Source organism: Akebia trifoliata, chromosome 4, assembly GCF_017979445.1.
Source record: "Akebia trifoliata isolate Shusen 1 chromosome 4, ASM1797944v1, whole genome shotgun sequence".
In the NCBI taxonomy this organism is placed as follows: Eukaryota; Viridiplantae; Streptophyta; class Magnoliopsida; order Ranunculales; family Lardizabalaceae; genus Akebia; species Akebia trifoliata.
Window position 1 is genome coordinate 18,518,857 of NC_141378.1, and position 61,356 is coordinate 18,580,212.

The 61,356-nt window shown below is 36.1% G+C and overlaps 1 protein-coding gene and 1 pseudogene across 1 annotated transcript; both read right to left on the reverse strand.

Annotated features, from left to right (window-relative positions):
* Nucleotides 1-7,813: 7,813 nt before the first annotated feature.
* Nucleotides 7,814-9,230, reverse strand: LOC147404299 (zinc-finger homeodomain protein 2 pseudogene; annotated as a pseudogene).
* A 16,865-nt stretch (nucleotides 9,231-26,095) lies between these two features.
* Nucleotides 26,096-54,980, reverse strand: LOC147404300 (uncharacterized protein At4g06598-like). The gene is made up of 5 exons (XM_086440183.1): nucleotides 54,822-54,980; nucleotides 39,112-39,849; nucleotides 27,681-27,760; nucleotides 27,400-27,522; nucleotides 26,096-26,627 (listed from the first exon to the last, which is right to left on the reverse strand). The coding sequence occupies exons 2-5, from the start codon at nucleotides 39,828-39,830 to the stop codon at nucleotides 26,434-26,436; spliced, it is 1,116 nt and encodes a 371-aa protein (XP_086296309.1). The 5' UTR covers nucleotides 39,831-39,849; nucleotides 54,822-54,980; the 3' UTR covers nucleotides 26,096-26,433.
* Nucleotides 54,981-61,356: the final 6,376 nt, after the last annotated feature.

Sequence of the window (61,356 nt, forward strand, 5' to 3'; positions counted from 1 at the left end):
AATATGATTTCGACTCGATCGGGGCCCACAAGCCAATGGTTGGATCATGGGTTATGTTTCTAGAGAGAGAATACAAACAAGGAGAATCTTTAAATTTAGTTAGGTGAAGCACCTAAGCCAGTTACCTCCTCATCATATTCAAAAGCCTTTTATTTTGTGGTCCTCACATGCTATTCTCTCACTCTCTTTAGGCTTTTTCATTGAATTTAAGTCTATTTCTCTATGATTCCTTTGACCCTAATATTAATTTATTATATTGTTCAAAGAAAATATTTATGGTGAGAGGGGGTTCCAAGGCATGTTAGGGTTAGTCCATAAAATAATTATTAAAAAAAAAAAAGCCCATTTAGTGGTTGAAGGTTTACATAACAACCACCTATTATTGTTTCCACATCCCTCATAATTTCTAATTCTAGAACCTTCTAGAAATGTGAAGTCTTCTTTAAATCAGAAGAAGGGTTTGGGGGATTACTACCTTTAATTAGATTTGACAATAAGAAAAGGTTGTTGAGAGGATTTGGTCAAAATCAATTTCTCATTGGCTTGGGTATCATATTATATTAGGTCAAGAATTAGCCCAAGGGTTATGGTTGACTTCAAATATTTTAGTGTTTATAAAACATGGCTGGTCCACTAATTTAAAAAAAATAATCTACCCATTTTGGTAAATAAAAAAAAAAACCCAAATCAAGGTGAATTTGGACTGTAATTCTGATAGATTATTATTTGGATTTGACAATACAAATCCATGTTCATGCCCTACCATGTTATGGCATGTTAGCTTTAATTCTTAAATGGTAAATTTTCTTATGGAGATGGATAAGGTGGTCCAACATGAGGACACCCTTTTGTCCCCACATTTAAAATTTTTTGTCCAAGTTTGATAAGTCCACCCACATCGAGGCCCTATTCTTTAAAATGTAAAGAAATTACTAAAACGGTTGTATAAAATTTTATTTTGTTGTCATTGAAATTATTCAACTAGTCAGATTTTTATATTTACCAAAAAAGCCATATAACCAGTTTTATAATAAATTTATCTTTATGCCCTTGAGTTGAATGTGGGCTTACCTTACGTATCAATCCGGCCCGTAGGTTGATCAATCGGGCCTGATCCTCTAAAAAGTTTAGGGCCTTCATTTAAAGCCCGGAAAGATAGGTCTGGGGTCAAAACAATTCCGCCCATTAATCGAGGCAACCCATAATTTTTTTTGGATAGAAAAAAATATTTTTATCTATTTTAAATATTATTTTTGACTTTTTATTAACTAATGCACTTTTATTCTTCTAGCGAGTTTTCAACTTGACTCGTCTCAGTGGAAAAGTGTAGTCAAGTCAAATGTTTGAGTTTTAAAACTATGGTTTTATTTGTTTCTTGGTAGTTTTATTGACAGTTTCTATAAGAAGCATGGTTTCAAACCTCGTCTGGGATTGAGATGACTCGCCTGAGTCTTATTGGATACTTCACTAACGAGATGGATATAGGCATCAATTTATGAGACAAATGAGATGACTCGGATGAGATTTTGAAAATATCGATGGATCAGAAAAACTTGGCGAATCAACTAGGATTTTGGGTTTTTTATTTATTAAAATAACTATTTGTTTTATGATTTAAATAAAAATGATTTTGTGACTAATGATCTTATAATCTACTTTATTTCATTAAAAAAAGCAGATAATTATTATATGTAAATATATTTTAATGAATAATTGTAAACCGAGTTAAATGGGTTATATTGCTCGAGACGAGATGACTCATCTGAGATAACTTGGTCTCGTCCATGAACGAGACGTCAAACCGAGATTTTGAAATGGCGAATTTTTTTTTGACTTAAGCTTCTTATTCAGTGAAGGATCTTGAGAAGCTAAACAACTCCTAACCAATGTGGGACTAAAATCCCTTAAATACGAAGTCAAGGGAACCGCCAGGAGGTGTTTGCCGATGTCCTTGGAGATCCACTTTGTGCCGACTGTCATTCTGATACCTTTCTGAGGCCCCTCGGCCGGCCTACGACTAATGCCTTAGTGCCACTTTGTAAGAAACCCAACCAATACACCAAAAGCACTTATTAGGTGCTAATGGATTAGATTTGGAAAAAAAAAAATAGAATTTTTTTTTCTTTTTTCTTTTAAAGCATGTTCAGATGAATAGAAAATGAACGATCACTGAACTCTAACATTTCGACGTTAGAGGTTTTGGTTTTATATCACTTAGACGCTCTCTCAACCGTCGAACTGAACTACAAGGAATTACATGAAAGAAAAAAGAAACATTACTGAGGATCCGCTCCTAAATGAACGTATTTTATTATTTCCAATATACGAGCTTCAAGGGAATATGAATCCTTTGGAACATTTTTCATGGAAAAATGAATTCCGAGAGAAAATGATTTCCACCATCTAGTTCCAGGTAGAAAAATATCAAAAGGAGAGTTGATTTTAGTTTTTGGGTGAGATAATTGTGGAAGAAAAACATTACAACGTAGGAAAATCATTTTCTCAGGGTGGTGGGCTCAGAAAATATTCGCACCCAAGGTGGAAAATTTCTTTGGGCTTAGAAATTGAATTCCCGTAATATTGCGTGATAATTGTATCTATTGATCCACATTATAACAAAAAAATTAAAAAAATAAATACATATTTTTAAATATGTAGTCCTCAATTAATTGATGTTGAGGGTTTGGCTCGACCGGGTTAGATCGATGATTAGATTTGGTGGGCACTTATCTGGATCGAAAACCCAATTCTGAAAACCATTCAACTATCACCAATCACGCTAATTTTTGGTATTTCAGTCCACCAAGGAAGTTTTGCCACGTGGCCACTTCAAGTCCACTGATCCATGAATGTTTGGTCCTCTCTTCTATTGGGACTACAATTACAAAAAAATAAATCACCAAATAATTATCACATTTGGGGTGGCGTTAGCAAAAGTTAGTGTAGCAATAGAAGCTCTCTTAATAAATTCTTGGTGTTGGCTTTCAGATTTTCCATCATGGATTGGGTTCACAAACTATCCTCTTCATGAAGCCCATTATAAAAACCTAAGAGACTGCCAATCCAGAAAAATACACTCTATGCACGTAAACAACCCCTATGAGAGGTTTTAAATTTCCTCAGACCAACTTTTTTTTTTTTTTTTTTTCTGGGTGGGATACATTCGACGGCTCTACACCGTCGAATCTGGGGGCATAAAAAATTTCAATGACAATTGATCGTCAAAATTTGATTTTTAAAATTTGAATTTTCCAGTTTTCGTAGTGATAGGTGTTTCCAAGTTTTTCATCACTATCGATTTTTATTTATCATTGGTGAGAATAGAGCGAAGCGATACAAAAAATGGGCATTTGCAAGTACTTCATGGCCATCAATTTGTACTAAGTCCATTGAATCGACTAGCTCACCTCAAAATGAAGGGATCATACACTCGAGACTTTTTTTTTGTTTTAAATATCGTTACTTTACCGCATTGGAAACTATGCTATGGAACTCTCATTCTCTCAATGGATTATTTCAAAGCGAAGATTGAATACTCATGTCTTTCAATTGGTTATAATGGAACAAATTTTGTTTGTTAGAGAAACAAAAAGACGCGGATTGAATATTTATCTCATTCAATTAGTAACAATGGAAGACTTTTGTTTGCATCAAATCTTTTACAGGTACAAGTGAACTAAGTGGACCCATGAACTTGACTAGCTTAGAACGTATAAAGGACAATGTTGTACATCAAATTTGTAGCCAAGACCTCCGATATCTCTTCTGTTGTACTTGTAAGAGTAAGAAAGGGCTTACAATGACAATAGGACCTAAGAATCAGGTAGAGGACCGACTTCATTTAGGCCATCTGGCTTGCAACGTTGAACTCTTCATTTAGCTTTTCTATGTGATTCCAATGCAAATAAGACTAGGTCATTGAGATCTCTTTAGTAGAAACCACATAAGTGATAAAAATTAATTATCCGAGGGTTATGAATCTCGAGGTGTAAGTGAACGAAAATGACCTCCACATTCTATAAGTGTAAACAAGGGGATCCTCATCCAAGCATACACATGTCATCGAGTGAGCGAACCCAATTCAAAACGAAAGCGAGATCCTACCAACTAATAAACAATGAAGGAGATGGAGATGGAGATGAAGACGGTTGTTGGAAAGGTAAGAGCATGAACAGAATTGTTGATAAGGAAGGCAGGCATACACACTGCACAGAATGGCATCTTAACAAATCCCTGGAATCGCGAAAATAATGACAGCCACCAAAACCTAGACACACATCAAGGAAGGCATGGGTCCGAGTGTGGTGGTCTTATTTTACAAAGAATGGGTCCGAATTAAGAGATGAAAGCTTACCTTCCACTCCTAATGAGAAAGAAAGGCAACTGTTTAACAATTTTCTCTATTCTGAATCTATTCTATTTTGAATAGAAACTGAAAGAATCAATCACATCTAACTACAATTAAGTGAAATGGATGAAGGAAGATAACTTAATCTTTCATGTCTCATATCTCGAGGCATAAGGCAAGTCATCAAGCTAAAGTGCACCCTCAAAATATCATTTCTAATGGCCCTCCACATATCTTGTCATGGCCACCTACTTCACTTCGAAGTAGCTATCTAGAATTCTAATTTTGCCTTGATCCCATGAGAAAGACAACAAATAATAAATCCATGTGCCAATGTCTTTACTGATCCATACTTTTAAAACTCGAAATCTACAACCACCATGTAAAATTGAGTTATGTGGATAACACGAGTTGTGACTATTCATCAAATAGAATGTACTAAATTTATGAATATTTTAAAAGTTTTGAATTAACATACATTCGGGGAGGAGAGTTAAAATTAGGGGTGTCACTGTGTCAGTTTGGATTAGTTTCCTAAAGGAATTAGAACCGACAAATTTTATCAATTTAAGTTCCTATTGATCGTCATTCTTAAATTTATGGAACCAGAATCCTCAAAAAAAAAAAAAACATCCAATTCTTGGTTCCCATCAATTCCAATTCTCAACCAGTTTCTCTTAGAAACCCGATTTTAATTGATTCCAATAAAATAGGATCCAAAATCGGGGTTTTCCATGCACACTTATCTATCTTGCCACATAGATGTCAAAGAATTCTTAAATGCACTAGAAAAAAGAAAAAATCTTTGATATTTATGCATAGTCATCAAGTCGGAGTATAGTATGGGTTTAAATCAGTAAGAGAAAACTTCTGAAAAAACAAAACAGAAACAAATATATTTATATATATATATATAGGGTCAGGATCAAGGGACATATGAAACAACATATATAAAAACAATGTAACATTAATAAATTTTCAAAATATAGGCTAGAAGTTTTGGATTGAGCTGATTTTTTATGAGGATTATCTCTATGATGGGAAGATCATCAAAAAAAAAAAAAAAAAATCAGTCCAATCTGAAACTTCTAACCCCATTAAAAGTGATTTAGAATGTGGAGCGTCGATTTTTTGCCAATTTTTTTTAATAATTTGTAAATCACTTTTGATGGATTTAGAAATTTCAGATTGAGCTGATTTTTTGTGAGGATGATCTTCTCATCATAGTGACCATACTCGCAAAAAAAAAATCAGCTCAATCCAAAACCTCTAACCCATATTTTGAAAAACCATTGTTTTTACATATGTCCCTTGAACCTCCCCCATATATCTATATATATATATATATATATATATGGGTCAGGTTCAAGGGCCATATGAGAAAACATATGTAAAAACTTTCGTTTTTAATAAAATTTTAAAATATGGGTTAGAAATTTTGGATTGAGCTGATTTTTTGTGAGGATGATCTATATGATAGGAAGATCATCCAAAAAACAAATCAGCCCAATCTGAAGCTTTTAACCCCATTAAAAGTGATTTAGAATGTGGACCGTCGATTTTTTACCAATTTTTATCACTAATTTGTAAATCACTTTTGATGGATTTAGAAGTTTCTGATTGAGCTGATTTTTTGTGACGATGATCTTTTCATCATAGTGACCATCCTTGCAAAAAATCAGCAATCCAAAACCTCTAACTCTTATTTTGAAAAACGAAAGTTTTTTCATATGTTTTCTCATACGGCCCTTGAACCGCCCCCTATATATATATATATACATAAATTAAAAATTCTGAAAAAATGTATTCATAATCTACTGTGTTATACATTAGACATTTATTTTAAGTTTGCAATATGTTTTTGAGCGAAAAAAATGTTACTGAAAATTTATTTACAACATTTTCCCTATACATAAGTATATATTTTATGATGATAAAAAAACGCCTAACCATCAATGTATCGTTCGGGAAAAATATCACTATTGAAAGAAAAAAAATTAGAACATCAAACATTATCATCAAATCCTACATCAAACAATGAATCCGAGCACTTGCAACTATACCATAGAAATTAACCATAGACCTAGAAAAAAAAGGAAGATTATTTTTATTTTTAATATATATTTTTTAAATTGCGTGTCTGAAAACATAAAAGTCATGTTTAAAACATTAAAAGGTATTTTTTTTATTATTGTTTTAATCACTAGAGAAACAAAATGATTATTTAATGTTGTGGTTAGATACCAAGCTCCACACAAAAATCATTATCGAAATTAATATCTTCTAACAACAAATGAATAAATTCCAATAATCAAACCCCAAGAATATGTTGCAAAGCAAATGCAAGTAACAATAAAGAATATATAGAGAAAAAAAACACAACCATAACAAGATTTTACGCTGTTCACGCACAACGGTGTTACATCCACAGACAAGCCAACAAGTAGAAATGCACAAATCAAGAAGGAAGTTGTAACAACGGAGGTCTATACTTATCTCTCTAATACTCTGGTGAAACCTACCAAATCTCTACATTCAATTCTAATAAGAATTCAATTCTACCAAATCTCTAATCTCGATCCCACTCCCATTGTCACAAACATATAACAATATATGGATCATCCTTAATAAACTCGTGTTTCTAAGTTTTACAAGAGAAAAATAATACACCTAAAGACTCAATGCTTTCTCCCTCTTAACAAAAAAGAAAACCCCTTTTATGAAGAATAACAATCATCTAGGGACCCCTTTTATTTCTCATAAGCCAACGAAAGGACATTATCTAAACTACCTCACATAAGTGAAAAGAGTAGTGATAATCTGACTACCCCACGTGGCATACTCGATCAACTACCTAACGTGACAAGTTCGAAAACCATAGATCTACGCTCCTCGAGAAACACAATTCCCTCAAGATACACTTTTTTATGGGGAATTGCAGCCATGTATCCTGAGGAGCTCATCTACTATTCTTGAACTTGTCACGTTAGGGTAGTTGGTTGAGTTTGCCTCGTGGGGTAGTCAGATTAACACGATTCAAATGAAAACCCCCATCAACCCTTAGAAACAAAAGAATGTGGTGATTTTATATCACCAAACCCTACATTTAAACCGCCCTTCCTACTTGTATAACAACTCACATATAGTCTATCCTGATTTGATGCATTTTTTAGTTGACTCTGATTTTCCGAGTTGGCTCGTGGCTTTAATTCCATCCACATAAGGGTATGAGTCACCTCAAAACCAAAACAAGTCGAACTCGGCTACTTCTGAGCTGACTTGGGATGAGTTTTAAACTATTATGCTTCATTCAACATTATAAACCACAATTAAAACAAGTGCAATTTAGAAATACACCCTTGCAAAATCAATGATATTAGGTTTACCCCAACCAATTGTAGAAATCTCAAATCCCTACGGTCATGTTGATGAAGAGCCTCAATCACTTAAATTACAAAATACAAATTAGAAAAAAAAAAAAATTATATATATATATATAGTTGACTTTTGGTCAAGGGTGTAAACCTAGTCTTTCATTTTGCAGGGTAAGCCTAATATCAGCACTCGAAGTGGAGACTAGAGAGAGAGAGAGACACAGATATTTCTACAATTATGGACTAATTTCTGAGTCAAATCTTTCTAATTTTAAAAGAGAATCCCATTAAATGGGTTTTGACTGTTGACTCACAAAGAAGAAAGAGCCTAATTTAATTTAATTTCTGAACGCTCTTTCTTTCATTTTTATCTGTTAATTTAAATATTTTTCATTTTTCACAGAAACAGCTCCTAATCCTATAAAATTAAAAAGAAATAAAACACAAACACACACACACACAAATCTCACCCCTCAGAGCTCAGACTCCAATGTGTAGAGATGGTACAGCTTCTGCTTCTGATTCTGCAGCTAGTTCAGCTTCTCTTGCTTCTGGTGCAGCTTCTGCTTCGGCTTCTGCTTCGGCTTCTGCTTCAGTTTCTACATTATCTCTCCTTCTCAATGTGTTCTTATTGTTGTGCATCCACACTTTAAGCACGTGACGTTTGACACCAACCTCCAAACAGAACTGACTAAGTGCCACGTCATCATGCCTCTGTATTCTCCACCCAATTCTCTCTGCAAACTCTAACATCTTTTCCTTCTGTTCTTGAGTGAACTTTGTTCTAAATCTCTTACAACTCCTGGACCCACCACCAACCTCTCCTCCTCTCTCTTCTGGCGTTTCTGATCGTCGATCTTCCCTATTCTCATTCTGATTCCTAAGATCAACGGCTCCAAACACTCCTCCACCACTATGACGATAAAGCTGAGCAAACCCACCACCACCAACACCAACACCAACACCACCACTTATCTTCTTGTCCCATCTTTGTGTGGGACCCACAGCGTATTTTAGCACCATACCTGGTGGGTGAAGAAGGTGGTGATCTGAGCACCCCACACCGAGTACCTCCTTCCGATGAAAATTGCGGTGACATCCGCATGCGGCGCACTTTAGCAACTCTCCTTCAGGCATGAATTCTCCACATCCATCGTTCGCGTGACCTCCGATCGAAGCTGCATGGTTTCTCATGCACTCTCTATACCTCACCATCTTCTCACTGTTCTTTCCATTTGTTGATGTTGGTGTTGTTGGAGTTAACGGTTCAACCGCCGGTTCAGCCATGAACCTGCGGTTCTTCTCCATGGGTTTGGTTTCCGTCTCAGTTCCAGTACTTTCACTCTTGTTGTTCACCATTTGTCTACCGTACGGCACCACCTCCATCATCCTACAAAAGAAAGAAAAAGAGAGAGAGAGAGAGAGAGAAATGGGTTAAGGTGGAAAAACTTGAATTAGTTAACGAAGATGACAGTCTACTAACGTACGCCGAGGTTGTAAATGACTTGTAAGTCTAGGCGTGACACGGATTTAAGACGAGCTTGACAACTCTTTACCCCATCACGTGAGACTAACACGTGCGAATCATGATTTTGATATTTGATTGTGATACAGAGATTTAACGTCTATGTTTTTAACAATATTTAAGATACCCCCTATATGTTTCCAAACTGAAGACATGCCCCCTTGAATTTAGTCTTCTATCATAGATAAAGAAAAAATTACCTAGATGCCCTCTTATTCAATCAGTAGAGAAAATCCCCCTTTATTTTTATTTTTTTCCTCAAAATCGATCTTATTCAACCTTAAGATTCTATCTAAATTTACCTTTAAATCTGTAACAAAGAAAGGATTTTTTATTATTATTTCTTAATGAAATAAATGGTAAAATTTTAGGTAGAAAAATATTTTCTAAATAAGATCAAGATAGATTTGAAAATAATAACAATTAAAATATGTTAAAAGAAAAGACTTTTTCTTTAAACCATGATTGAGGCCCATCAAACAATTCCTAGAGATCAATATTCACCTTTAGGAATTTGTACTATTTTTCCTATGGATAAATTTTTCATTAAAATTATGAACATCTCAATTGAGTGTTTGATGGGAATGAGACTAGTATTTTCCAAAATGAAATTTACCAAAGTTTAGAAAAATTGAAAGATAATGGGAGAAAATCATAGGGTTTAATATGAGGGCATTTAGGTCATTTAAAAATAGTCTTCAATAAAAGACCAATGTCTAAAGGGGCATTTCATCATTCTGAAAACATAGCCGTATCTAAGATTTTGCTTGATTATGAATGCCGTCAAATAAAAGCGTAAGATTATTCTAATAATTACTATAAGACGTGGCTACAAATCATTGGTTAAATAATATTTTCACCCACGCTTAAGAGATATATTACCTATTTTAGAATAGTGGGGTCCACCAGATGAAGAAGAAAATCCGACGGCTAGAAATCTGTGTCATAAATGACGTCATCAATGTATGGGCGCCATCTCTCTCCCTCTCTCTGATTGCAGTTTCTCCACACGTCACGCTTTTCCTGCCATACTATGTGGGGCCCACAAGGTCAGCAGCGTGGTTTCCAAGGTAACAGACAACAACACCTCTCCACCGTCCATCACTCTTCAAATTTACTGACATCTGACGTACATAATAATCTCTTTCAGATAAAATCGTTATTTGCATATACAGTGGAGGGAACTACTCTACACAGTCGGAACTTTTCTAGTTCTAGGTTCAATCTAGTGGGCCGGGCTGCCCTCAACCCACCCCCCTCAAACTCTCCAAAATAAAATAAAAATAGGGCACATAAAGGAGAGGGTTGGACTCATAATTTCTCAAGTCTTATTATGATTTTAAAACTCGTTTTACTGGGTATCATCTTGTCTGTGAATGAGAGGATGAGATCGAGTTATTTGATTTATTCGAGTCGTCTCGTTTAACAATGAGACAATGGAGTGACTTTTGAGAATCACATCAGTTTTGAGATGACTTGTCAACTTGTCTTGTTCGACGATACCGAGACAAATCTTTTCAGGTCTCAGACGAGATTTAAAATCATGAGTCGTATGTACATATCTCAATTTGAATTTCATTCCATGCTTTATAACTTTATAATGAATTCAATTCGTAAAAATTGGAAGAGATAATTCGTTTCTCGGATGATTTAATTTTGTTTATTCGATTTGTTATCTAGATAAACAACCTTCGTAAAAATAAAAAGAGATAATGTGTTTATTGATTTTATTCAAGTTTGCATGTTTTACTTGTCAATGTATGTTTGTAATAGTCTAGTGAGAATAGAATTATTGATTTGTTTAAGCTCACTTTTTTTTGTTTTTCATTAGATAAGCAAATTTAGGGTTAAGCATAAAGGTGGATTACTGAAGTTCATAACCCTCCTTCTTCACATACTGAAGTTCATGATATTGAATGCAAGTCTCAAGATTGCATTCATTTTTACCAAAAGATTTCATTCTCTACTCTTATAATAATCCAAATACTAAATTTTAAATATATAAATAATTATTAAGATAATAGAACATAAAGTAATAAAATTAAATTTATACATACAAACATACAAGTATCATTTCTAAAAATCATGGCCTTGACAAGTCATATAATCATTGAATATTCATGTTTGTGAAGATATTTAGGTCAAACATAACTCAATTAAAAACCTTTGATCAACTCTAATTACCTTATTAATTAGTTGCTTCATCAATAGCATGAGCCACCGATGTAACGCTTGTCAAAGAGACTTAGATGATTAAGTTGACAAAGTTGCAAAGAAATGAATGTAGAAGATTTTAGAAAAAGAAAAAAAAAAAAAAAACTATAATTTAGAGAAGGTAATATGAAAGATTCCAAATCCTTTCTTCACTCTTGTAAACATGTATTTATAGTTGTGAAATGATTGGTGTCATACGTTAATAGTAATGCCATGTGATTTTTGTATGAAAACATCCATTGTAAAACTAACCTTGTGTCATAAAAATGTATATATATTTGTTATTTTATTTGGTACGTGTAGGTTTTCCCAAGTTGATTGAATTATAGGATTCTAATTCGTTTTTGTTCAAGTTGTACATTTTAACAAGGTATTTTGTAAGAAAAAAATAATATTATTAATATCAAGTTTGTGGTATTTTCCTAAAAAATCGAACTTAAATGTAAATTCATCGGTGACCTGGCTTAGTGAATGAAGGGATAATTTATTGAGTCAAACCAATTGGGTCCATACAAAATAGACACTTTGACACTCAAGTTAGAGGGTAGTTTTTCCGAAGTGTTGTGGCTAGATCCCAAGCCACACACGAAAAATCGACTATCAAAACCTATCATTTCTAACAACAAATGAATCAATTCCAATAATCAAACCCAATAATGTGTTGCAAAGCAAATGAAAAAACAAAAACAAAAAAGAAAGTAAAAAAATAACACACAATCACAACATAAGATTTATGTGATTATCCACTATAAACATGAGATTTTCGAGTTCGAAGAACTCTACTACTTGGATTTTGAGTCGTCGTCATTCTTTTTTATAAAAGGGTGTGAATGAGTACCTGAAAAATAATTTGGTGAATCACGTACGGATAAGAGTGTTGGTCCACCTAAGATCTAAGTAAGAGGGCCCATGTTATAGGAAAGGGAAGGTATTAGACACCTTATTTCTTTCACCATAAGTGGTATAATCTTTGTTTCGGTTGTTTTTCGAAAAATAAAAATAAAAATAAAAATTGGGAAAAATCATTTTATGCTCTCAAGTGCGAGGGACTTTGATTTTAACTTAAATCAATGATGAATTCTTTATTGAGAATGGGTCCTTCTATGATCCATGTCTTTGGGCACATTTTTAAAAATTATGAACTTATCGGTTAAGGGTTTGTTTTCATAAGAAAATGGCCTAAAGCCTTAGTCTCGAAATATTTTGTGATGGGTACAAGGGTGTAAGGATTTTTTGAAAAGGATTTTCAACTTTTACCCTTTTGACCAAGCTAAAATCCAATCTACTGGGTGTAAGTGAGGGTGTTCACTATATCCTAGGGTTATTTTAAAAATAAAATAAAAGATGAGAGAAGAGATGTAGAAATAGGGAAGATGGAAGGGAGAGAATGGGGATTAACTCAATTTTCTTTTTTGTCTTTACTCTACCTTGTTCTTACTTATTTTTCTTTGTATTTTAGAGTTTTTTTTTCTTTGTCTTGACTTGAGTAGCTTGTAGTGTAAAACTTGAAAATTGATGGACTTTTTGTGTTGAGAGTTGAGTGGGTTAAGGAGTTTTTTTTGTTTTTTAAATTGGGAGAGATGAAAGTTTAAACTTGATAGGAAATTCAAGACTTGGGAGTTTGTGAGAGATGATTTGAGGGAGGGAGTGTTCAAGCATGAGTATTTCAAAGGTGAGAGGGGTTTTATAGGGGTTGAGAGTTACTTTTAGTGGTAGAATATGGTGAGAATATGTAATGGAGGGAAATAACTTGAGACTTGTGGGTGAGGTGTATGAGATTTAAGATTAGCGGGAGGTATATGTGAAAAGTGGTGCAAATGGGTTGAATGTTATGTGGGGTTACGGGGAGTAGGTTTTGATTAGAAGAATGGTTGTGTAAGGGGGTGGTTGTTAATAATTTGGGAGGATGGAAAAAATGATGTCAAGTGTCAAAAAGGTATAGGGGTGTAGTGATGAATTGTGGTGAGGGATTTGGAGAGAATGATGGGGGTGGGTTATGACATGGGTGTGAGTTGGTTTGTTTTTTGAGAATGGTGATGGGTTGGGTAGATGAGTTGAATTGATGACAAGTGTCCTATTTTAATAATCATTAGATTTTTGTGGTGATTGGTGGTGATCATGGGTATGATCTTGGGCTTGAGTAGAGGCTTAGGCTTAGAATTGGGTAATAGTTTAGGTTGGGTTGTCTTGGAATTGGTTTAGGGTTATTAGATTTAGGGGTTGGATTGGATTTGATTTTGTTTTAACATGCATGAGGCTTAGGGTGATTAAGAATTGGTGGGCTCTAGGTAGGCTTAGAAATGAGCTTGAGACTTGATAAACGATTCGGGGTTAGAGAGGTAAGAGTTTGAGAAGATGATGGTAAAGTTTTCACCGTATTGTGAAGAATCTTTTTTTTTTAATCTTCCGTGAAACCACGCATTTAAGAGTTCTAACCCTCTCATAAAAATTAACTCTACTTTGCTCGGTGATTATATAGTCACTTGAATCTAATTCAAAAAGAGAAATCAAACTCTTCTTTAACTTCGGTACATGTTTAACACTTTCAAGTGTTCTAACCATCCCATCAAACATTATTGACTTTACTGTGCTAACTCCAAATATTTTGATAGTTGAGTTATTCTCATCAAAATCGAACCACCTTCACATGGTTTATATGAATTAAACTAAAATCAATGGGGGGCACATTCAATGAGCAACACTACTATAAAAAATTCAATTTTGATACAAAAAAATTGGATTACCTCGAGCCATGGATACTTCATCTTTCACAAACCCAGATGTCGACTTTTCAATTTGATTGATTTCTTTCTTTCTTTCGAAACCTTGTTTCTCGTCACCATTCTCATTATTTAAACTTGAATCTTTTCTTGATCCCTTTGTTTTCAACTATCATTTTTCATATGTCCTATTTTGCCACAATACCAACAACTTTCCTTGTCAAAACGACTTTTAGATTTTGATTGATGCTTAGATTTATTTCTTAGTATGTGAGCCTCCATATCAGGACTCCCGAACTTCTTAAAGATGCCTTCCTTCGAAGCTAATCAACAAACAATACATTACACACTACATCCAAGTTAAGAGCAACTTCTTTGGTGCAGTAACTCAAAGTAGTAACCAAATTGTCATAAGACTCTAACAAAGTACATAGTCAAAATCACCATATTGTCATCTGTTTCCATCCTTACACCAGTACTTTCAAGCTAACAAATAATGTTGTTAAACTCAATTAGATATTTTGAGACCTTTGTGCCTTCTTTCTTTCTCATGGAATATAATTTACTCTTCAAGAAAATTCAATTTGTTAGAGACTTTGTTTGATATAAACTTTCTAACTTCACCCATAAATCTTTTGTCATTTTTCCTTAGTAATATTGAATAACACATCATTTGCTAAATACAAAAGTAGTAGTATGTGCTTGGATGCTCTGATACCACTTGTTGTGGCTAGATCCCAAGTCACACACGAAAAATTGACTATCGAAATTAATCTTTTCTAATAAAAAATAATCAATTCTAATAACCAAACCAGAAGAATATGTTGCAAAATAAAAGCAAGAAATAACAAAGAAAGTAGAAAAAGTCACAAAACACAACACAAGATTTATGTAGTTTACCCACAATGAGATTACATCCATGGGCAATCCGACTAATAAAAATCTACTATTCAATGAGGAAATTACAATAATGAAGGTTTATACTTATCTTAAACACTCTGGCGAAATTCATCAAATTTTTAAATCCAATTCTAGTAAGAACCCAAATAAGAAATTTTAATTTCACTCCCGTTGTTATAAACTCGCAATAACAATGTGATGACCACCCTGTAGAACCTTGAGCTTCTATGTTTTACAGGAAAAGAATAATACAAATATAGATACTCAATGTTTTCTCACTCTTTAACAAAGAGAAAACCCATTTTAGAAAAAAAAATTATTTTATGGACAATAACAATCATATAGAGACCTCTTTTTGCATTTCATAAGTTAATGAAATGACATTACCCAAAATACCCCACATAAGTAGAAAAGCCCATCAACCTGTAGAAACAAAATAATATAATGATTTATGTCAATATGTACCTTTTTCTATATTTGACCTTTGTTTAGATATGATATTTTAGTTAGTTTCTGATAATGCCTTTGAATAGAGCATTTTCTTTCACAAATGGTTCTACAATCTATTTCACGATTTGTTATCTTGCTTCTAACTTCCCCACGATTGATAATGACTTTTGTCCAATACAATGTACGGTCACTAACTCCTTTAATTCCTCACATCGAGGTCTTTTTTTTTTAATGTGAGATGATTGATGTGATTGTGGTAATTTCACGAACTTTTTGCTTTCCACATGCGCTGAAACGTGTAATTTTTTACCATTAGTAATGATTACTAATGGATATTTGTCCATGTGGAATGTTATGTCTAGTTGATATTTCTATGTATGAACACCAAACAGGCCTAACCCTAGACACTCTAAGATCTTTTTTCAAACATGCTCTCATTTTGAGTTAAGAGATAGATAAATAAACACATCCCATTGCACAAAGGAGAGTGGATCAAGGGAATGGATTCGATACAGAAGAAGGAATAGTGTGCATTTTTCGTTAGGGATTCCTTAAAATAAATTGTTGCACTTTCCTTCGATTCCTTATGTGAAATATCCAGTTGATTCGAATCTTTTATATGGAAATCAGAGACAAGGGGCCATTCCCTTGACTCGTACTAATGATAATTTGACTCCATGAGCAATTAAGCAAAAAACTATTGAATCGACTTATTTCTTGTTTACCTCAACTCAAAAAAAAGGAAAGTTCGAACGAAGAAAGGAAAAAAAGGCTCACGCACGCCACCACGGATTCACAAGATTCTAAAGCCAATCAAGCAGTCAAGTCAGTCTAGTCAACCTTTCCGTTTCACTCAAGCCAAGTTATCCGAGTCCTTACTAGAAGAATAGTCCTACTATGGGACAAATAGCCCCAGAGGCGTTTTAGCCCTTTCATTCGGGCTTATCCAATGACGTATGTATTGCGCATCCTATAGAAATCTACTAGCTTCTTTATTATTTGTTTACATGAAACATACATCAATGTTTGTCTTTGTTAAGTAGGTTTCTTATGTCCTTAGGATATTGTTTAACTTGCTTAATATTACTTTTGAATAGTTCTTTATGAGGTGGAGGTTATTTAAAAAAGTTAATCATTGATATTTTAAAGAAATCCTAACCCATAAGAGATATTAATCAGGATCAGGCATAAATCACGTGAAATCATTAAGCTTGAGGAAATTTCTATCATTTTGAAGTCGAAAGATAGTACCTACAATGCTCCCAACGACATTCAAGAAAATAATTGGTTATCTTAAGGGTAGAAAAAAGACATCAGAAAGAATCAATTAGATTTTTCATTCAGTGAAATCCATCTTATCTTTTCAAGAATGGTGCTCTAATAATACAAAATAGCTTCATCCAATACGAAGAGACAAAACTAGAATTTTTCAAACAAATATCATGTATCTAAATAGCTCGGCTTACCCGAATATTATTTTAAGTTCATTAGACCTACTAAAACATTTTAGAAAAGCACGATAATTAGATTACACATATTTGGTATGTGTTGATAGTGAAAAGGGCGTTATGGCACATGGTTGTAGCGTGCTCTGGCGTTGGCATGATCTTGCTAGCACTACATGAAAATTGAAAATTTTTGACAAGCCAAGGGTCACAAATTTTAGAAATTGAATTTCGATAGTTTAGGGCCATTGAGATTTTTTATGTTCCCTATATTCAATGACTTAGAGCTGTTGAATCTCTTTCATCCTCCATTAATTTGATGATTTCGGTCCATCGAAAAAAAAAATCGACCATGAAAAATTTGACAGATGGACCATCTAATATGAGATTTTTTTCACGTTTTGGTGGTGACTTGTGAGTAGGGGATGTGCCATCTCATAGATCTAGGTAAAACGAGGCAAAAGTCACCCCATAGAGACAATGAAGAAGATGGACACTTGAGTGTGCGTGAAAAAATTCACCACATTGTCGGTCACAACGGGGACATGGATGCTAGGTGGCGTTCACGCCTTTGCATAAGGAAAAAAATCAATAAAGAGGGCGCGACGCCACCAACACTGTAGTGTGGAAAAGCTTGTGCTGCTGACCTCCAAAAGGATACCTAACGACGGAAGTTGCACCCTATCATTATAAATGGGGAAGGGGGGGCCCTTGTTGTACTCATCTTATCCATACATTACGGTATGATTTGCTAAATTTAACAAACTTAAGGTCAAAATGTACTTTGAATCGATTTATTATCTATCAATCTCAATAAATATGCTCTAAGTCTATAAAATTTTCGTATACGCAAGTTATTTTATATTTATATCCATTTATTAGTCCATATTTGAATCATAATAGATGTGTGAGATGCTTTTATTGATTCAATGAATTGTCCAATATTAAAATGAAGAGATGTCTATTATTAAGGGTATGGAGACCTCTTAATGAAGTAACCAAAAGAAGAGATAGCCTAAAAATATTAGAATTTTTTTTCCTTCATTATATCTTTTAGTTGATTTCAATTGAAAGTCTTAACATTGACATTAGAGTTTCTTTGACAAATATCACACCAATACTTAGGATTAAAGATATTGAAAAAATTAGTATTATTGTGCATCTCGGTATATAGATTGATGTAAATCTCCCTCAAATTTATTATTATTATTCTATAATAGGTGAACACGTGGCTTGGAGTTCCACATCAACAGCCACGTGTACAAAAAAGACCTTGTCTGTGGAGAGTTTTTCTGTCAACTGTCGGTGCACATGCACCTCTTGTCATCCTATTATTTTACGAATATTACATAGGAGATAATCCGGTACAAAATATCTCTCCGTAAAAGCCATATCTTTATCATTCTACTTTAGAAACGTTATTTGATTTGGAATAAATATTTCATGATTCTAATCTCCATCACGGTTCATACTGAGCTCATGTGTGGCCAACCAAATACAGAAGAAATCTTCATAACTTAAACCTCAAATTAGACCCGCAACACTTTAGACGTTTTACACGTGTCCAAGAATCAGTCAATCAAACCAATCATGAAATCTAAGATCTAAATCTTACATCTAACATTTGATGCTCCCTATGAATTTTGTTTGGTGATTGGCTATCATAAGATGTTCATGAAGTCAATGATGTCACGAAGAATCAACGGCTGAAATTTATTCTGTCTACAAATTATGATGGTCCTACGAAGCATGGTAGTTTTACTATTTGGTTGGTTTCATGGAGGCCGTAATCAATAATCATTCGGTACTCCGCGGATCGTGGGTCAGGACCCACGCCTAGCAATTAGTTTTGATTTTATGACGTCAGATACAGTTCTTCACACCTTCAAAGTGGAGCCCCATATGACCCGTATCTATGATCCAACCCGGAGGATATCCTCCCTATTTATGGACCAATAGATTCTCCTCTAGTTGGACCCATACACGATATTTTAGGATCATCTAACGGTGATGGACCAAGGAGGACACTTTACTGTGGATGACAGAATAATGATGTTGTATTACAGGGAGCATTGGAATTCAATGATCCCACCTTCCAAATAGTACCACAGTAGATGATCATTTTGGGTCCACTTGGCTCATAAATGCTTGGGTCAGTCCTTTGGGATTCTGGCAACAAAAAAAAAAAAAAAATTACCAATCAGGATGGTTTTTGTTCTTAAAATTTGTGGGACAACTGTGGGTCCAAAAATGGGTGCAAGTGGCACTTTTTTGCAGTGATATGTGGTCATTAAATTCTGACGGGTTGAGCAGTGGATCATTATTAATTTCTTGTAATAAATAAATATAGTTTTACCGGAAATATTGGATGCAATTGGGCTCAATCACGATGGATTCTGCTTCCATCAAATAGTTCAACAACAGATTTGCTGCTAATAAAAAATGGGTGCTAAGTTCATGAACCAATAACATAACGCCATGTGTAAAAAAAAAAAAAGAGTGTTGATTTTGTAACTGAACTTGATTCAAAAACTCACTAACGAAACAGGTGCAAGAATCGTAAATTTCTTCCCTCCGGATACACAATTACACATGTTTTATGGGGATGTGCAGTTGTGTATCACGAGGAAAAAAATCTTCAATTCTTGCTAAGTACACATCATTGAGTTTTTGAATAATCTTGTCTGATTGAGTTACAAAATCATTACACTTAAAAAATAGAAAAGTTGATTATTGCGGGAGAAATTTTTTGAATGATTTTCATACTTTGATTTCACTTTATTTCAATACAATTGGCGTCATGTCATTGGTTCATCAATTTAACACCGGTTTTTTGCTTATAACAAACCTCGGTTTCAAATATAATAGCCCATTAAGTCGGATTCTAATTCATGAATTCCGATATCAAGTGCTATTAGGCAAGTGGTGCAAGCGGGGCCTTAATATAAAGGCCAAGTTAAGGTTGCCTTATAATATAAGGCATGTTGCCGAACTTTTTCTGGTCAAAGTGTATCTTGTCTTTTAGAATGCATTGACTATAAAATGGAAATAGCATTTGGGGGTATTTTGATAATAAAAAATAATTTGAGAGCATCTTTGGTATAAAATTCAATTTCTAGGGTGTAGTTAATGCACTTTAATGTATGTCCTTAGGGCACACGTTACCCTTAATTTATTCAGGGTTAAGATTACTTGACTCATGGAAAAAACACATGATCTCCCAACCTTGTAAATACAAAATCAGATAGTTGAGATTTATGTTTGGAATAAGTATCTCCAAAATATGTTTTATCAAGATACTAGAGTTCGTCTATTCCTATAGCATGGACATCCACTCTCAGGTTAAGGTGGTAAAAGTGTAAAAAATTAAATTGGTGGGGCATTATTGAAATTTTTTAAGATTAAATAGATAAAAGATGATAAACAATCAAATGAGTTAAATTGGTAAAAAAGAAAATATTGAAAAATTATAGGGGGTGAAGTGTAAAGAAAATAAAATGGGTTCCACAAAATTATAATTTGATGGGAGGAATAAGAGGTAAAAGTGAAAAAAATAAAATAAAGGTGGAAGAGTATTATTAAAGATTTTTTAGGTAAAGAAGTAAAAAAAAAAAAAAAAAATGTATTAAAGAGGAGATATAATAAAGTTGGAGAGAGTGAAGAGGAAAAACAAAAAAATGTGGTGTAGATCGATGTAACATTTGTCCAATCATAAAATTGAAGTTGAGGGGATATTTATCTTTAACTCAAAAAACACAAAATTGTTGCAACTCAATTTTGTTATATTATATATACAGATGCATAAATCTCAATTGTTGGATTTAGTGTCTCATCGTGTGTTTTCTCATGAGTCGTTCTTCAAGATGGTAAATTCTAGTTGTATTAGTTATGACTCGGACATGTTAGGATCTACTTTTGAGTGAATTATAGATCTTACTTTTTCCATCTTTTACATAGTCCATGTCTATCCATTGAAGATATTAAATTCATATAATTGGTTTACTGATCAATATAATATTTGAAAAATCGAAATCAAGAAAGATTTTATTACAATTATTTTTTATTTAACAAAATTTTACATAAAGATAAAGTTAAGGTAGGACAAGAATCATAGTAACCACATATACATATATATACATTATGATATATTTGACTTTTTAGTCATAAGGTAAATCATGGGACCACATCTATGCTTTTATTGAACCTTGATGATGGATGTCAGAGAGTCTTAGAGCAACATAATAAAGTGGAGGGCCAAATCCATCTTAGGATAACTCGTTCAACGTGTGCCTTGGTCTTCAATAATTGTAAGTCGTTCTATACTTTTGATTTACACATTTTATTCTTGTTGGTTGTTGGAATATATGTATATTCAGCCTTTTTATCACCACTAAGATCCACTTTAATTATTTCGCATTTAGTTTGTTTTGCTTATAATATTCTATTTATCGTAACAATAAACACAATCGAGAAAATAATACCCCTATTAGTACTTTAATTAGTGATCCATCTTATATATAAAGTATTTAATTGAATAATCGAGATTGAAGATTTTAGCGAGATTTACCCTAGAGACCTAGCTGTTCCATTTTAAGTACATAAGCTCCTTTCAAGTTATGATTATTGTAAGGAAATCTTACTTTATGAAATTTGTTACCCACCAATCATATTCATAAAATTCAAATTATTATTATTAATTTGTTGTTTAACATAGGAGCACTACATCAGTTTGTGGCATCCAAAAACATGATATGATGACACGGGGTTATAAAGGGCAACATCTGACAACCAATCATATTTTTTTTTTTTTAAATCTTCGTAAAAAGTATATGGTGTTGGATTGCTAATTCATGTGGGTCCAACGACTCTCAGTAAGATTTGAAATCTTGCTAAGCAAGTCATGCTTTTTTTTGGTAATAAATTGCGACAGATACGTCTGCCCAGTAAATCTCTCAAGATTTTATAGGGTCTCATTGGAGGGTAATAGATAATGTTTTAGAAATCAGCATTTTTTTTTCCACATCTAGCAATCCAAAAAGGATACAACTTTCATCTTCGTCAAAGCCTTATCCCAAAAAAAGTGGGGTCACTCCCAAAGAATATTCCTCCTCCATTAAATTCTACTTAAAATCATTTCTTTTGTTGTGCCCACATTGAATGTAATTTGAAAAAAAAAAACCAATCAAGTTTCATCCAAGGACAGTTTTTACAATGGTTGGGATAATTTGATTACCCAGGTGGCATATTCAATCGACTATTTGATGTGACAAGTTCAGGAGGAATCGTAGATCTGTGCTCTACGGGATACATGATTCTCTTAAGATACACTTTTTATAATGGGGGAAGTGCAGCTAGGGGCAGAGCAAGGATTTTTCTGTAATGGGGGCAAACTATGGTTAGTTGTATAGTGAAGATGAATGATTATAGAAAGAAATTAAGAGATTTTTAGTTAGAAATTGAAGAAAATAATATTTAAGTCATTTTCAATTAATATTTGAGAAGTCTCGGTCAAGAGGTAATGTCATCAACAAAAAATTGAAGAGGTGAGGGAGTGGGGACAAATGAGGGATGTACTTAGTTGAAAATATAGAGATGTCTCAAAGTAAATTGAAAAGGTGAGGGAGTAGGGACAAATGAGACATGTAATTAGTTGAAAATATAGGGATTTCTCAAAGTTCTATGGCGGCAAAAATTAGAGGGAGGTGAGGGTGTGGGGGCAAATGGGGAGAGGTGAGGGAATGGGGACAAATTGGGTATATAATTAGTTGAAAATATAAGGGTGTCTCAAAGTTCTGTGGGGGCAATTGCCCCCAGCTCCTTACTAGCTCTGCCCTCAATGCAGGCATGTATCTCGAGCAACACAGATCTACGGTTCCCAAACTTGTGACGTCAGGGTAGTTGATTGAGTTTGCCACGTGGGGTAGTTGGATTATCACAATTTTTTTTACAATGGATGTCAACCATGTGTAAACCTCTTCCTTGGGATTGGTTTTTGCTGGATCAATCGTGTCTTGGTCTGATAAGAGGACCAAATGAGATAATATGTTTGAAAATGTTTGTGTATTAAATATTTTAGTTTGGTATACAGTGTTCATTATGTATATTTTAAAATCAAATCAGACATATTATATCAAAACGGGTTCAAAACCTAAATAGAAATTCCGATCGGGTTTGGATACTAGGATCGGACTTCAGATATAATAAATTTCTTATCATATTGATATCAATTTAATACCAATCCAATCCAAATCAAACCCTATCCATATACAAACCTATTGAGTGGAATAAGAAGAAAAATAAACACTGTACGGGAGGAGTTAAGTGATTCATCCAATATGATTAAATTTCGGAACAAAAATTCTTTTAAATGTGACCCACAATTTTGGCCAGGAAAATGCTGGAATGACACAAACAGAGACACAAAAGTGACAAAAATGATGTGGTGACACGCACATAACTGTAGATGCTTTTTACTCGTATCTCGCAAAAAAGCATCTACGATAATATGCGTGACACCACATCATTTTGTCACCTTTGTGTTTCCATTTGTGTCACCCCAGCACGACTCGGACAGGACAAGATAGATTCGATTGAGACTATAATGGGATTAGATAGGTAAAAAAGAGGGAGATGTGCAAGTTGTGGGGTTGTAGGGCCCAATAAATGCATGCGAGTTACCGAAAGGCAAAAAAAAAAAAATTGAAGATTCCATATTTCCATGAGCCAATATATTCGTATCCACTTTTAGATAAGAAATTTAAATCATCCAAAGGGCAATGATGAGCACTATTCATGCTTTGATCTAAGTTGATGAATAAAGACAATACAAGCAAATATGAATTCACTCTCAATAATGTGAGATTTGATTTCGTATATAATGGAATAAACGAACAAGATTCATTTAGCTAACATTGAATTTTTGGGATAAAGAGTTTATTATTGTTCTTTGTTACACAAAAAGATTTTTTTAAGTGCTTCTTATTTGTCAAAGTGTTTTAAAGTTGATGATGACATATTCCTCGGGACCTCTAGGATTCTATTGCGATGATATCAAAGGTCAAACATCATGCATTGAAGATAATTATAGAGAGTTTGAAGAAGACATATTTTTGGCTGGATTGACTAGTTGCACATCGCCTCATACCAATTGCATTCCAACTACCAAGCTTCATGAACTCTCGAATCAACTACCAAAATTTCTTGATCGGCAAGAACTACTAAAAATGAATTCTTTAAGTTAAGTCTTGGTGTAAAATTCTTCCGTTTGGGTAAAGTGTAATAAATAGAGAAATGATGGGAATTTAAAAAAAAAAATGAAAAATAAACATTTTTCTAGGTTTCGAATTAGGTGGTGTGCAACTAATCATTCTCAAATAAACTCAAGGGTGTTTGGCTAGAAGGCACTTGGGTCATCTTTTGTTTGCCTTTGAGACTAGACCAAGATCAAGGATGTGTATGTCATTTATTTGAAAAGAGTCCAACTAACCTTACTTAGTACGGATTTCACCCTTACTAATGGTCCTTGGGCTATCAAAAAACATGATCCCATGTTGTAGAGGAGAAAAATCTTTGACCTTTGAAAGAAAAAAATCCCAAAAAAAAAAAAAATTCATCATTGAATTTTAATTTTAAGTTTTGCAGTTTGGTGTCGGACCATTTTCAAAACCTTGGATCAAGTTAAGAAGAAATTGTTTTAAAATTTTTTTTTTTTTTTTTTTTTTTGATGTGAGACTTTCCATTAAACTTAAGAGGGCTGCGAAGTCGGATTAATGATGTGGTACTCCATTTGGGCAAAACGACCCTTAGTAAGGCTAAAAACCTTTCTATGTTAGTAAGGAAAGTGTTTTGCATTTGAAAAACGTGAGTAAAAGTTGGGTGCAATTGGTTTGGTTGAGGGCTAAATTGGAACCGATCCAATATAGGTGGGTTCTAAAAAATGAGAACCAGAACCAATGATCGATTCAGTACCATGAGTTGCCAACATCTTATAAACCTCCTTGGAAGCACCATATTTTTAATTAAAAATAAATAAACATAAAATTTCTTATAATAAGTTATTAATCTATCCATTAAAAAAAAAAAAAAAGACATCAATCTATGTCCTAACTCCCAAAAAGTAGCAATTCATCGAGGAGGTTCTATACAAACCTTGAACCTAAAATCAAACCAAATTGATCAGTTCTTCATTTTCTCAACTTAGAATCAAACCACAACTAATTTCAAATTGAACCAAGCCAGCCCAAAAGCTATTTGTTTGGTTCAATTCCCGGTTTGAATGGGACCAAGTTGCACCCCTAGTAGAAGCCAACTATGATTAAAATTCAGACTTATAATTGAACAGATACCTTACAAAGTATGATAAAAAAGAAACATGTTAATCTTCTCACTCCACCGATACCTGCATTTTCTATGATTCACAGTATTTTCAGATTTGCTCTCAATCAACGGTTTTCGGATATCACCTGAGATACAGAAAGCTGTCACACAAGACTCTAAATAAGTAAAATCCATCACCAACGACAGGTCCCCCAACCTAAGGATATGGATGATCACCAAAAATAATAAAATGGTTTAAAGATATGATCACGACCAAAATAACATGAGTATGAAAAGTTGCAAAGAAAAGATAAGAGAGATCAATAAAAGGTGAGACATTCATGATTAAGTTATTTTGATTCCAACTAATGACATTCTAATTTAAGCATCAAAGAGTTCTTCAACCGATACCACACTATTGTCAAACATCAAACGAGATGAATATTTGTCACATATCTCAAGATGTGCAAATCTCAACCCCACCCACACAAAAGCTTATTCCATCTCCTACTTGGTTTCCTCAAAAAAAAAAATCAAATGGTTTAGAACTTACTTTTCACAGATCACTGCAAGTATTTTTCAAAAGTCAAGAATGCTATAAATCAAATGGTTGTGATCATCTAATCAGGACAAGGAATAAAAAAAAATCTACCCAATTCTACCAGTTGAACACGAGGATCCCATTCACAAATACCAATCTGATATTGTAATGTTTTCATGCCCCCTACTAAAAAAAAACTGGGTGGGTTGATCGGTTATTCCCACACAATGGTCGGAGCTTAATAAATAATGTGGATTCAACATTATCGTTCACTATGATGTACTCTGCATTTATAGATTTGTCTGGAAAGTTGAGTAGGACTAAAAAACAAGATTGGAAAAATAAATTTAAGTAGCATAACTAGTTCGAAATACAGAGATAAAGAAACAACATGACTTTTGAGTTATCACCTCCGATGAGTCGCAGCACTACGATCACCAGGTGCAAGATGGGACTATCCAAAACACAGTTATTTACTTCAGTTGGAGGGAATAATACCAAGAAAGGGAGGGCTATGCTTGGTCCCACAAACATGAAACAGACTCTACAAACCAATGTGGGTGTGTGGAGGGTTAAGTGGTAATATTTTGCCATCGAGATTCAAGTGTGAAGCGGGCCATTAACTTTGTCACGACCAGAATTGGGTTCCTTGTTTTTTAAAGACAGGTTAGCAAATCGGGAATCCAGATCCCTACTGTTTGCACGACGATGGGTTGGAGGTGGTGGTTGCTGCTGCTGTTGCTGATACAAGGCTTGGAGCCGTGCGATCTCCCTCTCCAGCATCTCCTGCTCCACTGAACCCACATGATCAAAAGATTTTAGTCTCACTCCAAAATAATAATTCAGATTTCAAAACAGTTGTGGGTTATCACCTACTAGAGAAACATAACCTGTATGTTACTTGTTTTCAGTAAGTGAGACCCAATTGTTTTTTATAATTCATAGAGGTTACATTTAATGTTTTATATAGCTGGGAAACCCTAATCTCATTGGGATTAATGAGGCATCCTTAGTGTTCGAATTGAGGTCGATGCACAATATGGATGGATACAAGATGAGTTGCAGTGTTATCCTAGTCAGGATAAGATACTACAAGACACATCAGAATCCCTCTTAAGAAGCTTTTCAGATCAATGGGTATTGGAGAATTTCATTGCTTTTCTATGTAATAATGAAAATCTCCATATAGAACAATGCATCATACCCATGTCTCAGACTCACATCAAGACTTACGTTAAAAATCTGAATTCATCCAACTATTTTCTGTTCCGGATATTTTTTTTTTATGTGGTTTTAATGCATATCAGCTTATCCTAATATGTTATTTTTCTATTGTAGACTTCAATAGGAACTGGAGCATTTCAAAAACATCTCGACGCAGAATAAATAGTTAGGCCTACAATAGGTTCATGCAAGTCACAGTGACTGAAACCTAGTATTAGTGTTTGTTAGACACTACCACAAAGTTCTAGTTCTGATCTACTAAAATGAAACCGTTTACTTCCACATAAACCAAACTAAAACAGCATAAAGACAAAAACTAAACTGATTAAAGAAGGTACTTACGATACTTTATGAGTTGTTCCTGGGCTAAACTATCTAACCGTTGTTTCAAAGCTTTGTTCTCCATGCCCAGTATAAGATTCTGCTGGTCCAGAAATCCAAGTTCAGCTGAAACTTCAGATCCTTCTGCCTGTAAATTTACATGTAGACAAAGATTATATTTGTGAAATTTTGGATAATGTTTCCGTACGATTCTCTTCTTTTATAAAGAACAAATATGATGATTAACATTCCTTCCAAAATGATAATAATAATAATAAGTGCACTACAGATTCTGCTTGGACTTGCCTGTAAAGCTTGGACACTCCTTTCCAGCTCAGCTATGTACTGAAGTTTCCTCACACGCGAACGCTGAGCAAACTGCCTGCATTACATGGAATCTAGGTTATAGTAACTGACTTTTCTCCAAATAACAGTTCTATTATTAATTACTTCTTAAGCAATACTGTGGACAAAACAGAAATTCAGACTTAAATTACAAAAGACTACTTGAATATTAACTACACTAGTCAGGCAAGTCTTGAATAAGGAGAAACTTGACTTTTATTGTTTTCATTAGCCATGAGAACAGAAATTGTTTAGCCGACCCAAAATCATTGGGATAAGGCTTTGATAATGATGATTAGCAGGGTTTGAAATCTGGCTTGACTCATTCTGTCTATTGGTAAGCAAACATTATGAGAAGTCGTACCCAAGACAGAACAAAATATTGGATAAAATGGTCTGTCTCGATAAGCAACATTGAGATGTCTCAGATAACACTGTATTAACTAAAATTTAGAGCATAATTAAGCTCATAATATGCTATCTTTTATGTGTTGCGAAGGACATGATGTAAAAACAAGGTTTACAAACTAAAGGGAATAAAAAATTGAGTTCATATTGTGAGCTTGTGAAACACTTCTGTTTACTTGGCATCCATCAAGTTTCTCCCATAGGCTTACGGAACATATTCAAGGCCAGTCGACACCTTTGACATTCAAAGAAAGATTTTGGGGAGGATGGTTCCATCCATGCCTTGGTGCAATAGAAAGACAAAGTGCCAATTTTTTTAAAAAACTGAAGAGGAAAAGGCAAACAAAAAGGAGACCAAAAAAAAATGGAGAAAATGAAGAATAACAACTGAAACTTAGGATACCATTCCAACTTTAAGAAGTTTCTATATTATTACGACAAGAATGGATCAGTTGATGTGATAAAAAAAGATCAAGGCAGATCAAGTCATATTGTACAATTGATCTGCCGTTCTCAAAGAAGTTAATAAGATCACTTCACTCATTTCAGTTTCAATTGGGTTACCATAATTCATGGCAGCAATCTTGATGGCTGATTTTTTGTAGTCTTGCTTTCACCATATGTAGCCATTACACTCGTAAGAAATGGACAAACCATAAAGGCACTGCCTTGCCCCAAGAATCAAAGCATCCCATCTAAACAAAAAATAGATTTGATTATAACTGCAATTAGAACTCAATGGATATTGAAGCATATCACTTTGTTCCAGTTGGTAGTGTGAATTTTCATGTTATCGCTAATGTATCTTACCATCTTGCAACATATAAAAAGTCTACAAATTATAGATACACTAGAGTTTAAGGCACGGGCATCCTCTTTGGGGTTGAAGGGGTAAAAGAGGAAAGATAGAAAAGTTGGAGGGGTATTCTAGAAAAATGGGAATAAAGTTGAAGGGATTTTCTTGGAAATGGGGGAGAAGAGGAAAGGCATTAAAGTTGGGAGTATCCTTGAAAGGGGAAGGAGAGAAAAGGTAAAAGTATTCCTCGAGATACATTGCTCATGGGGTATAAATCTTAAGAAAAGAGAGTGGGACCGCCGTTGGGTTTTATTAAATAGATAACATCATGATAAATATTTTAAACTGTAGTAACTAGTAGCTCTAAATACAACCATGGAAAAGAATTGTTAAACCATAGTACATTTCACATCATAACCTTTAAACGTGGAGGTGCCTAATGCAAAGCTTTATCCCTATTAGCAACAATCATTAGGACCATCATGCAATTGATAAACCATCAACTGATATGATTAATGATCTTAGGGCCCAGTAGAAATAGATAAAAACAAATTTGAAATTGACCATTGAATTTAAATAATGAAACACAATTTTTTGATCAAGCACAGTCCGGATCATGACTTATCATGAATCCTCAAGCTCATGCACATAGCATGAATAGCTCATGATCAAGTCTCCAATGTCCAAGTTGTCAATGGCATCAACTATCAACTTCAAATATTTGAATTTGTTCAATTAACCAAAGTAATATCCAAATAAAGGTAATTACAAGCAATCACATAGTTATAATGACAAGCAACTTTTTTAGTCATTCATATCCATCAAGTACTATTGTTCAAGCCCAGATATGACTGGGAGGATTGCATAATCCATGAGAGTTGAGAAAGGGAGTGGGGGGAGGGAGGATTACATGCACATCCTGAAAAAATCATATGGGTTATAATCTTCTCAAAAAGAAAACCATACCTCACACCTCAAATGTCGAAACACTGCTTACTCGAACGTGGAACAACTCTACCTATTTAAAGTTGTGGAGACTCCCTTTGCTAAGAGAACTTCCTTTAGAAGATTATCATGGTTTCATCATGAATGCTCAAAGTATGAGTGGCCTTGCTCCTAATTTTCAAGGATTTTTCTATCCATTGTTAGAAGGTCAAAAAGCCCTCTATAAGCACATCATCCATCAATATACAAGTCCCCATGTAGATCATCCCCAAGATCCCAAAAGCCCAATATAATCTTCTAAGAATCAATCCAGATCATTGATTGCAATGATTTACATCCTAAAATTGATTGCAATGATTTACATCCTAAAATTGTCAAACAAAACGCCTAAAGAACGTTAATCCATATCTCCAATCAAACAATTCCCTAAACAAAATGGTCGTTGCAATCCCACTTCATCTTTACCCACATCAAGTTTTATTGGTTACAATAAAGTTTTACCTGTTCAGAAAGGAATCATTGGGTCTTTGATGGAAAGGATATGAATGAAGTTAAGTTTTACAAGTGATCTATGGTGTACAAGGAATGTATAGGCTTATTTTTCAATGGTTTTGTATTCGTATGTGGGGCCACTTTTGTATGGAGGGTAGTTGCCCATTATTTTCGGTTATGACCCGTGTAGGTCTCCTCAGCCTCCAGGTATTTTGTATATTATCTTTTTGGATTAGTCCCCTTGGTACAAGAATCTTATCCAAAAAGTTTAACCCCCTTGTGATGATGATGATAATAATAATATGATTATCATTAGTAATAACATTAGCAAATTCCAATTGCAGAAGTTCTACCTGCATAGATTATTAGATGCATGAAGAACGAAACTCCTTTCTATTTTAATATACTAATTATCTCCATCAATTTCTTCTTTGCAAGAGAGGTCCTACATCTTCCAAAAAGTTTGATTGTCTCAAGCTACTTCAAAGTTGGAAACCAAATGAACATTACTCCCCTAATCCACTAACTTGCATCTATTGTTCAAATAAGTATCATATAATTTTATTTCGTATATTGGAAAATACGAGTGCTCCAGTCCCATTTTTCGTATAAGTAGGGACCAACTAGAAATGGAGGATAAGATAAAGGAGGGGGTCGTGGGTTCAATTTTAGACTCGACGAAAAACCTTATGCTTGTGGAACCTTGCTTGATAGGCTTCCCATTCCATTGCAAAAAAAAAAAAATTTGATAAATAAACAAATATATTCATCAAGCTAAAGGAGGTTGAGAAGACCAACCACAAATACAAAGAAGAACAAGAACTACAACAAGAGAAACCAAAAGAAGCAAATTACAAATAACACAAAGAGTCCCACTTAAAAACAAACTCCTCAAAAAACACCCCTTTAAAAACACCATTCAACTTGCACCAATGAAACAAAAAACCAAGCGCTGTCAAAATCAACTTGTGGATAGAGTTCTCCAAGCCCAAGAAGATTCTCTTATTTCCTTCATTCCAAATGCTCTAGCAAATAGCAAAAGGTAACAAAGCCCAGAGAATCCTTTTCCTACTCAAGAAGACATTAAGACACAACTTTGAAAAACATCGATCAAAGAAAAGGGGAAAACCCACTCCAACTTGAACAAACACAAGAAATGAGACCAAATTTTGAAAGCAAAAGGACAATGACGTAACAAATGATTAACGTATTCCCCACATGCCCAGCACAAGCAACAAAATTAGGAGTAATGAAACCCCTAAAAATAAGATGGTCTAGACTTAATAATTTGTTCAAAACCGCAAGCCATGCGAAGAAGGAAATTTTTAAAGGAACCTTGGAACCCCAAATTACTTTGAAAGGATGGATATCTAAACTTTGAGGCTCAAGAACGGCCCGAAAATATCTTACCGAGAACCTTTTGTCCTTGCTGCAAGTCCATACCCAAGAGCCGCTCCTAGAAAGCTCTAGTCGATGAAGATCCAGGGTCGAAGATAGGTCGGCAAACTCCTGAATCTCTAAGTCGTTAAGAGCCCTTCTAAGACCAAGGTCCCAAGAGATACCGCTCCCAAAATGAATCAAGAAGTCTGTGATGGACACATCCTTTTTCAACAAAAACTCATAGATCAAAGGGAATTGTTGCGATAACACTGTCTCACTGCACCAAATGTCTTCCCAAAACCTAACGCAATCTCCACTTACTAATCTAAACACAATTTGTTTCCGAAAATCTTCAAAACCTTTTGTGATACCTTTCCACACCCCGCCCCCATACGAGGATTTCACATCACCACTCACCCAACCATACCTTTGCTTGTCAAATTTAGCCTTGATGACTTTTCTCCACAAACTATTATTTTCCTCCTCAAACCGCCACAGTCATTTACCTAGTAATGCCTTATTGGACATCCTAAAACCTTTAATACCCAAGCCAACATTCTTTCTAAGGGCACGCACCACGTTTCCAACTTAACCACAACGCTTTTAGAGATAGAGAACAAGGACAAGTGATAAAATAGAATGCTTTCCAGCGTGTTCCTAATTAGGGTCAACTTGCCTCCTTTAGATAGGTATCTTGATTTCCAAGAACTCAACCGCTTAAGTCATTCTTTCCAACAATGGAACCCAAATTGCCTTACTTCTATAGCCTGCAGCCCCAAGGGGAAGCCCCAAATAAGAAGTCAGGAAACGATTCACTTGGCACCCAAACATAGGAGCCCAACTATGGATCTGAGGAACATGACCCACCCCCAATAACTTGTTTTTCCTAAAATTAATCCGAAAACCTAAAATCATCTCAAAACAACAAAGCAAACCCCTCAGGAATTTCACTTGATTGATTGAAGTCCCCAAGAAAACGAGTATCATCAGCGAATTGAAGATGAGTAACCTGTGGAGCTACAATTTTAGCACTAAGCCCTTCTAATTCCCCCAACCTCGTTGCTCTCTTAATCAATCTACCCAAAGCCTCATTCACAATGGTGAACAATAACGGAGACAAAGGATCCCCCTATCTCAACCCCCTCAAACCCCTAAAAGGTCTAGCAAGACTTCTGTTAACTAAAATTGAGAAGGAGGTTGACGACACATTTCATTATCCACCCAATCCATTTTTCTCCAAAGCCCATGCGATACATAAGAAACTTTAAGAACTCCCAATTCATGTGATCATACGCTTTGTGGATGTTGCTTTACACACTAATCCTGGGATCCCCTTTCTCAATCTTGAGTTGATTAACTCGTTTTCAACTAGCACCCCATCCAAAAAATTTATATCCTTAATAAAAGCCCCTTGCTCCAATCCAATCACTATAGAAATCACTTCCTTTAATCTGGACGCTAGAACCTTAACAACAATCTTGTAGGTAGAGTTCAGCAAACTTAGTGGTCTAAAATCTGCTAAATCTTCAGCCCTTTCTTTTTTCGGGATCAAAACCACAAAGGAATTATATAACCCAAAATCCAAGAAATTGATATCTGAAGGTTTTTAAACACTTTGAATAGATCCAATCCAACAATATCCCAACAAGTTTTGAAAAAACCCAGTGTGAAACCGTCAGGCCCTAGAGCTTTGTCCCCACTCAAATCACCCACTGCTTTTCTAACCTCATCTAACTCAAAGGGTCTCTTGAGCCACAAGTGGTGTGCCCTGGAGATTGAATCGAACTCCAAGAGCTCAGGGAGGGGCAAAGATCGTGTTTTTGGTTTTAAAGATTTCTATAAAAGCACATTATCCCATTCTTTATCCTCTCTTCTACCTCAATACTTGCCCCATTAATGACCACCCGTCTTATGTTATTGAACCTCCTTTGAGCATTGGCCATCTTGTGAAAAAATTTGGTATTATTGTCACCCTCTTTGAGCCATTTCACCTTTGATTTTTACTTCTAACTCACCTCTTCTAGCAAGGAAATCTTTTGGAATTCCCCTCGAAGATTGACTCATTTAATCTTTTCCTCCAAGGATAAGATTTTCCCTTCGTCCCTTTTGTCCAAAAACTCCATCTCTTCCAAAATTTCTCTCTTTTTCAAGTCAACTCTCACAAAAACCTCCACATTTCAAACTTTGATTTTATCTTTAAGAGCCTTAAGTTTCCGCATAAAACAAACTTGTGGTCACCTACAAAGTTGAATTCTTTCCACCACACATCCACTCTTTGGCGAAAATCCTCACGCATCAACCACATATTTTCAAATTTGAAAGGTCTAGGAGGACTAATTTGCACTTCGGCCTCTAGAATGATGGTTGTATGGTCGGAAACATGATTAGATGCTAAAGAATGCGCAACAACCCTATAGTGATCCTCCCACTTTCTCGAGATTAAGAATCTATCTAACCTAGACATTGTAGAGGCAACTTGATTGTTCGACCAAGTGAAAGCCTTCCCTTCCAAAGGAAGATCTATGAGGGAAAAATGATTAATGAACTCCCCAAAATGACTCGTGCCTTTGAAATAGAACCTCCTCATTTCTTATCATGAGAAAATCCAACCACATTAAAATCTCTCCCAATGCACCAAGGTTTATCCCAATATCTAGCCACATCATTAAGTTCATCCCAATATTGACCCCGTTCTTTGCTCTTGTTAGGACCATACACTCCTGAGAACACCCATTGAAAATCACTCTTTAACTCCTAACACAAGATAGAAATTGAAAAAGCTCCTAAAAGAGAATCCACAACTGTCAACCTATCTTTTTGCCACATTACCAAAATCCTCTCCGAAGCTCTAATTGTCGGGATCCATTCCCACTCGATATTAGAGCCCCACAGATCCCGAATAATATCCTTATTACAATCCTTCAATTTCAATTCCTGCACAGTCACCAAAGAGGATTATTTAATCTAATAACTGCCTTAACTATTGCTCTCTTTCTTTTATTCCCTAGGCCTCTAGTATTCCAAGAAAGGGCCTTAATCATTGAGTAACTCTACCAATTCCCTAAATTTTCCTCCTCGAACCTTTTACCAGTGGAGGATGGTTGCAAATGTCTTTCACCAAACTTTCCAATTCTTTTTCCAACCCCCATCTGTATTTCTGAACCGAATCCACTCTTGGGATCACGACTTGGTTACCTTCAATTCCCACACTCTGCGCCCCCCCCCCCCCCCAAATTAGCACCTACAGGCCTATCCTTTAAAGTAAAAACACATTGCCACCCACTGCCTCTAGCACAGATTCTCGCCCACCAACAGCTTCTGATAGCATAGAGGGAAAAAATAAGCTATTACACCTAGGAATACCTAGTCTAAGCGTCATGTTTGTCAAATGTGATATGAGCCACTCGTACATATCTTTCTCCAACTCCTACCTCAACAATTCATCTTCACCGAACTCATTTTAGTCCTTAATAACCAGGTCAACATCGCTCACTAAGACAGATTTATCCCACAATTTTTCTAAATTTGAAACAACCTCTTGGAACTCTCTAGAAGCAACCTCCGAACTCTCCAAAGTCGGATCCAAAATGCACAGAACATTTTGACCTAACAAAACCATTCAAGCCAGCAGAAACTTGACCTTCTTGAAGGAGATCTTGCGTCTGGGTCGCATTTTGGGGTAAGGGTTCCCTGTTGTCAACAAAACAAGAGAGAGACCAAAACAAGCATAAAGGATAAAATGGAAGAATTGAAGAATAAAAACCAAACATCACAAGTAAATACATAGATCATTCAAATAACACTTTTTTGGCTCTTACTCCCATGAAATAAGGTGCAGAAGAAATAAGTACATACATGCCCATTAGTTTGAAAGGAGTCCATTTCAAAGTGGATAGGGAGATGGATGATGAGGGCATCACAAGCATACCCTTCATAGTGTTCCAGAGGAGGAAAAGACATTCAGAGTCATTATGGATAGATGGAGTATGGAAGTGAAATTTATTGATGAGCACCATTTCATGTACCCTTCTCATTGGGTCATCATATTTCATTTTTTTTATTTAGTTTATGTTTAAGAGAATCTATTTTAGTGTTTAGGATTAGGAGTTGGGATTATTTTCATGTTTAATGATCCTATGGTGTTAGACTGTTAGTATAGGTGTTTAGGGCAATTTGGTAACTTTATAATAATTTGTTAATGAGTTTTCATAGGTTGAAAATTCAAGGAAAATAAAATTACGGGGTTGGGGCATAGATGTTACTTTTTTTTTTGTTTTATTTACAACCATTGGATCTTATTATGTTAGGTGGATGGTTGAGGTTAGATTTAGGGTTTAGAGAACATTATAAATAAATGTTTATTGTTGTAATTTTTTATAATAATGAATGAAATAGAGATCGAGTTTTGATATTTCCAACAATGGGTGTAGTGTGAAGCCATTTTGGAGTGAGTCCAAGGTAGCATTCTTCTTCTCTATCGATTTCTCCATTGAGATAGGTATTTACTATTTTCTTAACATCTTCTTTCCCACTTTCTCTTTTAATTTTCTGCTTTTAACCTTTAAATCATCCATAAACCCTAGCCAATCCATTTTATACCCCAAAACTCCATCGAAATTCCTTCAACCATTGAAACCTAACTCTAATAACTATAAAAACCTAACCCAACCCTTCCCTACTTGAACCACTTCGTTCCAAACCACTTAATACCTATTCTTTTCAAGCCCTACTTATTGTTCAGCACCTTAAAAGTAACCCACAACCTAATCACTTACCATTTTTTTTAGCCTACAACCTCTCCAAATCTTGTTAAATTGCTGCCCAACAAATCAGCACTACTTATTTAGCTATTTTTGCATGAAAATTGAACTTAGAGATCTATTTTGAGCATCTAATTGAAACCCTAGACTAGAGGAAGACTTGTCTTTCATTGGAACTTATTGTTAGTACATGAATTGCTATTTCTGTGGGATTATGACGACCCTTAGGACTATTTTTAATTGTCGCTCGGATTCTATTGCTTATCAATGAATGTATGAGTTCGTGATTTATGTTTACACTACTTATATTAATTAAGTTTGATCTCAGGTTCATCATCCTAAGGTAACATTCATGGACTTGCATCGAGAGAGTTGCTTAAGGGAAGATTGTTGATGTGGAGAAGATCCTCTCATGATTTTTTTTCATGTACTCTTCTCAATGCCCGACTAAAAGGATTCTTTATGAAGAACAACTTGTCTGGAGGCAGTGCTTGCAAACCTAGGATTGAAAAAACAAACATTAATTATTATTTTTTTGACAACTAAAAGAAACAAACATTAATTATTGGGAACTTATAGTAGGTAATTTTATGTGTTCTTTCTATGCAACTTTAGACCTGGAGTCTTCTTCATTTCCAATTAGTTTCTTTTACGATCCATAAAAAATAGTTCATATGAGAGTCTAATGTTCCTCTTGTTGTAGTGTATTGACAAGATGGATAAGGTCTTTGCTCAGACGATGGCAAGGTTCTATAAGGGGGAGAGTTCCCACTTAAACCAAATAGGTGTAGTGTGCATTGTGGCACCGAAAGACCAAAAGAACGAGTCAAAAGAGATAGGAGATAGATGAGTCAAGGAAGGAGAGAGATCAATGGGGAAGAACTAGAGACTAGAGGTACCGACTAAAGAATTTTCCATCCACTTCCTCGATCAAAGGGCTCAATATCGACAGATAAGGGGGTCTTTCTACTTTGCTAGTCTATGCAGCAGCTCCCGAATAAAGTAGGCTATCTCTTAATCAGTAGGTGGGTAAGGTCACAATTGATTGACGGATTAGGAGGAGATTCGGGCTTTACACAACACAATTAAGTAAACCCAAGGTCAAGTGCTATAAATTGTCAACGCTCCGCTCCAGTAGGTCAAGTCTTAGGGAAACTCTGCAAAATCAGTCACTCCCCCAACCAGATGTATCAAGTACCTCACTTACCCCGAAAGGTGATTCCATGCCCAAGGAGGCCTTCTTTTTCCCTGATTTGACAAAATGCCAAAGACCACAACGAGACCAAGATGATGCCTTGTATGTCTTGACTTAATAGTTGTTATTTGCCATCTAAAGGTGCCTTCGATGTCTTCTCACGTGAGCGAGAGCCACAAGCGGCCAAGTCAGTTGTGGCATGTATAATGGCATTTTTTACATGGACGACGCTTGGATAAGACCTTGATGGTTGACCATTTGATCAATCACGAGATTTTCATGAATTATAGTATCAAGTGTAAAAGACATTGTTGAATCAGTGAATCATCTCTTTCTCCACTATGGTATGGCCAAGAAAATTTTGGTAGCTTTATTCAGCCATTTCAAATATGTTAGCTTCTACTTGGTAACATCATTGAAGTCATCGAAGGGTGGTGTTCCACGCTCATTCCTCTGTAACTTGTGGAAGGAGATGAATAAGCATATATCAAGGTTAAAGCAAAGTTGCATTCTTTACTTTCGGGATTAAGGATCTTTTCAAATGGTCCTCTAACTTTCAAAGATTATCAAAGATTTTCTTTCATTATTTGGAGTTTGGATCAGACGATTGGACCCAATTGTAAAGGGAGAAGTTTGGCTTTTTGGTTTTCTTCTTTTTGAGGCAATCTCAACCTCTAAGGTCTCCCTAAAAAAATTCTAGGATTCATCCCTCATACTTCTTTACTTAGTAAAAGAAAAGAAATTGCATGCAGGCCAGCCTTTGCCAATCTACACCAATGATTCTTAAGTAAACCCCAAAAAAAACCTTATAACCCGAATAATTCTGAGTTACAATCTTCTTTGTATTTTTTGATAAAACATTTAAATCCCCCAAAATTAGATGAAAATAATAGTGGAACCAGCCCAAACTCCTCAATAACCCATCAGATGTAAGTAAGTTCTTTGAATCTGATATGACCGGACAAGAAAATCGCATACAGCATCAACTCATTGAAGTAAGCGTCTTTTTAGAACCTCTAACCACCTTGAATGGTGTTCACTCTTATGTTAAACAACCAGCATCTCAAGGAAAAATAACTTGAAAGTCTTCGAACAATATTCTTGGTATTTTAAACTATTAACATCAAAGCAAGTATCAAAAGGAGGTTACTCTATGCAACTATTATTGGAGAAAAAAATGAATTATAAGTGATCCATACTGAAAGGAGATATATCTGGCAGAGTAGAAGCCCCCAAATTTCAATGTGCAGCATCAGTCATTATGAAAAACATAGATACAGTTAAATGATAATGTAGTATATAGATTAACACATTAAAGCAGTATCATGCAAAGGCAAACAGTAAAATAGATGCATCACATAGTTTGAGGAATAGAAACATTGCTATTGGAACAGAGAGAGCAGATGACTCACTGTTTAGCACGTTTTGGATCGGTCTCAGGTGCAGAAAGCTTAGTATGAGAGCAATCCCTTCTATCAACTGAACCTTTCAGATCATGTGGACCAGATTCCTCTTGATCTTGCTTTCCAGCTACTGTCAATGGCACCCCATCTGGTTCCTGTGGACCACATGAGGATCCTAAGCTTTGAAGTAAAACATTATCACTTGCAGATGAAAGACCACTTGGGTAGCTCATGGAACTCAAGGATGATTCCCAAACCCTATCCTGCTTTCTTCCAAAAGATCTTGGCTCTGGAAAGAAAGGAACCGGCCGCACATCTTTATAATGATCAAGGTCTTGAGATCCTCTTGAAGGTACAGATGCTATATTTTTAAACTTGTATTCCTCTTGAACTACATTATCTATGTTAGAAGCATTAGCAGCATCAAGGTATGCAAAAGAATCACTTGACGAACGCCGATGTCCTCTTCGTAAAGGTGTCTCTGGTTCATTTAGGAGTTCCTCAACCCAAGAAGGTTGCTCCTCTATGAGGAAGCTCTCTGAGGAAGTACGTTGGTGAGACCTATGTCCCTCTCTTGGCTTTGGAGTACCTTTTGTTCTTGTTACAGAACTAGAGCTATAATCAGCATAAGATGGGGAAATGCTTGGGAAGGGACTTTTGGGAGGAAGAAGTGACTGCCTTCCAGTATATGGAAAATTTCTGAAGTTCATCCCTTTGGAATTTTCCATGACATTAATAGAACCCTAGCTGTCAAAAGAGTGAATAAAATGACAAACATTAAAAATATTAAAAATGGTAACCAATAAGAAAATACAATAGCATAAGGGACGTCGTTTTTAATAAATCCACAACCAAAAAGGAAATAAAGTTGACTAAAATAAAGAATATCAACATCAAAGCCTTGTCCTAACAGCTACTAATAACTAAGTATTGAGTTATTCATGAAAAAAAAATTGTGGTCTAGACAACAATGGCATCCAAATGCAAGTGGCAGATGGGCATAGACCCATAGCACAGTTGGTTAGACATATTGTAAGACAACTCTGAGGTCGTGGGTTCAAGTTGAGCTTACCCAATAAAAAAATAGATATTTTAGGGCTTAGACTCATAACTCAGTTGGTTTGACACATTGCACAACAACTCTAAGGTCACGGGTTCAAGTCCATCTTACCCATAAAAAAAAACTGCAACTGACAGATGGAAACAGTGACCAAGGTTCTAGTTGTAAGCAGACTCGGAATATCTCATTGATGTTTATGGAAGTCCACAGAATTTTGTGGAAAAAAAAATCAATAAATCACAGAAGTTGACAAAATTATTTGAAAAAATGTTGGAAACAACCACTGCTATTCAAAAAATCATAAAATGAGTATGAAATAACACTCACTCAATAACAAAACAAACAACCATTTGCAATATATAAAAAATATATTTGGTCGCACTTTTTATCCTTATTTGGGTTAGTGGGCTGCTTCCCTTGCTCAGTTAAGGAGATCTTGGCGTCCTGGCTGGCTTGGGGAGTTTCGTTTTCTTCTTCAAAATGGATCCTGTGGTTCTTGGCGCCTTTTGCGATTTGTTGGGGGATTTGGATAGAGCGTAATGGGCGCATTTTTGAAGGGAAAGTATCTTCGTTGGATCGTTTGGTATTATCGATCTTGGAGTTCCTTTTCACTTGGAGCAAACTTTATGAGGAATTTAGGGGATCTTTCTATGAAGACTTTGTAGCGAGATGGGATAGGGTTTGTTTTTTGCCGTGATGGCTTTTTGTAGTTTGGTTGTGTTTTTTTAGTTTCTCTTGGTTTCGGTGGGTCCACTCGATCCCCTTGTTTCTTCTTTTTTCTATTAATAAATTCATCTTTATCGATATAAAAAAAAAAAATGCAAGAAAAATAGTTTTAGGAACTTTTTCTTTTATAACCAAAAATTTATCGAGGACAAGAAGTTCTCAAAACAAACAACATACAGGGAGAAAAACAAGCAAAAAAAGTAAAGAGAACAAGAAAAAACAAACCACCCCCCCCCCCCAACTAGAGCGGAATCACCCCTCTACTGACAAGATCCCACCTAAACAAGAAATCATCAAAACGGTACCCCCTAAACTCATGAAACTGCTTACACCAATAAAACAATAACCCCACAACAGTAAAGTTGATCTGCAAAGAATAATCCTTCCCTTCGAAAATTCACTCATTCCTTTCTTTTCACAAACCCCAACAAATAGTCGAGGGAATAATGTCATAAAGAATCCTCTCCCTACCAACAAAGGTTGAACAAAGAAATGAAGAAAGACCAAACAAGATGAACCACCCTGCAATCAAGAAGAAGATGGTTAACCGACTCACCACTAGCTTTACTGATAGAACAAAACTCTACAATAACCAAACCCCTTGTTCTAAGATGACCAATAGTGAGAAGTTTGTCCAAAGCTGCAATCATAAGAAAAAAACGACTTTAGAAGGAAGAATCAAAAACCAAATCGAAGAAAAGGGAAAAGGATATTCCTCTCTGGTGTCAAGCAGTGAGTAGAAAGATTTCACATTAAAGAGCCCATTAGAATTATCCACTAAAGGCAAGCTATCCTCAAGCTGAAAAGACGCGTTAATCGAAGGTAAAAGGCTAAGAAGAGGTGTCACCGTTGGAATCTCCCAGTCATTAAAGTTTCTTTTGAACCCAAGAACCCAAAACACCTCGTGATCCCTTTGCAACAGAAAGGAAGAGATAGACAACATTTTTTTAGGATAGGATGTAAAGGCTAGGAAAACTAACCTGGAGAGGGGAATCACCGCACCACCAATCTTCCCAAAACCGAACTTTGTCACCAGGTCCCACCCCAAACTAAATGAACTTAAAGAACAAAGAACCAACTTTCTGGATCCCTTTCCAAATCCCGTAGCCATACGGCTTACTAGAAATAACATTGTTCCACCCACTTGGGTCCTCACCATACTTAGCGTAATTAACTTCTTCCAAAGACTTTATTTTTCAACATTGTACCTCCATAACCAGTTCCCCAACAAAGTTTGGTTTGTTTGTCTCAATCTTCTAAGTCCTAGACCTTCTTTCTTTTTAGGACGACACACAAACTTCCAATTAACAAGATTGAATTTGCAATTCCCGATATTATCGTTCCAAAAAAAAGTCTCTCAACAATTTTTCCACTTGATCTTCAACCTTTTTAGGGACTCTGAACAATGACAAGAAGTGGATTGGTATACTCGAAAGAGTACTCTTAATCAAGGTCAACTTCCTTCCCTTCGATAAGCACCCAGCCTTCCACGAACCCAATCTTCTTTTGATTCTTTCAAGAACTAGATCCCAAGTTCTAATCGACCTGTAAGTTGCTCCAAGGAAGGCCTAGGTAAGAGGATGGCAACACACCCACCCGATTGTTATCAGATATAGTTCTTTTTATTTATGTTTATGTCATGTCCTTTTTCGCCATTTCCTATTTATCATATAACTTATATAAATAGGATTGAAGAATTAATAAACAATTAATTTTTCTCTGGAATTTCTTCTTCTCTTCTTTCTTTCTTTATCTTCTCTAAACCCTAGATCACTTTCTACATGGTATCTTAGGTTTGGTGTCGACTGAGAAGATCAAAGAGAGTTCAAAAGGATTCGATCTCCACCTTCCTACAACCCTAGGTGTAACGGCCATATCATCTGTCACCTAGAGTTAGGTGTAAGCTCGCCCCGGAGCTACCCGGGAGCACCCATGTAATATCATGTAAGGCTCATTATGAAGCCATGTCAGCCCCCGTACCAGGGCATATCTGTTAGCTTAGGGTACATGTCAGCCCCGTGCCAGGGCACACTTGTTAGCTTAGTGGCATTTTCGTACTAAGGGAGTATGACCGGCCTCCACTTTTGATGTTTCCTTCTGGAAACCTGCGAAAGACTTAGCATACACTTTGTAGGAAGGGTGTCAGTGCTATCCCAATCCCCGGCCTACACCCACGTTGTTGAAGCCTTGAAGCCCAGCTCCGTGGAAGTCCCGCGTGTCATAGGATCATCATTTGCTTGTAACGCATCTATTGCTTTTGTAACGCGTTGCACCGTGTAATCAATATTATATCAACAAAGTTGCCTCCGGGCTTTGCCTCGTGTTGCCTCATTTACTTGTTTGCTAGTTACGTGTGTGTGGTGTACGATCATTTTACAGGCTTGCAAGTGGATTTGACCCCCTTGCGCCGCACGACCTCACTTCGAAAGAATATGGCCGTGACAGTTGGTATCAGAGCTACAGTTGTTTAAGCACAGTTGGTATTCCCCCTAGCTATTCCCCCGAGATTCCATTTAGTTCACGCGAACGATGGCAAGAGGAACTACTAGTACCGCGGACCAACCCGCTCCAAACACACCACCACCACGTACAAACAAGGAACGCATTGAGGTATTGGAGGAAAAGATAGGTATGCTATCCGGTATTGTTGATGGTATTGCGCGAATAGATGATCGCCAGAACACGCTGGAGGACAGATCCGAGACATTCAGAGCTAGAGTGACAGACTTCGAGGAAGATACCCGAGGCAATCTAGCCGTCTTACAGGAACAGATTACGGAGCTCACTACGAAAGTAGGTCTCCTGGTCCGCGCCGTCGGTAACGAACGGCCTACTAGTAGTGATGCTTCTCCCTCGCGCTTGCGAGTACCCGAGCCACGTACCTTTGATGGTGTTCGCGATGCGAAAGAGCTCGAGAATTTCCTGTTCGACATGGAGCAGTACTTCCGTGCAGCTCGTCCTGATTCCGAAGAGGTAAAAGTAACAACTGCTTCTATGTATCCTGCAGGTGACGCCAAGCTATGGTGGCCGACAAAGTACACCGAGATGGAAAGTGGCCAATGTTCCATCGATATATAGGAGGACCTCAAGAAAGAATTGAAGCACCAGTTCTTACCAGAGAACGTGGAGTTCATTGCCCGCAGAAAGTTGAGGCAACTCCAACATACAGGTACAATTCACGAGTACGTCAAGCAATTTTCTGCCTTGATGCTTGATATCCGTGACATGTCAGAGAAAGACAAGCTGTTCTCATTCCAAGAAGAACTCAAGCCTTGGGTTCAGACAGAACTCCAACGGCAACGTGTGGAAGATCTCGCGTCTGCAATTGCAGCAGCCGAGCGGTTGACTGATTATACTCCCGCGGGAGGGAGCCAACAGTATGTACATCCTCAATCAAAGGGTTACTACCAGCAACCTGAATACACAAAGAAGTCTTCTACTGGCAAGAATGGAGGACACAGAAAGAGTTCTAGTCCGGGATCATCACAGAACTCCTCTCCTTCAAAGAGCAGAAGTACCTCGCCAGTCAAGCGTCGTCACAAGCATGGATGTGTTTTGTGTGGTGGGCCTCACAAGACATTCAAGTGCCCACAGCGAGCCAAACTGACTGCACTTTTAGCTTCCCAGAGTGACCCTAGTCACAAGAATACGAGTGGGCGAGATTATGAAGATTCTCCTCACATGGGAGCCTTGCATCTTTTGAATGCAATGAAGCAGACATCTGAGACTCAGAATAGCCAGAAACGGAAGGGTCTTATGTATGTCGATATTGAAGTTGGTGGGAAGACCACCCAGGCAATGGTTGATACAGGAGCTACTCACAGCTTTATTACCCCTGCAGAGGCGAAGCGTCTCAATATCCGGCTCGATAAGGGTTCAAGCCGTATGAAAGCTGTAAACTCCCAAGCCACTCCTATCCAAGGTTCGGCCAAGTCAATGTCCGTCAAGATAGGTACATGGAAGGGTAAGCTTGATTTACTCGCAGTTCCGCTCGATGAGTTCAGAGTTGTCATTGGGATGGATTTCATGCGACAGAACAGGGTTGTACCGATGCCATTCGCCAACACCTTGGGCATGCTAGGTGAATGTCCAAGCTTTGTTCCCGTCTCCACAGGCAAGGAAGATGGAAATTTGATTTCAGCCATTCAGGTGAAGAAAGGGTTGAAGAAAGGTAAGCAACCGTACATTGCTTCCTTGAGAGTTGAAGCCGAAGAACAGGACCATAGTTCAACTCCCACACAAGTTACACAGGTTTTAGCAGAAGTTGATGACGAGATAGCGAATTTGCTTCCGAAGACACTACAGCCACGTAGGTCGAATGATCATCAGAATGAATTGCTACCTGTTGCCACACCTCTTATAGAGAGGCCTTACAGGATGAATCTTCCAAGACTAGCTGAGTTGAGCAAGTAACATAAGTATGGGTCTTCGTGACGTTGTATCGATTATCGAGCAGTGAAGAAGATCACCATCAAGAACAAGTATCCTATCTAGCAGAGTACCGACTTGTTTGATAAGCTTGGGACAGCCAAGTGTTTTTTAGAGTTAGGTCAGAGATCAGGTTACTGTAAGATTCAAGTTGCAGAAGAAGCCCCTCAGCCACTTAGTCAGAGTGTCAGCAAGAATTGGGATGTACCTCAGAGTGTTGTCAGCGTCAGAGATTCAAGAGTCACAGGAAAGTTATGGAACGGACCGTACAGACTACTTAGATTCCAGCTTGATTTTTCGAGCAGTGTACATCGTCAATCAGTTTGGCCAACGGAGAGATTCAGTTCTGCGTTGGAGTATTTTAGGCATCTTGCCAATGCCGATCATCAGAATTGGGCGAATTTGTTCAATTCCACCTTTCAGAAGAACTCTTCCTCCAACAAGAGTGCTTTTGAACTTATTTCAGGCCAACAGTGTTTAACTTCTCACACTATTGTTTCAGGCTACAGGAGACACAGTCCAAGGACGTGCAGGTTTGCTAAACTCTGATTACCGTACAGGTTACACAGCATCTACTCTGTCATCCATGCAAGAAGTCTCAAGCCGTACCAAGCAGATCCAGGAGATCCCACGCGCAGCATTCCAACACGTACCACTTCTCATTCAGCTTTTCAGCCAGAGCGTGTTGTCGACAAAGTTCTCGAAGACGTCATTTCAGCAACAGTTCCATTCAGCAACAGCAGTAGCAGCACGTGGACTACTTCGTCACACAAGACATGCCAGAATTTGAAGCTACACAGGAGAGTGCAGAGAACCTACAACCTTTCAAGCAGCCGATTGAAGAGTTTGCCAGGTCAATGCGACAAGGACGTCTGCAGAATAGGTGGGGGAGACTGTAACGGCCATATCATCTGTCACCTAGAGTTAGGTGTAAGCTCGCCCCGGAGCTACCCGGGAGCACCTGTAATATCATGTAAGGCTCGTTATGAAGCCATGTCAGCCCCCGTACCAGGGCATATCTGTTAGCTTAGGGTACATGTCAGCCCCGTGCCAGGGCACACTTGTTAGCTTAGTGGCATTTTCGTAATAAGGGAGTATGATCGGCCTCCACTTTTGATGTTTCCTTCTGGAAACCTACGAAAGACTTAGCATACACTTTGTAGGAAGGGTGTCAGTGCTATCCCAATCCCCGGCCTACACCCACGCTGTTGAAGCCTTGAAGCCCGGCTCCGTGGAAGTCCCGCGTGTCATAGGATCATCATTTGCTTGTAACGCATCTATTGCTTTTGTAACGCGTTGCACCGTGTAATCAATATTATATCAACAAAGTTGCCTCCGGGTTTTGCCTCGTGTTGCCTCGTTTACTTGTTTGCTAGCTACGTGTGTGTAGTGTACGATCATTTTACAGGCTTGCAAGTGGATTTGACCCCCTTGCGCCGCACGACCTCGCTTCGAAAGAATAGGGCCGTGACACTAGGACTGTAACCGGCCACCCAGTCACCATCTAGGGGTTGTTTCCTTCAACAGCAATCATCTAGGGGCTGCCACACATCAACGGCAGCTATATAGGGCTACCGCACATCAGCAACCACCCTTTAGGGGCTATCGCACCTATTCAGCCAGCCATTAGGGCTGCCACACATAGCGGCCACCCTCTAAGGGCTGTCGCACCACTTTAGCCACCTACTAGGGCTACTGCCAGCTACCTAGGGTTGTCGCCACCTCCTATAGACCATCTTAGGTCCATTGCTCCCCTTCAAAACCTCTTTTAGGTTCTTCATCCTACCTACTAGGGTTTTGTGGATTTCCATCGGGTCATTCTTTACACTTGATTAGCTATTACAGCCTATGTCACAGTTGTAATAGCCTTCAAGGTGAGGCAAATTATTTTTGTGAGTAATCTTATGTTATGAGTGGTTCCTTAGTGTTTCCGAATAATCTCTCGTGTGATCTAGATTTTCTGTGAATAGTTTATTTCTTCGAAGTCTTGTCAAAAGTAACTTCAGGACACTTTATCAATGGTGGGTTTGGATCCTCACAAGTTAGAGATGAAAATCCAAAACCTCCATATCACCATAGTCAAACTCGATGGTACAAACTACCTAAAGTGGGCTCAGTCTGTGAAACTAACCATCCATGGAAAACGAAAGGCGGCCTATTTGAATGGGAAAGAGAACACCTAGGGTGTGTTTGATAAATGATAGTTGTGTGTGCAAGTTGGCAACCCGCGCAAGTTGCTAAAATTCTCACGTTTGTAAGCACAACTCATGCGAGTTTATAATTCGCCAACTTTCCAATTCATTTATCGTTAGAGAAGTTCAACCTTCACCCTACAAGGTGAAAGTTGCCAACATTCACTCCAAAACAGAGACTCCTCTCACAAACCTCAACTCTTCTTCATCTATCTCCCTCTACTCTTCTTTAGAAAACAAGTAAGTTCACTCACTCTCTCTCTTCTTCTTTTCCATTTTTTTAGTCTGGGTTTGGAACAAGGGTTTCTTCTTCATTTCCCCCTTTTATTCTTCTTATCTTCTTCTTGAAAACATGGATTTTTTCTGGTTTTCAAAACCCTAACTTTATTTTCTACCCAATAGCAAACAAAAACAAAAATCTTCCAAACCCTAACCCCCTAGGCTTTATATACTTGAACTAAATGCAAGAAATTGGCTTGGAACCCTAACCTTGATCTTTTCTTGGATCCCTCAATGGTGGAGTTGAAGTTCTTTCCAACTCCAGTGTGAATCATCTAAGGAAACTAAACATTGAAGTTAAAATTAACTTCTACCTTCAACTTTCAGATGTTGAACTTGAGAGAGTTGAACCCTTGAAAGTCCAACTCTCAGACTCAACTAATTTTTTCAAACACAGCCCTAATATCTCATATCCTAAGTATAAACAATGGGATGCTGAGAATGCCTTGGTTTTGTCTTGGTTGTTGTATTCAATATAAGCTCATATTAGTAGAGGATATCTTTTCTTGAAGAGAGCACAATAAATTTAAGAATTAGTGACTCAAACTTATTCTCAAGCTAAGAACAGTGCTAGAATCTATCAGTTGAAACAAAATATATTGCATCTCAAATAGGGAGAGAAAATATTGTTAGACTACTTTTTTGAATTGCGCACATGTGGGAAGAGTTCGATCACTATTTACACTTCAATTGGGAAAACTCTAAAAACTGTGCACAGTTCAACATAGATGTTGAGACACTTCGTATATTCCAATTTCTCATCGGATCTGAATCCCAAGTTTGAGATGGTTCGAGTTCAGATTTTGAACAAAGATACTCTACTTCCTTTGAGCATTGTGTACTCTTGTGTTCAAAGTGAGGAGAGTCGACACTTGGCTATGGGACAGCTCGATATTCCTGTGAATGATAGATTTATCATGGTAGCTAGTAGATAGGGAAAATGACAAGTTTCATGAGAGAAGAAGTTTGGTAAACCACCCAGACACCCAATAGTAGAGAGCAGCCTAAGTGTGACCACTGCGGCAAATTAGGACATATTCAAACAAAGTGTTAGGACTTAATAGGTCATCCTGATTCATTTCAGCCTAAGGGTTGATCTTCCTCAGCTCATCATGCTTCCAATGCTGACATACTAGATGATTCCTCGAGTTCTAAGATAACGGCTCCAACGGTACATGTACCATTCTCCCAGGAGGTTATTATTCGTTTGAGGGCTCTATTGGATGGTTCCACTGCTACATCTTCTTTCGCACACACAGGTACCCTTGCCACTATTCATCATGTTTCCTCATCTCAATCCAACTCCTGGATTCTTGATTCAAGAGCTTCAGATAATATGACAGGTACGTCTTCTTTCTTTCAGCCCTATAACTCCTATTCAAGCAAGGACAAAGTCCGTCTAGCTGATTGTTCCTTATCATCCATAGTAAGTAAAGGGACCATCAAGGTTCCTCATAGTTCTTCTTTGTCTAATGTTTTACATGTTCCTAATTTCACTACTAATCTTGTGTTTGTTAGTAATATTACAAAAAATCTAAATTGTAGTGTTACATTTTTCCCCTTTCATTATGTCTTTCAAGATTTGACAACAATGACAGCGGTCATGAAACAGATGACTTGTACCTTCTCGGCATCACATTGTCTCATACATTCCACATGCTCATACTTCTCAAAGTGGTAGAAGGGTAATCAATAAATCCCGAATAATGCGATGGCATATTCACCTGGGTCATGTTTCTTTTCAGTATTTACAACGTTTATTTCCTTCTTTGTTTCAATCTATATCATTGTCAGAGTTACAGTGTGAAATTTGTCAATTGTCAAAGCATTGTCGTTCTTCTTATCCAACAAGTTTAAATAAAAAAAGTTCATCTTTATTTTCTCTTGTGCATTCTAATGTTGGGATCCATCCCTAACTACTTCTTTGTTGGGTTTTCACTATGTTGTTACTTTCGTGGATAACTATAGCAGATGTATGTGAGTGTACTTAATGAAAACAAAAGATGATGTTTATTCCATAGTCCAAAATTTCTATGAGATGGCTCTAACTCAATTTGGAGTAAAGATCAAAATCCTTCACTCAGATAAGGGAGAAGAGTCCTATTGGGGCTTAAAACAATTTTGTGCTACTCAAAGGATAGAACAACAAACTTCATATGTTTCCACACCCCAACAGAATGGTACTACCGAGAGGAAAAATCGTCATTTGTTGAAATTAAGAAGAGCTTTGTTGATTGGGATGAACATTCCTAAGCATTTTAGGTCTAAAGCAGTTCTTACTGCATGTTACATTCTCAACCGTGCTCCCTCTAGTGTCTTGAACTTTCAACCCCTTCTGTTGTTCTTTTCTCTCGATCGTCCTTTATTTTATGTGGTTCCATGAGTCTTTGGGTGCCTGTTGTTTTGCTCATATCTTCAGCTCTGTTCAAACTAAACTTGACCCTACTATGTTGAAGCATATATTTCTTGGTTATTCTAATTCTCAAAAGAATTATAAATGTTATCTTCCACCTACCAGTCGTCGATTTGACACAATGAACATCACATTCTTTGATGATCAATATTACTTTCCTAACCCTGATCGACAATCTCTTCGAAGGGAGTAGTTCCTTTCATCCACTAATCATGAGTCTCTTCCAAAGTCATCTTTCCCAGTTTCACTACCTTTGCCAATTATTCCATATTCTACTATGGAAGTCGTGCAGCCAACCAAGTCAGTTTTTAATCTTTTTGGATGCACTTACATCAAAAAAAGGAAAACAAACAATTGTTGATCCACCATGCCATACCACTGATGAGCTAAATCATGTTCCCATGACTACTTCACATCCAGTTTCTTCAGATTCCAATGTTCCTATTGCTCATCGGAAAGGTAAGTGTACTTGTACCTCGCATCCTATTTCTCAATTTGTTTCCTACCATGATGTATCTCCATCCTATCACTTCTTTGTAGCTACTATGTCTTTTATTTCCATCTCATCCAATGTGAAAGAAGCTACTTCCAATCTCAAGTACAAATAGGTAATAGATGAGGAATTGAGAGCTTTAACAGATAATGATACTTGGGAGTTGGTGTCATTAGCATAGGGGAAGAAATTTGTTGGCTGCAAGTAGGTGTCACAATGAAGTACAAGTCAGATGGATCGATTCACAGGTATAAGGCTCGGTTGGTTGCCAAGAGCTATGGCCAGACTTACGGCATAAATTATCAAGAAACCTTTGCCCCGGTAGCTAAAATGAATTTTATTCATGTCCTCTCTTTGGAGGCAAACTTCTCTTGGGAGTTTCACCAACTAGATGTTAAGAATGCCTTTTTTACATGAAGAAGTATAAATGGATACTCCTCAAAGAGTTCATTTTTCCAATCCTGATGAGAAAGTGTCGCCTAAAGAAGTCCTTATATGATCTCAAATAGTCCCCGTGAGTGTGGTTTGAACGGTTCCGCTCTGTTATGCAAGATGTGGGTTACAAACAAAGTCAAGCTGATCACACACTATTTTTCAAACATAATAGACCTCAAACTACAGTACTTATTATGTATGTTGACGATATTATCATTACAGAAAATTACCCTATTGAGATCCAAACTTTGAAGCATCTTCTTAGAAATCTCTTTGAAGTAAAAGACCTTGGACTTCTGGAATATTTTTTGTGTATTGAGGTAGCTCGATCCAAAACGAGCATTTTTATCTCACAGCAAGTACATATTAGATCTGCTCCAAGAGGTTGGAAAACTTGGAGCTGAACCCGTTGACACTCCAATTAGGCCAAATCACAGATTGAGTGAAAGTGATAATGAAGCTCTAAAAGATATTAGCCATTATCAATGCTTGGTAAACTCATCTATCTCTCACGTGGCTAGACATTGCCTATGAGGTAAGTTTTGTTAGCCAATTCATGCATGCCCCTCGTACGACACTTCTTGATGTTGTCCTCCGCATCCTTCGATATCTAAAAAGATGTTCGAGGAAAGATTTATTATTCTGTTCTCATGGTTACATATTTCCCCGATCATTGTTCGACTTCCAAGTATTACACCATGGTGGGTGGTAATTTGGTAATTTGGCACAGTAAGAAACAATTTGTAGTTGCTCGCTCAAGTGCCGAATCTGAGTTTAGAGCCATGGCTCTTGGCATATGTGAGTTACTTTGGTTACGACTACTACTTCAAGAGCTAGGTTCACCTCGTTAGCCTTTTCAATTGTTTTACGATAATAAGACTGCCATTAGCATAGCTCATAATTCAATTCAACATAATCGCACCAAGCACATTGAGGTCGATCGACATTTCATCAAGGAGAAAATTACTTTCAATGACATCAGCACCGTCTTTGTTCCTACATCACAGCAGTTAGCCAATGTCCTCACTAAAGCCTTAGATCATGCCAGTTTTGATAATCTTATAAGTAAGTTGGGCATGTGTGATATTTTTGCACCAGCTTGAAGGGGAGTGTTATCAGATATAGTTCTTTTTTATTTATGTTTATGTTTAGTCATGTCCTTTTTTGTCATTTATTATTTATCATGTAACTCATATAAATAGGATTGAAGAATGAATAACCAATTCATTTTTCTCTGGAATTTCTTCTTCTCTTTTCTTCTCTTCTTTCTTTGTCTTCTCTAAACCCTAGATCAATTTCTACACCAACCACCTAAAAAATCTGCCCAAACTTGAATATCCTCAACCTGACCAACCCCAAAAATCTTGCTCTTACCCGAGTTGACAGGCAAACCAGAGGCGACCTCAAACCAACTCAGAACTTTTAAAGAAATTTGTGGCGTTACCATTTACCAAAATCGATAAAGAAGTAGACAAAATACACTTATGTATCCATGAAATCCATTTTTCCCCAAAGCCCATGCGACTCAATAGGTAAAGTAAGAAAGCCAATTAACATGATTGTAAAATTTCTCAATGTCCATCTTGTAAACAAGACCCGAGACCCCCACTTTGAGCCTTGGATCTATATACTCATTGTGATTAAAACTCCATCCAAAATTTGCCTTCCTTTGATGAAAGCTCCTTGTTTAGGAGCAATAACCTGAGGGACTACTATCTTTAACCTATAGGCCAAAACCTTTGCAAAAATCTTATACATTGAACTCACTAGACTGATTGGTCTAAAGTCCCTCAAGTCTTCGACCCCTTCTTTGGGATCAAGGTGAGAAGGTAGAGTTCGAAGAGTGATCAACAAAACTCAACTCAAATAAGCCACTAAAAGCTAACAAAAAATCCTCCTTAATGATATCCCAACCGAACTGATAAAATGCCATCGAGAAACCATCATGCCTGGGAGTTTTAATCACTTTCAAATCCCTAATGGCTTGAAGAACTTCCTCTCCAAATGGTCTCTCAAGCCAATCTCTCATCTCTGGTGAAATATAGTCAAAATTAAGATCCTCTAACAATGGCCTGTCCTCTTAATACAACTTTTTGATAAAACTGAACAATGGCTTCTCTAATCCCATCCTCCCCCTCTATTAAACCCTCGTTTGACTGAATTTTTGCAATAGTCCCCCTATTAAATCCTCGATAAAGAAGGATTGCATCAAGTTGACTGTGGACATAGACTAGTGAGTAGTGCCAAACCATTCACATGGATCCAAATTCATTGATTAAAACCCTGATTTACTAGACATTTAATTGAAATACCTTATAAATATTTTTAAGAAAGTACTAATAATAATAATAAAATTACCTATAAAAAATACTAATATTAAATCAAAACAAAAATTGATAACACCTAATTGTAAAAAAAAGCAATTGAAAATAATGATATAAAGGTGAATAAAATTTAAATCTGGATATCTGAAATGCAAATAAAAAAAGGGCAGTTCTGCAAATTTCAGATAAAAATTACTGCATGAATAATGCGATGACATATATAATTACCATAAAGCTATTATCTAATATAACTAAGAAAATAAGTGATAACAAATGCATGGTGATCACTGTATAAAACATATTTTTACTATCTAATAGAGGGTAAACTAAGGTTGGATCAAGTTGTCTGAGGCCTCACCCCAAACCCACCCTACTTTTGGTCGTGCTTTTATACCTGACCTAAACTCAACTTGAAATAAAAGGTTTTAGAACAAGCCCAATTCAAGGTCAAGTTGGGTCTATAACGCTTAGGTTGGCACCATCCAAGTTACATTCCTAACAAATATGATTTTCATTTATAAAAAAACAAAAATGAGAATACTGTTCAATTGATGAAGAAAAGGAAGATTCTAAGAAGGATGCTAATGTTACTCCTAAAGAAGAAAATTGGAAAACGGCAACCTTATATCCTTTGCAATCATTTGCACATCAAGCTCTCCCCTTGCTTTGTTTTGATTTGATACATAAATATGGACTAATGGGACTTAAAATTTTGGGCCTTTTGGATTAAGGGTTTTGACTGACATGTAAATTTGATTAAAAAACACTAATTATTTTATTTTATAAGTAAATCATTAACGATCTAATCAATAGTCGATTGTCAACTGATGCACATGCCTGAAACTAGGGAAAGGTAACTGTTTACTTCAAATTATTTTAGGGTTTATTCTACAGTTTTTTTGAATATTTTCATAAAAAAATAAAAAGGGAACCTGAAATTTAAGATTATATAAAATTCCAACCCACTAGATTTCTACGATTTCACTCAGTTTCAACAGCATTGTTTACACGGTATATGTTGCCCTTTAAGGTTAGTAATTCTGATCCGAAACAGTTCTTCAAAGAAATCACAAAAGAAATTTTAATTTCAGTGAAAGAGAAACTAATACATAATCAATCGCAGAAATAGCAAATCCAGATACATGCAAATTATATATACATATATAAAAGGACGAATTACAGAACACGATTAGCTTTAAATTAATTCGGCAGAAAAATCTATCACAAACCCTAATTCAAAGAAGAACATAAAATGTTGGTTGACGATTTGAATCAGGAGAAAGAAATGTGGCAAATCGAACAAAAATCAAAACCAAAGATTCAAACTCGATATGTAGATTGATGCAAGGAATGAAGTCAATTTGCATACCCGATCGAAAAAGAGATCTTCTCCTCTTCGTTCGACTTGGGGAAGAAACCCTAGAAAAATGGGATTTTTTTATTTATTTAGTTCTTTGCAGAACAGAGACAGAGAGAGAGACAGAGAAAGAGGAGACAGAGAGCGAAATGAAAAAAGTGAAAACCAATGACACATTTAATACGAAAACATCAAAATATTCTGTGCAGATATGTTTGTAGAAATCTTGTTCGGTAGATAGATCTCGCGATATTTTGATCCCCGAATCCGAACCCATACACAATTGGACTATTTGTCCAATTGTGTGTATGCTCTAGTAGGGCAGGCCGGGTCGGATTGGGTCAAAGCTTGGGCCATTGATAGTAGGTTTTAGTTCTTGACCATTGATGGTAGGTTTTAGTTCTTACTAGCTTACGTTGAGAGTTACTATTGCCACACCAACTTTTACTAATGCCATACCAACTATCTCTGCAATTCTTTGATGATTTACGTAGGAATTGGTGTGGCATTAGTAAAAGTTGGTGTGACAATACAACTCTCTTTAGATTTGAGTGTTGAAACATGTAGGACTTAAAATGCGTCTGATTCGGGTTGGAATCCATATCTAAATCTGACTCAAATCCTACTATATAAATCATATTTGAATCATTTTGTTTTCACGTGATCTGTATATAGATCTAACCCGACCGAATTGCTTGATTTGGATCGGGTCAAGATGGAAAACTAAGAACGGTTCAACATTTTTCTTCTATACTAGTTTGTTAATTGCTATATTATCCTATTTTACTACTATAATCACATTATATAAGAATTTATCTTATATTAAAGTAGTAGAAAACGATATTTTAAAAAAACCTAAAATATAGTTTCAAAGCAATATATAATTCAAATCTAGGCGGATATATGGATGGATCTGTATCCGACTCAGATCATTGGACATCAAACTATATTTGGCCTATTTTTTATTTGGATCTACTCCAAGGACTGAAAGTCACTAAATTCATATTTCGAATCACTTGAATTTTGTATGAAATGCCCTATAAACATGTGTACTTCAAAAAATTATCAATGTAGGTGTCTCAAAATTGATATATATATATTCTTTTTGGGCGGGCAAATGAGATTAGTAATTAATAATCAGTAGGAGGAGGTAGATTTTGCAAATCGCTACTTTATTGTCCTAAGCGTTACCACCCCACCTATGTTTCGATAACTCAGATATTTTACTCTCTTTTTATTATATCTTTTGGATTAGCAGTATTACTTACTCCTTCCTTCCTTCCCTCTGAAGTTGTTTTAAGGGAATAAAAAGAAAATAGAACTAAATAATAAAAATAAATAAATTTTAATAAATTAAACATGAAATCAAGTAGGTAAAAAAAACCCATATTCCAAACAAACAAATTAAAACTCAAAAAATGACCTTTCAAGGCAAAGGGATTGATTAGGGAAGGTCTCATGTTCTTATTATATTACACATTGGCCTTGCGTGAGATTAGATAATGGATCGACTATCATCTCGTGGGAATTGTGTCAACAAAGATAACTTCATTCTAAAACTCCTAATTAAATATTGAATCCTACATTTGAATTTCTAGTGAAAACGAACAATCTATAATGATGTTAGCTTGCATTTCATCTCGATGCTCCGAAATGAGTTGGGATAGAATCATCATCAATTATTTATTTTATGTGGTCAATTGTTCCTTTGGCTTGGACAACTCTTGACCAATGCCTTATTTGACCTAAAGTTGTTCCATCGGCCATGCCATCACTTTTCCTTCTTCTTCTTAGGCGTTGATGTTTAAATTTGAACATTGGCAACTTCTTTTGTGGGACAAAACTTCCAAGCACCTAATTTTGGAACTCTCATAATGCTTAAAAATATCTCTTATTGGAAATATGTAGTTGTAACTAACAAGACAAAGAACTAAGTTGAAAATCAATTGAGGTGTGATGAATCACTGCCTTTAAGAATATATCACTCCCTTCCAAAATTGTATCTCGATGGAATTAGTTACAGGGGAATACCATCCAAGGTACAACAATCACAATCCCAAATGAAGCATGCACTTGCAATGGTTGAGAAAATTTGAATGCTTAGTTCACTTCTTATTGAAAGTTGGAAGAGAAAATATTAGGGTTAGGACACAAAGCATAAGAAAAATATAGATAGAAAGTTTATGTGTATTTTGTGTTAGGTAAAAACTTTTTATAAAGACCTCACGGATATGATCGTTCGATTAAACTTATTAAGCTAATTAATTCTATTAAATATGAGATGACAATTGTTTTAAAATGTTATAAGTACAAAAATTAGATTAGATTTAATGAAAATAAATGGATAACGAATCGGGTTGAAAAATACTTTGATTCGGGTAGCAAAAACCAAATCAATCATGCGCATGCAAACGAGGCTAGAAAAGTGAGGATTTACACCTCCCATCTGCGTGTGATGATTGTATACGTCTCACTCGATTAACTCTTTTTCAAGTTGCCTCACAAATAGAATTTTGGTTGGGTTTCATCTACGCATGGGCCTTTACTTATTCTTTATAACCTTACCACACAAGTAAACACATGGTGATATATAAAGATATAACAAGTCTTTCTCATAATCGATGTGGGAGTAAATATTTTAGAGAACAATTCAAACACCCATTACTTGTGTGTTGGATATACCCAGAATAGTTAAAATGGTAAAGTTATTTTTTGTGTTTGGTAATACCAAAATAGTTAAAAGCTAAGAGTACAATCATTTTATACTTAGGGTATGTTAGGTAACACTTCTGAAGTCTAAAGTTTGAAGTTTGAAGTCTAGTTTCTGTTTTCTAGAATCTAAAATTTGGTTCTAGAAAAATTGTTTGTTTGTCATTTTTAAAAGCTTTTGGTTATAAACAGAATTTTAAAACATAATGGTCATTTTGACAATATTACGTTTTTGTAATTCTAATAAAATGTTAACCGAAAAACATAACATATTATGCATAATGAAATCACTCACACATTTAATTTTGATTTCTAATAAATCAAACATCCCAAAAGTATTATTTTCAAATTGGATTCATACTTAAGAAATTATATTCCAACAAGGTAATACTTAAATAATAAATAATCATACATTTTCTAGTTGATTTGCAATATGATCACGTAAAGTGATTATATCAGCTTGTGCTTGCAGTGAAAATATTTTATTATAATATAGTGGATCTTCTGACGGTTTAGAATCTATTAAAGGATTGCTCGCTTCGTCAACATCAACTTCATATTGTCAAAATAACTCATCATAGAAAGAAACACGGTATAAGAAGTTGTGTATTGACATACATATGATAACAATATCATGTTGGGTGTGATAATGATATGAAGGCATTTGGTTCAAAATCGAAAATCTTTTTTCATATACCAAAGTATGTACATTGTTAAATTTCAATGACATTCTCAACCAAGCGTGTGCATGGTTAAATTTCTCATTTCTACCCATTGCACGCGTTCCTCGATATGTTCTTAACCAATACCTTGTATTACGATATGGAATCATAAAATCCCTAATATGTGTCTATATGCAGCATCACACAAATAATACATATCTACAACAAATATAAAAAATATGTAAAACTTGTGCTATTGATTGTAAGATTAATGTCTACAAATATAATTTGATAATATATACTTCGAGGAGACATTGGAAAATTGTTAGACAAATTACGCAATATCTCATTTAACACCCCGAGTTATGTACAATTCCTTCCCATCCAGCCATCACATATATAAACTTCATATCAAAATCACACACTACCATGATGTTTTGAAAATATTTTTCTTGTCCCCTTCCTCTGAATGGGACTTGTTGATCAAGCAGGAATGTATGCATCAATTAATGTGACATCTAATGCATCGACAACACCTTTAAACGACCCTTCTCTCAGATGTAAATGAGATCTAAATTTTTCCATTGGTTTGTCAAATACTAGGATATCTATTATCTCTCATGAGAACTGTGTCATTACATCCAATACTTCATCAAAAATACCTACTTACGATTTTTTCAAATTGTTGGAATCGATATTTTACTAATCAATTTTGATAATTATGACATATTGTCATCAAAAACATTATCTACTATCACTTAGCCAAATGAGCTTCAGAAAGTTCTACCGCCACATATACTGATAGGTCATCAAAATGAATTACTATCTGGTACCACGCCTCCTGTAAGGGGGCCTTATAGGATGAATTCTCCAAGATTAACTGAGTTAAGCAAGCAACATTATGGGTTTTTGCAACGTTGTGTCAATTATCGAGTGTCAAAGAAGACCACCATAAAAAACATGTATCTTATTCAACGGATTACCAACTTATGTGATAAACTTGGGACAACCAAGTACTCATTCAAGTTGAGTTTGAGATCAAGTTACTGTCAAGTTCAAGTTGCAGATGAAACCTCTTAGTTACTTCGTCAGAATGTCATCAAGAATTGGGGTATGCCCAAAAACATTGTCAATAACAAATATTCAAGAGTCACAAGGAAGTTATGGGACGAACTGTGCAGATTACTTGGGTTTCAACTAGACTTTCCAATCAGTGGACATCTTCAATTAGATTGACAAACAGAGATATTCAGTTCCATGTTGGAGTATTTGAGGCATCTTGCCAATGCCAAACTTATGAATTGAACGAATTTGTTCAATTTCAACATACAGAAGAGTTCTTCCTCTAACAAGAGTCATTTTGAAATTATCACAGGCCAATAATATTTAACTTCTCACACTATTGTTTCATGCTACAAGAGACAAAGTCCAAGGATGTACAGGTTTGCTAAACTCTGGTTACCGTACAAGTTACGTAGCATTCACCTTATCTTCCATGCAATAAGTCTCAAGTCATACCATGTAGATCCAACAGATCCTACCTACAGCATTCCAACACGTATATATTCTCATTCAACTATAACGTATTATCAACAAAGTTCTCAAAAGTGTCAAGTCAGCAACAGTTTAAGCCAACAATAACAACAACAGCACATGGAGTACTTCGTCACATAGAAGGACATGCCAGAATGTGAAATTACCAAGGATAGTGCAGAAAACCTACTGCTTTTCAAGCAGAAGATTGAAAAGTTTATCATGGCAATGCGACGAGGACGTCTATAGAATAGGTAGGGGAGACTGTGACAATCATACATTTTGTCCCTTAAAGTTAGGTGTAAGCTCGCCCTGAAGTCACCTATGACTATGCAAGGCTCAATATGAAGCCATATCAACCCTATGCCAAGGCATATCTGTTAGTTTAGTGGCATTTCTATAATAAGGGAGTATGATCGACCTTCACTTTTGATGTTTCCTTCTGAAAACTTAGGAAAGACTTAGCGTACTCTTTGTATGAAGGGTGTCTAATGCTTCCCAATCCCCAGCCTACACCCACGATAACTTCAGCCCTCGCGCCAAGTTATGTGGAAGTCTCGCGTGTCATAGGATCATCTTTTGCTTGTAATACACATTTATGCTTTTGTAACGTATTACTCCTTGTAATCAATATTATATCAACAAAGTTGTATCCGGTCTTTACCTCATGTTGTCCCGTTAGCTTGTTTGTTTGCTACATTTGTAGTGTACGATAATTTTTACATACTTGCTTGTGGATTAGGACCCCCTTACACCGCACGACCTCGCTTTGAAAAAACACGGTCGTGACATCTAGTCATGGACCTAGTTAATTTTAAGCTTTTATTGGATTTGGGTTTTGGACTGGGCCTTTATCTTGGATTTTTAAAGTCATGTTCTATCCTACACGACTTTCGATTCTCTTGGGATTGGCCTTAACAATTTTGGGTGTCTACAACATGTATTAGTAATTTGACCAAACAAGCCCGGGAGTTCAATCAAATCGAAGAAGAAAAATGACCGAAGTGTAACCAAAATATTCATTTGAGCCTGGATCTCAATGACCAACGGTCAAGCATAAGCTTGCTTTCGTTTTTGGTCACCTAACGGCCATGCCATTTTTGTACCGACCCTCATTTAGTTAGTGTACATGTTATTTTTGCCTTAACATTCACTTGCCTACATGTAGGCTAAATTTACTATAGCTTTCACTCACTTAAAACCAGTTTGGTTAAGCAGTTGAAATAAGCATTTGAGCACATGTGTACCCAATATTTACTTAAGAAAATGACTCTCTAAATCCTTCGTTAAGTGGCTTATTCCTCAAGTAAATCCCCTCTTCCCACTATATCTTTGCATTAAGCTTATCCTAATCCCCCCACCAAGATTTTCTAATAATTCTCATATTATTCCAATCTTGACTCATGGTCTCATTTGATCCCCACATAGTATTTATTACCCTTTTGCTCCCAATTCATTGAGATTCAATTAGAGAGATTTATACTTAAGCTCATCTCTATAATTCTTAATTCAAAGCCTATTTTACATAATTCTTTGTAAATTGACCATGTTCAAAATGTTTTAACTATTTTATCCAACCAAGAGAATTCTTTAGAACTTGTGTGCAATGATCTTTCTATCATTTAGTTTGTTTGAGACTCTTT

Bases quoted from the DNA above. Each gene is read 5' to 3' on its own strand.
- LOC147404300 (XM_086440183.1), bottom strand. From the start codon at position 39,830: ATGGAAAATTCCAAAGGGATGAACTTCAGAAATTTTCCATATACTGGA. The intron at 27,761-39,111 runs GTGAGTCATCTG...CATGTAATGCAG, and splicing joins GATCCAAAACGTGCTAAACA to GCAGTTTGCTCAGCGTTCGC. The intron at 26,628-27,399 runs GTAAGTACCTTC...ATGTGGGTTCAG, and splicing joins GGAACAACTCATAAAGTATC to TGGAGCAGGAGATGCTGGAG.